The sequence below is a fragment of the Pongo pygmaeus genome, chromosome 14 (genome assembly GCF_028885625.2).
Source record: "Pongo pygmaeus isolate AG05252 chromosome 14, NHGRI_mPonPyg2-v2.0_pri, whole genome shotgun sequence".
Classification (NCBI taxonomy): domain Eukaryota; kingdom Metazoa; phylum Chordata; class Mammalia; order Primates; family Hominidae; genus Pongo; species Pongo pygmaeus.
In genome coordinates this window covers 116,713,977-116,786,065 of record NC_072387.2, presented here as the reverse complement: position 1 = coordinate 116,786,065, position 72,089 = coordinate 116,713,977, and the positions used below count along the sequence as shown (strand labels likewise).

Sequence of the window (72,089 nt, the reverse complement as noted above, 5' to 3'; positions counted from 1 at the left end):
TTCGTCATTACCCAGGATTTCTGTCATTTCAGATGAATTTTCCACCTTGTTGGAAACAACATGCTGTACTTCCCAGATCTTCTTTTTCTGTGCTTCTATCTGAGGAGACTGATTTAAATTATAGTGTTCCAAATAAAGTCTGAATAAGAAACAAACCCAGTATTTTTTATATATGAAAATGCAGGGTGCAAAAAGCTTGTTCTAAGGACACATGGCATTTGTTTACCAGAAGGAACACAAAGGTTTACGTCTCAAGATTGGAACGTAGGCAAAACTGTAAAACCTGACTTATAAAAAAGTAGAAAATAGTAAACAAAAATAGCCAATGAATTGCCAAGATTTATGTCCCAGTACCAGCTGCTGGGATTCCAAACCAGTTCCAGAGATGCTGGGGTTCCTAGGACACTACTTCAATCAGAGAGCTTTATGGAAACAGGATCGAGTGTGCACCCTTCTGGTCCACAACATCTCCTGGTGCTTCATGGATAGAGGAGGCAGGCAGCACTAACATTCTTCACTTCGAATCATTAGGAACAACCAAATATTCCATATGGGTCTGTTTGTATATTAGCTATCTATCATTGCGTAATAAATTACCACAAAACTTAGTGGCATAAATCAATAACAACCATTCATTACCCCACTGTGATATTCAGCTTCCAGGATGGCTTACGGAGATTCCCACTTCCTAGTTTTCACGCCCTTCTGTAGTTCACACCTACACTGACTATGACTGACATGTGCAGCCAGTTAGACCATATGGAAAAGACAACATGTGACTCCCAATGTTAGGTCATAAAAGACGTTATTGCTTCCATATTTCCCCCTCTCTTGGATTCCTTCTCCTGGGAGAAGCCGGCTACCATATTGTGAGAACACTCAAGCAGCCTGAAGAGGGATCCATAGGGAGAAATCAAATTTTCCTGCCAATAGTCAGTGAGGAGCTGAGGTCTCCTTAACATCCACATGAGGGAGCCATCTTGGAAGCAGATCACCCAGCTCTGTCAAGCCTTCAGATGACCACAGCCCCAACCAATATCTTAACTGCAATATCAGACACCTTGAGCCAGTAACACTCAATTAACCCCCTCATAAATTCCTGTTTCGCAGACACTGGGGGGAAAGTGTTTATTTCTTTAAGCCACTACATTTTGGAATAATTGGTTATGCATCAATGAATAACTACTATAGTAACCTGCGTATTTGGGAGTGGCTTATCTGAGTGGTTCTGATCCAGGGTTTTTTTTGCAAGGTTGGCAAAGCTGCAGTTTTTTGAAGGCCTAACCATCTGATGGATCTGTTTTTACTATGTCTCACTCATATGGCTGGCAAGTTGGTGCTGGCTGTAGATGAGAAGCCTCAGTTTCTCTTCCTGTCATCTCTGTGCAGTCAGCTTTGGTGCCTTCACAACATGCAGGCTGGCTTCTCCCAGGGTGACTGAGCTGAGAAACAGATCAAGGAGGAATTAATACAGCCTTTTATGACTGTGATGGTTAATTTTGTGTCAACTTGACTGGGCTAAAGAATGCCCAGATAGCGGGAAAGACATGATTTCTGGGTGGGTGTATGAGGGTGCTTCCAGAAAAGATTAGCATTTAAATTAGTAGACTAAATAAGAAAGACCCATCCTCACCAATGTGATGGGCAGGCATCAGCCAATCCATGTGTGGCCCAAATAGGAAAAACAACGGGAGAAATGGTGAATTTGTTCTATTTGAACTGGGACATGCATGTTCTTCTGCCTTCAAACATCAGCAGTCCTGGTCCTCAGACCTTTGGACCTGGCCTCAATTACCACTGGATTTCCTGATTCTTCAGCCAGAATACTGCAAATCATGAAACTCCTTTGCTTCCATAATTACATGAGCTGGTTTTCATAATGATATTCCTTCTCTCTCCAGATAGATATATAAAGAGATAGAAAGATATAGATAGATATATGTATAGATCTGTCTCTCCAAATATATGTATTTGAGTGCTTATATATACATGTATGTTATATAGACACATATACATAAAAATATATAATATCACATATATAATATATGTAACACATTTATTTGTTCTGTTTCTCTAGAGATCCTTGACTTATACAGATTTTGGTACTGACAGTAGTTCTAGAGATGAGTTTTAAGGATGAGTTTTATGAATTGGTTTTGTGGTCTCTAATTGGCTCTTGTAATCTGACTTGATTTCAAATTGCTAAGGACTCTTTAAAGTAGTAAAGAGAGCATGATAGTTCATGGTGTAAACTTTATAAAAATATCCAAAGTATCTGCATTGGATATCACTAATTGACCACTTAGAAAAAGCAAAGAGTGAAGTGACTCTGTATATAATAATTTTGCACATTTTTTGAAATTGACACAATTCAATGGCATTGTTTGCTTATTCCTAATATCACTGAGCAAATGGCAAAAAAAAAAAAAAGTATGAGCTCAGGAATTCAAATTTCCACCTCAAGCACCACATAAATGACCTAAGAACTTCTAGATGTTCCTTGAAGGAGAGCCTTATCTTCTGTCACTACAGGGTTGAAATTACTGAAAATCAAACTCAGAATCTTATCCTGTGATTGGCTGGATTACAACACAAGTTGAATTCCCAGCCTTAAAGTAGGGTGTCTACTGTTAAAGTGAGAACATTAATTAGGAAAGAATGAAAGAATGAGAGCCCATACGTTGAGTGAAGATGTGTAGGGAGAACACAATTAAGCTGAGAACATTGAGCCCCTAAATTCTTTTTTTTTTTTTTTTTTTTTGGTACAGTCTCACTCTGTCACCCAGGCTGGAGTGAAATGGCACAGTCTCGGCTCACTGCAGCCTCTGCCTCTCGGGTTCAAGTGATTCTCCCACCTCAGCCTCCCAGATAGCTGGAACTACAGGTGTGCACCACCACACCAGGCTAATTTTTGTACTTTCAGTAGAGATGGGATTTTGCCATGTTGGCCAGGCTGGTCTCGAACTCCTGATCTCAAGTGATCTGCCTGACTCAGACTCCCAAAGTGCTGGGATTACAGGCATGAGCTACGGTGCACTGCCTGAGCTCCTAAATTCTGATGAGTCTTCTTTGCCAGTGGAAGAGGTCTCCCTGCTCACGGTGGTAGAGGCTTCTCCATTCACAAGGGATTGGCCTTTCCACCTCCCTTTGAGGATATTGATTTTGTATTGCTTGAGGAAATGGTAATGTCCTCCCCTGAGGCAGTTGCCCTGCAAGACAGTACTCATGCTCTTCATGACCTACCCTCATCACTCCTCTTTGCTTCTAGACATATAACCAGGCTCAAGTCCCAGAAGACCCCTAAAGGTGAGGCAAAAAGTGTGATGCATGGGGAGGTGTACTACACTCCAAAAGAACTTACTTGAATTTTCTAATTTTTATAAGTAGAAATTTATGGGACATGTATGAAAATGGATATTAATAGAGTGGAATAGTATTGGGAGGAACATACATTTGGACCAGGTCAAATTTATTAATATGTATTCAATAAGCAGACATTTTGCATTAAATGTTGCAAATCAAGGAGTTAGAAAGAGCTCTTAGAGTTTGGCTGGTTGGAACATGGAACAAAAGATAACCCACAATGAACACATTGCAAACATGCAACCTCTCTTGGTTTAATATAGAGGAAGGGATTCAAAAATCTAGGGATATTGGAATGTAGAGTGGATTTGTCATTTGAGACTTACCCCCCCAGGGAGGGTCCAGAGAACCATACTTTCACCAATTCTTTGAGAATTAAATTTGTGAGGGGAGCCCCAGCATGTTCTCTATAGGCCAAACCTGACAGTGGGAGCTAAAGCCCTTGATTAGAAAATGTAAATGCAATGGGAGTAATTGGAACCTAGGAGGGCAGAGGCTAAGGGGAAGACTCAATTGCCAGTGCCAAGGTGGGCAGTGGCTACCATAATGGACAGCAAAGTTAAAGCAGCAAACAGAGCAGTCAGACCTGTGCAGATGTGTGGTGTTGGCTAGTTCATCATGGTGATGTTAGAGGTGAAATAGATGGAAACCATACCCAAATTTTAGTTGATCTGCATAAGGAGAAAAATTCTAGATTAACTGAACAAAAGCCTAACTCAAATCACAAAAACAGAGAGTCACAGCCCCTCCATCAATTCTCAGAATTGAGCCAGTTTGCAGACCCAGAACCACTTTAATAAAGCGAAGGCTAGGTCCCTTGAGGAAGAGCCCTAGTGCCGTATCAAATATTTATACTGTAAATCTTTATCCCAGCCTTCCCCACAGAAACCTCCAGCCTTTTAAAAAGGTAACTGTGTGTGGGAAAAAGGAAAAAGTCAGAACTTTGGGGGACTTCTAGACACTGGCTCTGAACAGCTACTGATTTCAGAAGAGCCCAAAACATCAATGTGGCCCTCCAGTCAGAGTAGGGGCTAATGGTGATCAATTACTTTTAGCTCAGGTTCATTTCACGGTGGGTCCAGTGGATCTCTGAGCCCATCGAATCATTATTTCCCCAGTTCCAGAATTGATCATTGGAACAGACATAATCAGAAGCTGGCAGAATCCCCACATTTGTTCTCTGACCTGTTGACTTAGGGATATTATGGTGGGAACGGCCAAGTGAAAGTTATTATGACTGCCTCTACCTAGAAAAAGAGTAAATAAAAAACAGTACCCTGGAGGGATTGCAGAGATTAGTGCCACCATCAAGGACTTAGAAAATGCAAGGGTGGTGATTCCCATCTCGTCTCCGTGGAGCTCTCCTATTTGTCCTATGCAGAAGACAGTGAATTTCTACATGCTTACCCAAGTGGTGACTCCTATAACGGCTGTTGTATCAGATGTGATTTCATTGCATGAGCAAATTAACATATCCTCTGTTACCTGCTATGTAGCTATTGATCTGGCAAATGCCTTTTTTCCCATCTTTGTCCATAAGGTCCATCAGAACAGTTTACTTTCAGTTGGCAAGGCCAGCAATACTCCTTCACGATCCTACCTCAGGAATGCATCACCTTTCCAGTCCTAGGTCATAATTGAATTCAGAGATTTTGACTGCCTATCCCTTCCATAAGCTATCATGCTGGTCTATTACATTGATAACATTATGCCTATTGCACCTTGTGAGTGAGAAGTAGCAACTACTTTAGACTTATAGGTAAGACATTTGAGTATCAGAAAGTGGGGAAAAAGCCAATGATAATTCAGGAATGTTTTACCTCAGTAAAATTTTTAGGCGTCCTGTGGTATGCGGCATGTCAAAATATCCCTTCTAAAGTGAAGGATAAGTTGTTCAATCTGGCCCCTCCTACAATCCAGAAAGAAGCACAATGTCTAAAAGGCTTATTTGGATTTTGGAGGTAATGTATTACTCATTTGGGTGTCTCTCTCATCCATTTACCAAGTGACCCAAAAAGCTGCTAGTTTTGAGCAGAGCCCAGAACAAAAGAAGGCTCTGTGATGAGTCCAGGCTGCTGTGCAAGCTGCTCTGCCATTTGGATCCTATGATCCAGCAGATCCAATGGTGCTTGAAACGTCAGTGGCAGACAGGGATGCCGTTCGGAGCAGTGCAGGACTTTAAGCATTTCGTAGGAAGGCCTTGCCATCATCAGCAGATAACTACTTTCTTTTCCAGAGAGAGCTTTTGGCCTGCTACTTGGCCATAGTAGAATTGGAACACTTGACCACAGTCCATCAAGTTAACCTGTAACATGAGCTGCTTTCCATGAACTGGATGTTATCTGACCCATCAAACCATAAAGTTAGACATGCATAGCAACATTATATCATCAGATGGAAGTGGTATACACATGATCAGGCTCAAGCATAACTTGAAGTGGTTCGATTGCCCATGGTCCCACTCTTGCTACACTGCCCTTTCTCTCCCAGTCTGCATATATGGCCTCATGGGGAGTTCCCTACAATCAGTTGAAAGAGGAAGACAAATTCAGACCTGGTTGACAGACAGTCAATATGCAGGCACCACCCAGAAGTGGATAACTGTAGCACTCAGCCACTCTCCAGGACATCCCTTAAAGACAGCAGTGAGGAAAATCCTCCCAGCGGGCACAACTTTGGCAAGTGTGCTTGGTTGTGAACTTTGCTTGGAAGGAGAAATGGCCAGATGTGAAAAATGACCAGTGGATCCTAGATGCAATGGCTACAGCCTGTGAAGTGGGTATTAATGGGCTGTGGCTGGTGTTTTGACAGAATGGTCAGAGACTTGAAAGAAAGATGATTGGAAAACTGACGTCAAGTAAATATGGAGAAGTATATGGAGAGATCTCTCTTAAAAGGCAAAAAATGTGAAGATATTTGTGTCCCATGTGAATGCTCATCAAATGGTAACCTCACTAGAGAAGAATTTTAATAAAGTGGATAGGATGACCTTTTCTGTGTATATCAGTCCACCCCTTTCCCACCTCTGTTATTGTCTGATAGGTTTACGAGGAAAATGGCCATGGCAGCGGAGATGAGCTATGCCAGGGCTCAGCAATATGTACTTCCACTCGCCAAGGCTGACCCAACTATGGCCACTGCTGGGTAGTCTTTGCTAGCAGAAGAGACCAACCCTGAGCTCCCAAACAGCACCTTTCCTTAGAGTAATCAGCCAGCTACCTGGTGGCAGGCTGATTACATTGGGCCACTTCCATCATGGAAGAAGCAGCATTTTGTCCTTGCAAAATATCTAGATGTTCACTCTAGATATAAATTGCCTTTACTGTATGTGATACTTCTGCTAAAACTACCATCCATGGATTTACAGAATGCCTTATTATTCAGCATTATGATATTACACACAACATGGCTTCTAATCAAGGAACTCACTTCATAGCAAAGAAGTGCAGCAATGGGCCCATGCTCATGGAATTCACTGGTTATAATATGCTCCTCACTATCCTGAAGTTGCTGGCTTGATAGAATGGCAGAAGGGCCTTCCGAAGAATCAGTTACAGTGCCAGCCAGGTGGCAATATCTTTTAGGGCTGGGACAATGTTCTCCAGAGGCTATATATACTCTGAGCCAATGTTTAATATGTGGTGCCATTTCTCCGATAGCTAGGATTCATGGGTCCAGGAATCAAGGGATGGAAGTGGGTGTGGCTCCACTCACTATTCCCCATGAGTGACCCACTAGCCAATTTTTGCCCCAGTTCCTGTGAATTTGTGCCTTGTTGGCCTAGACATGCTTTTTTTTTCTTTCTTTTTTTTTTTTTTTTTTTTTCTGAGATAGAGGAGATAGAGTCGCTCTGTCACCCAGGCTGGGGTGTAGTGGTGCGATCTCTGCTCACCGCAACCTTTGCCTCCCAGGCTCAAGTGATTCTCATGCCTCAGCCTCCCAAGTAGCTGGGATTACAGGCACATATCACCATGTCTGGCTAATTTTTGTATCTTTAGTAGAGATGGGGTTTCACTATGTTGGCAGAATGGTCTCAAACTCCTGACCTCAGGTGATCCACCCACCTCAGCCTCCCAAAGTGCTGGGATTACAGGCATGAGCCACTGGCACCTGGCTAGACATCTAAATTCCAGAAGGAGGAATGTTTCCACCAGGAGACAAACAATGATGCTATTGGATTAGAAGAGCCCAGGCCATGCTGGGCTCCTTATGCTTCTGAGTCAACAGGCCAAGGAGGAAGTTATAATGCTGGTTGGGGTGATTGATCCAGACTGCCAAAGGGAAAGGTGACTGCTGTTCCACAATGGAGGTAAAGAAGAGTGTGTCTGGGATACAGGAGATTCCTTAGGAAATCTCTAAGTACTGCCATGTTTTCTGATTAAGGTTGATGGAAAATTACAATAACCCAATCAGGCATACCAATTAATAGCCCAGATGCCCTGGGAATAACAACTGGAGTCACCCCATCAGGTAAAAACCAGCTGAGGTGCTTGCTGAAAGCAAAGAGAATATAGACTGGGTAGTATTAAATAGAAGAAGGTAGTTATCAACATGAGCTGTGAGCACATGACCAGTTACAGACTTAAGAACTGTAATTTTCATGAGAATTTCTTCCTTTATTGTTATAAATATGCCTATGTATATATATATGCATATATTAAGCAAATATCTTTGTTTTCTTTTATCTCTTATGCCTTTATATAATGTTAGATGTACTGACTTTATAACAATATTTAAGTATTGTTAATTCTACACCATAGTATTTAAGTTACAGAATATCAAGAGAAGAGTACACATCTCTCAAGGACTTTACTTTCTCTTTTAAGGGAGGGATAATTGTGTATTTTCAATCATACACAGGGTAATTGCATCATGTTAGGTAGAATTGTGACATTATTGTCTTTATTTGGAGGTTAAGTGTGGTTTTATTATATGATAAACTAAGGAGATGTGTTTGGGTGCAAAGTTGGCAAGGAGTGGATTTGTGATGGTTAATTTTATGTGTCAACTTGATTGGGTTAAGGGATGCTCAGGTAGCTGGCAAAACATTATTTCTGGGTCTATCTGCAAGAGTGTTTCCAGAAGAAATTATATATATATACACATACACATATACAATATAAATAATATAATTATATATATGACATAATTCTATATATAGGCATCTATATCTATGAACACACACACATATATATCTCCTATTGGTCCTGTTTTTCCAGAGAAGCCTAATACAATAACCTAGTGTCAAAGGATACACATTGTTACTTCTATGACATTCTATTCATTAAGAATAAGTTTCTAAGTCTAAGAAAGATTTTAGGTGAGGGGATTTAGGCTCTACCTTTTGAAAAGAAGAATATCAAAGAATTTTTGGACATACTATAAGACCACCAGAGTTCACCCTCTGGTTACAAATTATTAACTTTCCTCTTGCATGCCAAATATACATATTCCCTTCAAAACTCCCCCCAAATCTTACTTGTTACAGCTCAGACTCAAGTTCAAGGATTTGGGTATCTAAATCAAATCCTGCTTTAAGTGAAAGTCCTTAAATGTGGTTTCTTGAGTACAGCTCCTTCCTAACTGAAAACTTGCCAACTAGAGAGAAATTGTCTGTCTTGTACACCTACATATAATGGTGAGACAAGCTTGAGATAACCCATGTAAATATTTTCAAAAATGGGTAGAGCAGGAGACACTCAGGAATCACTGGTCCATAGCAATTATGAAATCTAGCAAGGCACTTATTGGTATTTCTTTGATCAGGAGTCAAGGCCTGAAAATAATTCTTCGTAACTTTTGGCTCTGTCCTCTGAGTTCTTGGTTTTCCCGAGTCATTTCTTCTTTTCCATGGAATATAGCTTGTGTTTTTAGCAGAATAGTATTCTTAGCCTGCTTCTTACCTTTAGAAATTTTGGATTTCAAAGCCTTCTTTTTAAATTGTACTGTTTCTGTCCCTTGCAGTTCAAGCAAACGATGTTTTAGTTAACAAAATTGTCTTAAAAACTTTGTGAGTCTCCTATGATTCCTGTTGGTATTCACTCCCTTAGAAAAAGCCACACACACAAATGTGGAATTAGCCCTTCTCTATCTTGGGCTTCTACTGCAAGTGGTGAGGGACAGCACTTTTTTCTTTTAATTGTTATTATTTATTCATTTATTTATTTATTTATGTTTTATTATACTTTAAGTTCTAGGGTACATGTGCACAACGTGCAGGTTTGTTACATATGTATACATGTGCCATGTTTGTGTGCTGCACCTGTTAACTTGTCATTTTCATCAGGTATTTCTCCTAATGCTATCCCTCCCCAATCCGCCCACCCCACAACAGGCCCCGGTATATGATGTTCCTAATCCTGTGTCCAAGTGTTCTCATTGTTCAATTCCCACTTATGAGTGAGAACACGCAGTGCTTGGTTTTCTATCCTTGCAATAGGTTGCTCAGAATGACGGTTTCCAGCTTCATCCATGTTCCTACAAAGGACATGAACTCATCCTTTTTTATGGCTGCATAGTATTCTGTGGTGTATATGTGCCACATTTTCTTAATCCAGTCTATCACTGATTGACATTTGGGCTGGTTCCAAGTCTTTGCTATTGTGAATAGTGCCGCAATAAACATACGTGTGCATGTGTCTTTATAGTAGCATGATTTATAATCCTTTGGGTATATAACCTGTAATGGGATCGCTGGGTCAAATGGTATTTCTAGTTCTAGATCCTTGAGGAATCACCACACTGTCTTCCACAATGGTTGAACTAGTTTACACTCCCACCAACAGTGTAAAAGTATTCCTATTTCTCCACATCCTCTCCAGCACCTGTTGTGACCTGACTTTTTAATGGTAGGAGGGACAACACTTTTTAAGCTTCTCAGAAGCGTCACTGTTTGAATGGTTGTCTGAGGTACACAATAGATATTTCCAAGATCTTAACAAAAGGTTTACAGCCACACCCTCAACTGCTTCTTCTTACCATGTTTTGTTGACTTCAGTCTAGATTTGATCTTTGTCCTGGAGCCATTTTTAACTTTAGCATCATTTTACCATCTAGGAGGTCTAGTATTTTTTAAAGTAGCAATTTTCATCTCTCTTATGCTTCATAGACCTTCCTTTAGTTTGTATCTCTTCTTTTCCATCTTACTATAAGCAGCAAGTAAAAGCTATGTGATGTCTTCAGCAGTCTGTCTGGAAATGTTATTAGCTAGATCTGACAGTTCCTTGGGTACATTTTTTACTTCAACACTTTCACCAGCTGACCAAATGGAGCAGGTATCCAGGAAAAGTCAAGTGCTTGTTTACCTGGCCAGTGACCTGGTCTCACAAGCACTAAGAAAGTATGCTTATCCATAAAAGAAGGGAAATGGCCAGTAAAAATGCATGAAATAAAGTGATTTCCATGGCTGGAGAAGTGGGTGAGGTGGGTATGGTTTTTGAGGTCAATACTTAAAATTCTCTGTAATACCAACTAGTTTAAATATTGTGCTTTACAATTTCCAAAGCACTTTCACACACATTTTTATGTGACTGTGCAGTATTTCTTTTGAGACAGTCATTGTGGATTACTGAATAATTGGATATTTTGGTAGGTACTTGTTCACATGAGTCAGAAGCAAAGTTAGAGCTGATTAACATTCTATGAAATATTCTCAATAAACGTGAACATTGGAAAACATAAAAATTGAGCAATATGCATTTACATTTAATAAATGCTACCTATTTCAATTCAATACATTGGTATTAGATTCATTCAGTGTGGTTTTTAAAGCTCTGGCCTCTCATGGAGAAGCCGGCAGTATATGCAGCTCTCTATAACACAAAGCAAAATATCTTCATATACACAACAGAGAAACTAACTAGTTTACTGAAGTTCACTTAAAACATGGAGAAGAGGCCGGGTGCGGTGGCTCATGCCTGTAATCCCAGCATTTTGGGAGGCCGAGGCGGGCGGATCAAGAGGTCAGGAGATCGAGACCACCCTGGCCAACATGGTGAAACCCTGTCTCTGCTAAAAAAAAAAAAAAAAAAATTAGCCAGGCTTGCTGGCAGGCACCTGTAGTCCCAGCTTCTTGGGAGGCTGAGGCAGCAGAATGACGTGAACCCGGGAGGTGGAGGTTGCAGTGAGCAGAGATCGTGCCACTGCACTCCAGTCTGGGCGACAGAGTGAGACTGTCTTAAAGAAAAGAAAAGAAAAGAAAAGAAAAGAAAAGAAAAGAAAAGAAACATGAAGAAGAAAACTCCAGAACTAAACTCATTTCCCCACCATTTTTTCTAGTTTTTCCCCAAGGTATTTGTTTAGTGATTAATGGCGGAGGAGTGGGACATTATACCCCATGTGTGCTGAGGAAAAGAGCAATGTGGCTAAAATAAGCAGATGAATGAAAAGGAAAGAATCAGATCAGCCTGCAAGGCAGGCTACAGTTTCAGGGGGAAAAAAAAATCTAAAAAATGAGGAGAGAAAAAGATGAGTTTAAAGAATGTAACTAAACACAGGATATGATATAGCCTACTGTATAGTGATTACAAATAAGATGTTAAATGGGAGAACTGCCCATTTCTTTTTTCAGTGACTGTTTTAATACACTCTGGTCAAAACGTAGAGTGGTAAATAAAATATAAAATCTAGGAATAAAAAAGGAAGGGACACAAATTATTCTTATTTCTAAACATTGTCATTAGTTTTTTAATTGAAATTAAATTCACGTGGTGTTTAAAATGTCGGGGAAAAAACATTTTCTCTGAATCCACTACATCACGTTCAAATCTACTATGTTGACATCAGAAATAAGACCTTGCAATGGGTGAAATTCAAACTTTTAAATCTCTAGAAAAATTAAAATTTAGATTTTGAAGTTAATTTCTTTCATTTCATAAGATAGAATTTTTGTGTTTTTTTTTCACATAAACATAAGAGTTCTATGGAAAGAAAAATAGTGTACAAGAAACTAGATGGTGTTTACCTTGCTTCTCATGTGACTAGTGCCCTGCGGTAATCTGGGTGAGCTATGTCTGAACAAACACATATTTCTCCCTGAAAACAGGAAGAAAATTAGCAAGAAAATTAAACACATATTATTTTCTGACCTCTGCTCTGTGTTGATTACTGAAAAAAAAGGGACTTTAAAAACACAGGATATGGCCGGGCACGGTGGCTCATGCCTGTAATCCAGCACTTTGGGAGGCTGAGGCAGATGGATCACCTGAGGTCAGGAGTTCGAGATCAGCCTGGCCAACATGGTGAAACCCTGTCTCTACTAAAAATATAAAAATTAGCCAGACGTGGTGGTGGGTGCCTGTAGTCCCAGCTACTCGGGAGGCTGAGGCAGGAGACTCGCTTGAACCCGGGAGGCTGAGCTTGCAGTGAGCCGCGATTGTGCTGCTGTACTGCAGCCTGGGTGACAGAGTGAGACTCCATCTCAAAAAACAAACAAACAAACAAACAAACAAGGTAAAAATAAAAATATAGGATCCTTTTTTCTTCCCTTACAGAACTTCCAAGCGAGGGGAAAAGGAGACAAGGGGCACAGTTGCCCTGGAAGCTGCAGATGGCTTCCTCTTCTCCATCCTGGAGGACTATTTACTTCTCTCTGATAGAGCTGTTTCTTTGTGGATTATGTCAACATTTTATGCTCCATCTCAGTAGTTTCCTTGGGCAGCACAGAGAGATGCTGAGTTATTGCCCTCACTAAATCATGACCCTCATACCCTGGACATTCTGTGTGAAGGCAAAAGGCACCCTGGGAGACAGTGCAGCAGTTAGCTAACTTCTTTGGGGGTAGTCACAGCTTTCCAGAGGAGAATGGAAGAAAAAACATCTGATAGCCACTGATTCGCCTCTTCTCCACCCCTAACCTGCTGCTGGAGTGACACTTTTTGAGGACAACAGTCTGCCACACTCCACGATCCTGAACCTGGGAATGTACCCAGGCTGCAAGAGTGTCTGAGCCTCAGCATCCTTGCCTCATACACCTGAGACGTGCGTTCTTTCACTGACAAAAACAGATGGTGGTGTTTCAAGCCATCGCCTCCAGTGGAAAGGTAGATGTGAACGCAGATGAGAAAAAGAGCTTGGGGAAAACTGCAGGAGTCAGAGGAATCATTTGAGCTCAAAATGAAATATGAGTGAAAACAAGTTTACACTGGAAATGTTCTGTAGATCAGTTAGTATGAAGAAGCAATAATTGTAGAAGATGTATTGCAAATGTTTTCAGTGCAAAAAACAGAGAACAACAATACTGTTTCCTTTCTGAAATGAGTCACACTGAAAGCGACTGCATAGCAGGATCACCTCACTCAACCATAGACTGACAGGATTCAACTATTTAATCTGGACTCTAGTTTTCCCCCCAAAATTCTTTTCACCATCTAGCTGCGCAGTACAGAGCACATGAAAACATTAAACCTACAATTACATTGATAAACTGACCCTCAGGAGGCATCCTCTATACCTTAGCTATGGAGACTAGAGTATTTTTTATTTTGTTATTTAAAATCTAATAACTTAGAGAACAGAAATCACGCTTAAAGTTTACTTCAATAGAAAAAGCAGAACGTGGAATTGCTGGATTAGATGTTAGCACCAGTGTATACATATGTCCAAACTCACCAAATTGTATACATTATGGGCAGTTTTTAATAGCAATTTTACCTCCATAAAATCACAGAAAAAAGAAAAAAGGCAGAATGTGAAGAAAAAGGGGGAAAATGAAATGACTTAAATATATTTCCTGTAAAAATTGCAATATCGTATGATATAACCAAATATTTGCTCTGACTTAGTCTGAGGCTTTGAAATGGATAAAGGCATGGTTAGTGCTATTCTGGTGCTAGGGTATGTTTCCTTTGAAAGGGCCACCTTACTCGGTGTGCTATCTTCCCCTGAAATGTGCTCCTGACATTAGATCACAGGATGAGTTGCAGTATATCAAAGTGAATAGTGTAGTTAATCTCCAAAATAAAAACCCTTGTAAATATCAACCTGATGATTGCCCCCAGAAAGTTCTTTCCGGGATATAGCGGCACAAGACAAACTCGATGCAAATACTGAAGAGAGATTTGATAAGACGATGGCAGAGGACCTGAAAAGACCAGTTCCTGGTGAGGATTTTTTCTCCATTTATTCAAAAAGCACGTGTAGTTATGTTTGTAACCAGAAATGAAGAAGGTGAAGCACCCAACCAACCCATGAGCCAACAAATGTGTGTTTGCAGTTGTAAGTACCGCACTGGAAAAACATGCCAAGATGGGCAGCATGAGGGGGCTTTATTTCAGTAGATTAGTCCTAGAAGTACAGACTGCCCTCAAAAAGAGCAAAGAACTAAGACTATACCTGGAATGTGATACATTGCTAATAAATGATAGGAAATTCATAAATACATAGATACGGCCATGTACTGTGTAAGGATGCTTCAGTCAATGATGAACCTCCTGTAAGACAGCAATGTTTCAACAAGATTACAAAAACGTATCTTTTCTATGTTTAGATGTACAAATACTTACCATTGTGTTACAATTGCCTACAGTATTTCTTTCTTTTTTTGTTATTATTCTACTTTAAGTTCTAGGGTACATGTGCACAAGGTGCAGGTTTGTTACCTATGTATACAAGTGCCACGTTGGTTTGCTGCACCCATTAACTCATCATTTACATTAAGCATATCTCCTAATGCTATCCCTTCCCTTGACAGGTCCCGGTGTGTGATGTTCCCCACCTACAGTATTTCTTACAGTAACATGCTTTACAGGTTTGTAGCCTAGGAGCAATAGGCTATACGATATAGCCTATGTGTGCAGTAGGCTATATCACCAGGTTTGCGTAAGTACTCTATCATGTTCACACAATGACTAAATCACCTAATGATGCATTTCTCAGAATGTATCCCTGTCATTAAGTGATGCATGACTGTATTTTACAAGTCATATGCTCTGTTACTTTCGCCACTCACCGTTTCATCTTAACAACACCAGAGGGAGAGGGGGAAGTCACGTTCACACCAACATAACTATCCAGGCATCTTTTCTTACTTTCCCCACACAGTAGCCCCATGATAGATAAAACTGTTTAAACCGTCCATGGTTGTTTGACAACAACTATTCTACAATGGAACATGTTTTTGTGTTAATGGTCACATTGAGAGTGACTTCATCCCCTCCCCTCCCTTCCTCACTCTGATCCTTGAATGCCAAGCCCATCTCCCCCAGGACCAGTGCACATGCTATTTCCTCTTGCACAGGAGCACTCTCCAGGCATCTGTGTAACTCCCTCCTTCAGTCCCCAGGTGCTGCACAAATCTCTTCTACTGGAGGCTTTCCCCAGTCACTCAATAAAATCATAACCGCTCCTGTCCCTTGCAACACTTCCTCTTTCTCTTTATCTATTTTACTATTCTCCAAATATGTGTTGCCACTTGACAGGCTATATATATTTTGTTTGCTTGTTTACTATTTTTCTTACCCCCTAAAATGCAAGCTGCATGAGGGATGTCTTTTTGTTCAGTGCTGGATTTCCAGTTCCTGGAGCATTTTCTTCCACATAGCGGGTTCTCAGTAATTATGTGCTGAATAATTGAATAAATTATTCAATTATAATGTAATTAAAACTCCACTAAGCTTCATGTTTTCTATCCTTCTCCACAAACTAGGAATGCGGTCATCTTTCTAAAGCATAGATATGATCAGTCTCAATCCCTTGCACTGATAACGTCAAAAGCAAACAGGAACATGAGTAACTTAGGAGGCTCCCCTAGGAAGACAGAGTCTAAATTCCTTAACCTAATTTACAAGATTTTCAATGATCTGCCTTTTGGATGTATCTCCAGATTGATTTCCCACTACTTAGCTATCACGTGTTAAAAGCATGGATTTTGGAACTTAATTTATTGGGTTCAAACTTTGGCCTCATCACTCATTACCTGTCTGTTTATAAAATTTCTACAGTTTTGTTTTCTCAATGGTAAAATGAGGATGATAACAGTATCCATCTTGCAAATTGTGTTTTGGGAAACAAGTATGTTAAAATATGTAAGGTACTTAAGGAAAAAAAAAACTACTAAATACATACCTAGACAGTGATCTAGCAGGTGAATTCCTAGGGATTTACCAAAGAGAAATGAAAATATCAGTTTATGAAGACAGTTGAACAAATTTTCATAGCAGCTTTATTCATGATAGCCCCCAAATTGGAAAGAGCCCACATGTCCATGAATGGGAGAACAGATTTAAAAATCTGTAGTGATGCTGGTGAGACTGTGGAGAAATAGGAACGCTTCTACACTGTTGCTAGGAATGTAAATTAGTTCAACCATTGTGGAAGACAGTGTGGTGATTCCTCAAAGACCTAGAGGCAGAAATACCATTTGACCCAGCAATCCCATTACTGGGTATATACCCAAAGGAATATAAATCATTCTATCATAAAGATACATGCACGCGTATTTTCACTGTGGCACTATTCACAAGAGCAGAGACATGGAATCAACCCAAATGCCCATCAATGATAGAATGGATAAAGAAAATGTGGTACATATACACCACGGAATACTATGCACCCATAGAAAGCAATGAGATCATGTTCCTTGCAGGGACATGGATGGAGCTAGAAGCCATTGTCCTCAGCAAACTAACACAAAAACAGAAAACCAAACAACACATGTTCTCACTTATAAGTGGGAGGTGAACAGTGAGAACACGTGGACGCAGGGAAGGGAACAACACACACTGGGGCCTGTTCAGGGCTGGAGGGAGGGAGAGCATCACGATAAATAGCTAATGCATGCTGGGCTTAATACTTAGGTGTTGGGTTGATATGTGCATCAAACCACCATGGCACATGTTTACCTATGTAACAAACCTGCACGTCCTGTACATGTATCCCAGAACTTAAAATTAAATTAAAATAAATTTTAAAAATAATAATAAAAATAAAAATCTGTAGTATATTCATACAATGGAATACTACAGAGCAATAAAAAGGAATGAACTATTGATACAGGCAATGACAGGGATGAATCTCAAAGACCTCATGCCCAGTGAAAGAAGCACCGCACAAAAGCAAACAGTGTATTGATAGAAGATTCTGGAGGAGAAAAAAATAAACATGGGAGAGGAAGAAAATCAGAGGAGTGCTTGCCCCTTAGAAAGTGGATTGAAGACTCACTGGAAAAGGCTTGAGGAACTTTCTGGGGTGATATTAAGTTTCTGTATCCTGGTAGAGCATTGGGTTAGAAAGGAGAGATTGTGCTGAAATTCCGAGAATGTACACTTTCAATTTGTGCAATTCATTTCACATAAGTTTTACAGGAAAAGAATATAAGTAAATGCTAAATTTTAATTTGTGATAGGCATATTTCAATTTTTAGTAGGAATTTGACCAATGTCTGCAATTTACTTTCAAATGCACTGAAAACAAATAATAATTAATTGCTGGATAGAAGGTTGGAAGAATGGATAGACATGATAAAGAAAGTTTAGTTAAATGTTAATGGTAGCATGGAAGTGGTGAGTATATGGATTCTCACCTAAAAATTCCTTTAACTTTGCTGTATCTGAAAATTTTCATAATAAAAATTGGGAAAAAATACAAAAGAAGTATAGCAAAAATATTAATTTAGGTTATCATCATGTAAAATGATTCCACATTTACAATTGCCCATAAAAGTAAACCCAAGCCTCTTTCTTTTAGATCTTTGGAAATCAGTATTACATATTGCCTGACAATTATTGACATATTCATCCTACACTAGCATTAACCTTATTATTCTTCATTGACTATTTTTATAGAACAAAAGTTAAATGAGCCCAGTCTTTCACAATTAATTTTTATAGCATCATTGATTAGATTTCCCCAAATAATTTATTTCTCACTTCATACCCTAGAAGGTAATTCCATTTAATATTGTGGTGTAACATTTTAAACCAGACTGCCTCGGCGTACCATTGAAAGATTTACATAGGTCTGAAACAAGAGCTATTTCTGCCTAATGATCTGTATGTAAAAGCAACAGAAATATAGAAGGTAGGAATAATCAATCTATAAAATGTTATATATCTCCTAAGAGTTGTCTAAGTAATCAAAGATTTCCTGGTGTGGGTCATTATACATTGCAATGACTCCAGTTAACTAAACACTTAAAATATATGTTTCTCTTGAATTTAACATTACCTCTGCACAGCTGGGATAGTAAACCATTTTGTGTGGCCCATTCAAATATACAACCTAATTATCTAATTCAGTCAGTAAATAAAACAAAGCATTTTTTTATTTTGCAGGCTGCAGGGCACCAGCTAAACTCTCTGGGAAGTTGCAGGAGGCACAGATACAGCCTTAACCTTGAAGAGTCTTCCATCAGAGACATTTCAAGATGCAGTGTGAAAACTAAGAGAAAGGCTCTGCTCTAACGGAACTTTCTGCCCAGCCATAACACAAAGATATCATGAAGAAAATAACAAAAGACTGTCATAAGAGAATGCAACACAAATAAAGGTACAGTACTCCAAAGTACCCAGGATGCCAATTATAACTTACCAATATAACTTCAGGTTGTTAATAAATACTTCATATGCCTATAATTTCAAAGTAATAGTTTAATATTGAATTTAGAGGAAAAAAGAAAATATATATGTTTTAATCCTATACTCAGTAATGGCTAACATTTCTTGATCAATTTTTTTATTTTATAACATTTTATATAACTCATAAAACAATGGTTATATAAAAATTCACACAAAGTGGCTAGAAAGCATACAATTTCCAAAAGTGTCCTGGGTTTTTATTACATTCAGTTTTCCAAAGATGCACTCAAATTAATGGTAAAATGCAGACATTATGTGATATTTCATTCTTTGGTAAAGCTATTCTTATTATTTTGTCTCCTCACAAGGTAAACTCTGACATCTCCTTTGTGCGGGAGCTGCTATTAACATCACCAGGAGAAAATTGTTGAGGCTGGATCTGGGAGAAGCAAGTATTTCACATAGCAGTAATAGCTCCTTAGTCCCCACCCCCACTTCAGTACCTCCACCTGGTCTATCTACACAGCCAGGAGGGGTGAGAGTTCAATGACCTCCAAGCAGGAGGCTGGAGACCCCCTCTCCATTGAGCAAGATGCGAATGTTTAGGGGAAAGTTGAGAAAGGAGGATGTCTCTGCAGGAACCCAAGTCACCATGCTGTGGTGTGGTCAAACCAGTGACTCTCACCATGTAGGCAGCCAATCGTTCACCACTGAGTAGATGCCAGTGGCTGGTGGATGGCTGCTGCTGGTGTGATGCCCCCTCCTCATAAATTTAAACTTAAAAGACCATCTTTGATGGTCACAAGCTGTGTGATCTCTGCTCAGCCACCTTGTTCTGATCATTTCCCAAGTGAGAGCCACGAATAATATTTCAACCCCTATGATCTTTATATCCACCACCAAGGGTCCTCCTACCACCCTCACATTATGAAAACTGGGCTAGAATTCCTCTTGATTCCAACTTATAAGCTTTATATGCTGTCTATGACATATCTCTATGTACTAAATAAGTAAATAGATTTCAAAACAATCTGTGCTATAGCATTGTGTAACCATCTAAGCCATAAAGTTCTATATTCAATAATTTAACAAAAATAGCTCAATTTTATCTTCAAAAATTTTCTGAATAAAGAGACACAAAGCAAATACATTTTTAAAACCTTTGGAAAAGAATCACATAAAAATAATTATAATCTATAATTCAGAGCTTTGTTTTTCACAAAGGTAATAAATTAAACATTCTCCTTTGAGATTTCTTTACTGTGCAAAATGAGACCGATTAGGTCAAACTGTTCTTTTGACCACTTTTTGACATGCTAGTCAGAGATATTAACATTTCCAAAGAGAATTGGAAAATATACCAGGGTTTGAAGAAGAATTTGGGATAATCAACCTAAAAGTAGTTGTTGATTATATTCTTTCCCTTTCCTTGATTATATTGTTTATCCTTCCCTGATTCCTGTGAAATTTTCTCCTGTAAAGCAACGGTGAGTTGAAAGAGAGGACAGCAATATATATTCACAAATATTTTCTTTAAAATCAGTCTAATCATCATAGCAAAGAAAGAAATGGCAGGCTAGCACAAAGCCGACAAGCTCTCAGGAATGGGGTCTCCATGTGTTTCCTCTCCTCTACATCTCAGACTGTCTGCAACATGACTTCAGCCTCTATACTAAGCATAAACCCGTCTGATTTCATCCTAGATCCTTCTGTGGTCGCAGAGGAGTCAGAACTGGGCAGACTCTTCCTTTCATGCCTGAATCCTCCTGGCCCTTCTAAGTGTCTTTCCGCTAGTAGCATGCCCGCCTAATTTCAGTCCTTCAACTTTCTTTTTTTTTTTCTTTCTTTTCTTTCTTTTTTCTTTCTTTCTTTCTTTCTTTCTTTCTTTCTTTCTTTTCTTTCTCTTTCTTTCTTTCTTTCCTTCTTTCTTTCCTTTCTTTCTTCTTTCTTTCCTCTTCTTTCTCTTCTTTCTTTCCTTCCTTCCTCTCTCTCTCTTTCTCTTTCTTTTTCCTTCCTTCCTTCCCTCCTTTCTCTCTCTTTCCCTCCCTCTTTCTTTCTTTCTTTCTACTTCTCCTTCCTTCCTCCCTCCCTCCCTTCCCTTCCCTTCTTCCTTCCTTCCTTTCTTTTTCCCTTTCTCCTTCCCCTTCCCCTTCTCCTTCCTTCCTTCCTTCCTTCCTTCTTTCCTTCCTTCCTTCCTTCCTTTCTTTCTTGACAGAGTCTTGCTTCATCACCCAGGCTGGAGTGCAGTGGCCTGATCTCAGCTCATTGCAACTTCCACCTCCTGGGTTCAAGCAATTCTCATGCCTCAGCCTCCCAAGTAGCTGGAATTACAGGCGCCTACCACCATGCCTGGATAATTTTCGTATTTTTAGTAGAGACAGGGTCTTGCTCTGTTGCCCAGGCTGGAGTGCAGTGGCATGATCATAGCTTACTGTAACCTCAACTTCCCAGGCTCAAGAGATTCTCCCATCTCAGCCTTCCAAGTAGCATGGTGCTTTGCCATGCTTATTAACCCATTACCTAGGTATTAAGTCTTGCATGCATTAGCTATCTTACTCTCCCTCCCCTCACCCCCCAGCAGTCCCTGGTGTGTGATGTTCCCCTCCCTGTGTCCATGTGTTCTCATTGTTCAACTCCCACTTATGAATGAGAACATGTGGTGTTTGGTTTTCTGTTCCTGTTTTAGTTTGTTGAGGATAATGGCGTCCAGCTTCATCTATGTCCCTGCAAAGGACGTGATTTCATTCCTTTTTATGGCTGCATGGTATTCCATGGTGTATATGTACCACATTTTCTTTATCCAGTCTATCATTGATGAGCATTTGTGTTGGTTCCATGTCTTTGCTATTGTGAATAGTGCTGCAATAAACTTACATGTGCATGTAGAAAAGACCATTTTCACCTAACAAACTGGCAAAAATTGAAAAAGAATAACCACAGCCAGTGCCACCCAGAGCAGCACTGTCCAACCCTGCCAGAGCGGCACTAACACTGCCAAGGCAGCACTGTCTAACTCTGCCAAGGCAGCACTGTCTAACCTGCCAGAGCGGCATTGTCTAATCCTGCCAGAGCGGCACTGTCTAACCCTGCCACGACGGCACTGTCTAACCCTGCCACGGCAGTACTGTCAAACCTGCCAGAGCAGCACTGTCTAACCCTGCCAGAGCTGCACTATGTAACCCTGTCAGAGCGGCACTGTCTAACCCTGCCACAGCAGTACTGTCAAACCTGCCAGAGCGGCACTGTCTAACCCTGCCAGAGCAGCACTATGTAACCCTGCCAGAGCAGCACTGTTAACCCTGCCAGAGCGGCACTGTCTAACCCTGCCACAGCAGTACTGTCAGACCTGCCAGAGCGGCACTGTCTAACCCTGCCAGAGCGGTACTATGTAACCCTGCCAGAGCGGCACTGTCTAACCCTGCCAGGGCGGCACTCTCTAACCCTGCCAGGCGGCACTGTCTAACCCTGCCAGGGCGGCACTCTCTAACCCTGCCAGGCGGCACTGTCTAACCCTGCCAGGGCGGCACTCTCTAACCCTGCCAGGGCGGCACTGTCTAACCCTGCCAGGATGGCACTGTCTAACCCTGCCAGAGTGGCACTGTCTAACCATGCCAGTAGAACTTGCAGATTGTGATGCTCCTTCCTAAGGTATGGAAAGTCATTAATATATACATAATCTTTGATGCAAGAATCTCATTTTTAGGAATCTAATTAATAAAAATAACCAGAAATGTTGCAAAATTGTGTAGACAAGATATTTAGCGGAGTCATTTGTAATAACTAAAGTAAACAAACAGCATAAATATTCAGAAAGAAAGATTAAAGAAACGTCTATGAAGAAACACTAGGTAGCCATTTAAAATAAAGATGTAGGCTGGGTGCACTGTGGCTCACCCACCTGTAATCCCAGCACTTTGGGAGGTCGAGGCAGGTGAATCATTTCAGGTCAGCAGTTCAAGACCATACTGGCCAACATGGTGAAACCCCATTTCTACTGAAAATACAAAAAAAAAAAAAATTAGCCAGGCATGGTTGTGCATCCCTGTGTCCCAGCTACTCAGGAGGCTGAGGCAGGTGAATCACTTGAACCCAGGAGGCAGAGGTTGCAGTGAGCAATATCACGCTACTGCACTCCCACCTGGGCGATGGACCCAGACTCCATCTCAAAATAAATAAATAAATAAATAAATAAATAAATACGTTAAAATAAAATAAAGACGTAGATAAATATTAGTTGGCATGGAAAGACATCTATACTGTATTGCTAAGCCAAAGGAACAGGCTACATGCAACATAATCTCAACTTTTGTTATCTGACTCATAAGGCAACAGGAGATATAACTTGATTTTTCTTTTTAAAAAAAATTCTAAAATATTTTCTTCAGAGAACACGAGTTATTTTTTATAGTCAAGGTATCCTTTAATTGGAAAAATGTTTCACAGAAATTATTGACTTTCTGCCCCATTATCTCCCCCAGCCCCACCCCGTACAGAAGGGTTAGCAAGTTCACGTGGTCACTCACATTCTGTGACCTGTCACGTTTCGAGTGAGGCTGCTGTGTGTGCAGACATCATGCTTATAGGTACAGTGTCCTTTTTTCTTCTTCTTGCTTCTGTTCCAGCAGGGACGCTTCCCAAGCCTCAGGTCTGCCCGTGCGCTGCCTATGCTCTTTCTGCTGTCTGGACCCTTTCATCCTCTCCACACTCATGGTAGGTCAGCCTGAAGCAGAGCCAGGAGACCCAAACTGAGTTTGGGCTCAGTGTGGTGAAGAGGATATTTGTGGCTTTAGGTCGGGCACCATTCTCCAGCCATGCTTGCTAAAGTGCTCTGCAGATTTTGCTCACAAGTACAGCTAATAATCAAATGGTATACCCAATTTCTTTCTCTCCCATTGTCTCCTTATGTCTGTAACTCCCTCAGGAGCCCCCTAAGGAGAATTCACAGGGATTTGAGGTAGGATCAGGCATTCATCAACCCCCTAAGCAAATACCACTGAATAACACTAGGATTTTGCCCCTGCCGGGGCTGGCTTCATGAACCCTTGATCTGGTTTGTCACAAAGAGTTCCACCTTTAGAAGGGCCCTATGCTTGGTTCTGCTGTTGCTATCTTGAAATCCGTAAATTTTTTTGAGCAAATGGCACTGGGCCCCACAAATTATGTAGCTGGTTCTAACCCTGGCCCCAAACACTGATTTTCTTTAAAATAAAAGTGACAAAGTCAAAATTTACATATTGGGGAAAAGAACATAGGAACATTCCTTTCCTTGTGGATGACCAATTAGTACAAATACTAGTGAGAAGAACAACTCTCTTTCCTTCCCAGAAAACCACCTGAGTCCCTACCTTTTGAACCTGACTATAGATTTGCATTTGAGAATCATTTTCAGAGAGGTGAAGTAAAAGCTCTAAGTGATCTGCACTGTTATCGAAGGAATGGAATAGAAGAAGTTCCTAAAAAATGAAAAATTGTTGATAACCCATGATCTCAAGATTCCAGTTTTGTAAATATTTTTACTTAGTCAGACAGAATGACTAATCTTTGGGGATTCTAAATTCATGCCAGGATGAAATTCACATTGTAAATAGAAGAGCAAAGCTTGTGTGATGAAGCCAATGAAGTGTTCTTGGATTTTAAACAGCCATTGATTGGCCGACAGGTCAGCTAGTAAATCAAATTATGACACTGTCGAATGCTACCACCATCAATTTTTTTCATGCCATTTAAGAGAAAAATAATCCTTCCCCAGAATTTAGTTCAGAGGTCTATGGTCACGGCCTTTCTAATCAATGTCAAATTTCCATCAGGACAAGGTCAGAAAGAGCTGTCTTAATTGAAACAATAACTGGAGATCAGAATAACATTTTTTTCTATCCACAGTCAGCATACAGTTCTGTTTGTCTCTTTTAGTCCATTTCCCTGCCAACAAATTTATGTTAAATGCATGTAATATTCCAATCTGTTAAAAAGATTTGGTATAAAGTGAAAGAACAGTGTGTTACGCATAACTCTGTTGTTGACAAGCTCTAGGAACACACTGTTCTTGTTTCAATTATATTAAAATGGATATGGTTCTCCGATGCTAATACTCTTTCTTATTTGTTTACAGCAAAGTGGGTCAAAGGACCATTAATTCAGATCCAGAACTGTCATCTCTGTTCCTAGGTTCCGTACAACTAATGAGACTTCACTGGTATTTGCTCACACGGCCTGCTCAGCCCTTAGCATTCACAATTTCCATTGACAAGGTTATTGGATTCAAAATGAATGTTTACACTGAAAGGGGAAGCAAGTGTCAAATATGAAGCTCAAATAGATACTCCAAGCTGGAGAAGCTTATCACGGCTTAAACCGTCTACTGTTTATTTCCCCTAATGAAAAGCAAAGACAATAGGGGACATGGGGATAAGTGTAATGAAGAGAAACAATACCAGGATTCTTAGGGGTTAATCCAGGCACAACAGAGTTAATCTGGAAGAGGGTAGGGGAGGTTTTAGGCTAAAGACACAGACAAAAACTTGTTACTTTTGATCCAGTTGTACCCAACGAATGGCTCTATTTGCAAAGAAGATTTTGGATTTTCAAACCAGTGGGACAAAAGTTACATCCTTGATTTTTCTTGTTAAACACACTTGTGCTTGTTTCCAAAATAAATGATGTCACAGATCTTCATTTTCCTCTCAAACAACAAAACAAAAGGAGCATAACAATACAGATACTTAAGAAAGCACAGAATTTCTCCTAAGACTGAAAAGTCCCTGAGAGCCAAAATGTATTTCAACAGATGCTACAATAATTACTTTGTGAAGCAGAGAAAAAATGCTATTTTATTTTAATATCCCAAAAGTTAAAAGACAAAAGCAACACAGTGGATTTGTCATCACATGTAAATATAGTGCTTTGAAATAATAATTTGTTTTAAAGTTGCATATTCTGCATTATTATAACTGAAACATAAAGTCAGATCAATGAGGTTATAGGAAAATGATTAAATTTAAGTGTACAGCTCTGCTTCACATGTTTGCAAAATCTCTGCCTTGCAAACCTAAATGTACAAACTTTCAAAATATGAGTTAATTAAATTCACTTAGGATTTTCCTAAGGTAAGAAACTAACCATAACCTGGTGTGGGGAGGAAGGATATTAAAATCAAATTAATATTTCTGAGAACTAACTGTGTTATTTGAATTCAATAGCATAACTTCAAACATATCACTGAGCACACCCTTATATGAAAATCCCCATGGATTAAATCTGAGCCTCTATCACATAAATCATAAATTATGCCATGCATTACATCTGAATGAATGGAAAAATCCCCAAACAAAGGAACTAACACCAAATAAAAGTAATATCACAGCCTTTTGGTGAATAGGTAGGTATGAAAGGGGAGAGAATGTTACTGCCAAAACGTTAAACCAGAATTGTCCTAAACACAACTAAGTGTTTTTATGTGATTTTCATATTTCTAAAATAAAGATTTTATTTCTAATGGCAGTTTTTTTATTTTCCTTTTCTAATTTGAAATGTTAATATGAAAATGTATTATATGGAATATGAAAACAATCTTCTTACAAAAGATTATTAAATGTATCTGTCAGTTAAAAAAGTATATCTTAATCTAAAGAGCTAATCTAAAAATTATAATAAACCTTAAGTGTTATTATCTATCATTGTTATTCCTATTGTTTGAAAAACTAGTTTGAAAGGAAACAAGTGCATTCGGAAAGGAAATATGTTTGTAAGAGAGTCCTCTTGAATCCTATTAGTGAAGTCATATTTGATCTTATTATTTAAACTATTGTCATGTTCTAGGGTATCATCTTTATACCAAGTAAGTTGAAATAAACACAATTTATAAAGCAATAGTTAAAAATACATTTCTCATGCATATGTTTTGTTTTATTCTCAGCTGTTATTGGGTAGTTCTATGTTTAAAAGTAATTTGTAGTATCATAATGCTCAATTTTCTCAGATTATTCAAAAGTTTCTTGGCAACAACATTCTTAAAATAAACAAATAGATTAATACATAAACATAAATGTTTAGGTAACGTACATAGAAGAGCTTGCCCACTGGAATATAAATAAGACCCTCAACAACTGACATTATTTCATCCAAAGAACAAAGAGAAACCATGAAGTTGTCTGAGTTTACAAGAAAAACATGTTTGCTTGTTTTTGTGTCTCTCTCCCTGCAGAGGACAGAACAAAGGTCAACAGACTTAGGTCAATGTAAGTCAAGACTTTTAGAATTATAGCTATACAACAATGAAAAGGGCTGTATTGAGGCATGGTGAGCTTCACATCACTGCAATTATTTAAGAGAAAATGGATAAACTAGATAAATTGCCTTTCTGCTAAAAGGAAAGTCTTTATGAGTTTGAAGTTGAACTGAATGACCCCAAAGGTCTCTCAGTATATTACATTCAACAAACATTATGAGTAAGCCAAAGGGGTATCATTTCAGATGCGTATACATATATTTACTCAGAATTCATATAACTTTAGGAACCATGCTCAGATTCAGCTGTGGAAAAAAATCATGGAACCATGCTCAGATTCAGCTGCTTTTGGAAAAAAATCGTGGAACCATGCTCAGATTCAGCTGCTTTTGGAAAAAAATCGTGAGACCCATCCAGGCTACTACTAGAGATAGCTAATTAAACATTATCTTGTAAAATGTGAAATTCTGAATGTTCCTGAGAACATTTAATCCTTTTCCCCTTCAATCATCTGTTCCTCAGCTTATAGCATGTGGGTGTAACTCAACTAACCTCTCTTGTGGTGCTTCCCCACTCACCAGCGTTTGTGGGATGCATAGACATGATTGGATTGCTGGGGAACATCCTGTTTCCCCAAGAATTCTGAAAAAGGTGAAGGGCAGAGAGTAGGTGAAGGGAATGGAGGAAGGGGAAGCAAAACAAACAGGTCCTGTGGAGGGAAATAAACCCCTGAGATTTTCGCAGGAAAAGGAACAGACTTTAATTTGGCTTTAATACAAATAATATTCCCTCTGAGAAGCCTTTCCTCTCCCCTAGTTCTGACTGGGGACCCTGTCATGTGGTCTCTAGCCTCCAGGACTTCTTCCTCTCCTATCACCTTTGTCTCTGTGCTGAAAGTGACTGTCTGAGCATCTGTATTCCCTATGGAAGGTAAGATCGTGAGCCGGGGGGCTATGTTTCCTGTTACAGAGCTAACACGCATCAAAGGCTCACAGGAATCTTGCATACGGTGTCTCACTTGATCTTACATCAACTCTCTAAGGTGGCTGCTATTTATCCTGCCTGGGAGGCACCTTAATACTGTGGTTAGGAGCATGGACTTCAGAGCCAGAGGGCCTGGATTCTAATCCTTAGGCAAGGCAATTATTTCTTCATGCCTCCATTTCATTGTCTGTAAATGGGTCTAAAAATGGTGCTTACTTCAAAGAGTTAATGAGTACTAAATAATTTAATATGTATATGGCACTTTGAGCAGTGCCAGGCACAGAATAGATGGTACAGAAATGTTAGCTGGTATTACCTCCCATTTAGCTGATGAGTAAACTGTGGCTTAGGGAAATTAAGTCACAGGTGGTGAATGGGGAAGTGATCTTACCTTATCTATCTCTACAATACTGCCTTAAAATATAAAGTATAAAAGTGTTTATTCCAAGAATAGAGAACAACCATAGGTAATCAGTAAGTGTTATTAGAGGGAATGAATAGCAGAAATACATCTCCCTCAGTACAGCTGCCAAGGCAAGCTGGCCAGGGAGGGACACATGGAAGCCATGCTAGAGGGCGGCAATGTGGCAGGACAGGGATCCACAGATCCCAGGTGTCATTACTTTGAGAAGCTTGTCTCACTTGGAAGCAGCCTGTGAGACTTTGATGGTAGGCATTAATTCCTAGCAACTGACCACTATTTAGAATGTTAGTTTTTTCTTTTCTAACTAAGCATAATCATTATGCTCCTTTGATTTATAGCTCCATCTCCAAAAGAAATCATTGCACATACTTATCAATTAGTTAGCTGTGACACAGGAATCCTCAGAGATTCATCATTACCCAAGATTTCTGTCATTTCAGATGAATTTTCCATCATGTTGGATGCCAGGGACAGGCAGCAGGTTCAATAAGTATTCATTTACTCAACAAATGTTTAATTGAGCAACTACTATAGATCAGTTAGGTGTACTATAGATCTAACTACAATGTTAGGTGTAGGCATTTATGATGCAAAGGTAGGCAAGACAAGTTACTTTTTCTCTTTGAAACTAAAATCTTTCTTCAACGGTCTGTGCAGGGGGTGATTAATTACCTAAGGATAAAGAATGTATCTAGATTCTTACCTTGTACCATACATTAAAATTAAACTTCAGATGACTAAAATAATTAAGTGTAGAAAAAAACTAATGTAAACTATAAATGAATGATTTGACTTATTGGTAGAGTAGATCTTTCCAAACCAATAAGCTCAGAAAAAAAAGTGAATATTGTACAATAAAATTAATTCAAAATTGATATGTTTGTGAATCAAAATGTCAAGATAATAACAAACCAGGAAAATATTTACAATAAATATGAAAAAGTCAGCAATTTGGAATCTGTCTTGTTGCTCTATACTGCACAGAGGCATCTGGGAAGCCCAGCCTGTGGTCAGTTTATAACCAATCCCACCATTGACTGCTTTCCTCCAGGGTCTGGATTAATGCTGAAGTGTTCTGCTGTGTGCTGAAGTTCTAATACTGATTTTAGAATTTTTCCCCAAATCCCTACTGCTCGGTATTGGTTTTTATACCCAGTGGAATTCTTACAATGCTCCTTCCCCAGCCTGGACCCTGTCACATGCCTGCAGAGAACAGCACAAATTGGTCAGTCCAACACAAATATCTGGTGGGTCACCTAGAACTGTGTCTGAATTAGGGCTGACCTGGTCCCATTTTCTTGGTGACAACAGAAGTTATGTGATTGACACGCTCCTTTGGGAATGAGCTCTACTAGTTTTCTATCCATCCCCAGATTCCTCTCCACGGGCATCCTGCTAAGATGCAATCAACCTAGCCTATCTGGGTAATGATAAGAGAAAGAAATCACCTATGTTTATTTTATGTTAAACAACAAAAAAAATCATTTTTTCTCTCTCAACTCAAAGGGTTGTCCTAGATTTCAGTTATAAAATGTGGAATATTCAAAGGATGTGAGAAACCCGTGGAGCAGAAACCGGAGTTTAATCTCTCCTGGTAAAGGGTAGGCATGTGAACACCTGAACTCAGCATTTATAAAGTGCTTTCAAAAACTAGGCAGTGAGCATCATGTGACTTGGGCCTCTTAGTACATTTCAAGTTTTATAAAAAGTTTCCTTCCACATTATAATATTATCACAAATATTATAATGTGATAATATTTGCTATTTTTAAAGTTGCACCGTCTTTTAAAAGTTGCCATATTAAAGAAGAAAAAAATTAGGTATTTGTTCCCGGTTGTGTAACTTGCGTTCACTCCTGAAATTCATGTCAAATTAGAAAGTTGGGAGGCTAACTGAAGTGGAAACAGGAAATAACACCAATACACTTCTAACCCACAGGTTTCCCAGCCCCATTAAAATTCAAAATGTGGAGGAGGTGCTGGAGGGAACTAACAAGAGCATCCTGTAACCCAGGAGGCCAAAGATCAGGCTCCTGCATGGATGGAACTTCGATTAAATGATGTTTATTTGTACCTAGGGGTGAGGTTACTAATGGAAAGGCCTGCAGCCTGCAGTATTTAGTGTCATTTTGCATATTTGTCAATGAATTACAAGATACATAACATCACCCTGAGTTGAGAATGGGGGATTTTGTTACGTTTGAGGGTATGATTTTTTTTTTCTTTTTTTTGAAGGGCAGGATGTGAGAAGGATTGTTTTGAATATATTGTTGAAGCCCCAGTCCAATCATGAGAAAAACATCAGACAATTTTTAACACGGGGACATCCTACAAAATACTTGACCAGTCCTCCTCAAACTGTCAAGGGGATCAAAACAAGGAAAGTCTGAGAAACTGTCACAGCCAAGAAGAGTCCACGGAGACGTGATGGCCATATGTAATGTAGGATCCTGGATGAGATTCCAAAACAGAGAAAGGACATTAGGTGACAGCTAAGGAAATCTAAAGAGACTATGGAATTTTGATTAAAACAATATATCAATATTGGTTCATTAATTGTAACAAATGTACCATGTTAATGTACATGGTTAGTAATAAGGAAAAATGGGAGAGGCTGCATGAGAACTCTCTATACTATCTTCTCAATTTTTCTGTATATCTACAGGTGCTCTAAAAAATACTCCTTACAAATTTAAAAAAGTATTATTGAGATTAAAGTCTGTTACTAAATCTTAAGCAAAATAAAGATAACTTCTACTGATACATGATAATCACTATCCTTTTTAATTTTTTTCTCTTTATTGAACAAAAAGAAATGTGACAACCTATATTAATGTTTTTCTTTTTTAAATTTATAGTCTTACACATTTTACTAATGATTTTTTTCTTATTTTAGGAGTAATGATTTGCCATTGAGGAAAATTAAGAATATACAGGTAAAAAAGGAGAAAATTAAAATCCCATAAACACACACAAGTCAGATAGATTGGATAAAGAAAGGATATCTCATCTGTTTGAATACCTGAGTTTATCTTAAGAACATACAACAAACACATAATTTATACAAACGTAATATATAATGGCTGCATGCATTTCATTATATAATGGGCCATTCTTATTTGGCCAGGGTCTTATTTTGAGATATTAGAGTTCTTTATAATTTTTAAATTTTTTTCTAAACCCCACTCAGCTGAGCATTCTGTTCATTCTCGCATGTATCTGTAATTATTTCCTTAGCATAAATAGCTAGAAATGGGACTTCAGGATCAAAAGCTATGAATAATTTTAAGCTGCTTGTTAATGTTGCGAAATCACCTTCCCAAATTTGTGCCACTGTATACTCCAATAAACTGCAAGTTCCCTTCATTAATCAAATCAGCTATCCAACAAAAATACTTGAAGAGGCATTTCTGCATATCATGTTCTTGTCATAAGAAGCTCAAAATATAAAATAGACTACAAAATAACTTTCAAAAGAAACTCTTACATCTTAAAATTATAATATTCTGCACTAAAAAAAGTTGGTTTCTTTCCCTTGTTGTTCTGTTATGAAATATTAACATTATTAAATATGAAATATATTAAATAATGGAACAGACATTTGTTGAAAGCTATAGGTATTTTTTCCACTTCCCCCAATAACTAGGCTTTAATTAAAATCCATTTATAAGCAAGTTTATTTTGATAAATTGGTAAATTGAAAATTGATCAGTTGAACTCATTGTGTTTTATGCAAAACAGTAAATATAACATAATTATTGTAGAAGGAATTACTTTCAGCCCAAAGAAGGAAGTGGGGAAGAAATGTTACTTTATTCTCTGTAAACTGGCTTCCCTGGCTTTGACCCCCACCCCAGGGCACCAGCATTTTGGGGAATGCAATCTTAGATATTACTGTGCCATCCTCTGTCCCCAGGGCTTGTGGAGATCCTTCCAGGTCTCATGTGGTCCTTGCAGGTCTGGAGGCTCAGCCCCCTCCGCGTAACCAGGGCGCAGGTTCCTGCAAGTCGAGGACCAAAGACCTCTGACCTCCCCTGACTCTGGGAACAGCTCTTTCCTTCAGCTGGGCTCTCTGCCTGCTCTCCAAAGCCTACCAGGTGCGATCGGGGCAGTCTCGCTCTGCGCATACTTACACTTCTGCAAATGAAAATCAGAGCTTTGAGGAGAAGCAGCTTCTAATTTCTAGCCTTGCACAACTTCCTCAGGCAAAAGCTCCCAAAGCAATAGCTGCCTGCTGGAATCCTGGGTAGGGAAAAATACAGAGGAAAAAGAAGACACAAAATAGTGTTCCAGCCTGCCTCCCCCCACCCCGCCTCCACCCCCCAACACACAAAAGTGCTTGCTGGTTCTTAGTGTAGATAGTGTTATCAGCTCTCCTGAGAGGACTTTTCTGGGAATCTCAACACCAGAGGAATTGAGGAATTAGCAGATTAGGGGGAAAAGAAGTCTTTGAACAATTTAAATACAAGGCAGCTGTGTAGACAGCATACTGGACTTGCAGGATCTTCACATTCCGATATGGTTGTGCTCAGGCCTTGCTGCAGGCAGTTTTAAGGCAAGGAGGTCTGCTGTGCTTTCACCTTTCTCCAGTGTCACCATGCACCTGACCTACCTCCTGCCCTTAGCTCTGCGAGCTACTCCTATTTGTGCCTTCTGTTAGCTCCGGAAGAGTCTCCTGGACAGACATTATTCCATCATGAATGTGACATTACTTTGTTTACTTGAAAGGGTGGCTATGAACACTTGCAGAGCTGTGCTGAGGGTGGGAAATACAGTTTTGAGGGTTTCTGGAGAAATTAGTTAACTGGGAAAGCATCATTTTCTACATAAAAGAGTCCCCCCGTCCCCCCACTTAAACCGAATCCCTTCCCCACCCACATCCAGCCCACTCCTGGAGCCAGAATTAGCTCACCCATCTCTAGACCGTGTGTGCACATGTTTCTGTGTCTATGAGTGTGCTCAGTTTGGTTCTGTCATAGTTGTGTCCACACTCATCTTCTTTATCGGACTGGACTCTTAGAAAGCCAGGCTTTCCTCTAATATTCACTCTTTCATTCAAACGGTGTCATTTTTCCTATTGTAACGGAGATCCTAGGTAAGAAAGTGATCTAGACGCAGGTGGCAAATATAGGCCATAGCAGGCACATAAATACATGCAAACGATACTGATCCTCAAATCCCAAAACAGCACAGTGCTTGGCACATATTGAATTCTGTTTGCTGAGCTAAGTTAAATAACGGTTGTGTCTAAAATTGAATTTGGATTCTGATTCTTGTCCACATCCTGCTCGTCATATACTAGGCTGCCCTTGCCCTAACATGTCAGCTTATTAATGTTGTAAACAGATGATTCAGTGTAAAAAATGAGCTTTGTCCTAAAAAATGACACTGTACTAAAGGCATGGGACCAAGCTGTGCTTCTTTCTTTCTTTCTTTCTTTCTTTCTTTCTTTCCTTTTTTCTTTTTTTTTTTTCCGAGTCTCACTATGTCACCAGGCTGGAGTGCAGTGGCACAATCTCAGCTCACTGCAACCTCCACCTCCTGGTTTCAGGCCATTCTCCTGCCTCAGCCTCCTGAGTAGCTGGGATTACAGGCACTCGCCATGACGCCCGGCTAATTTTTGTATTTTTAGTAGAGATACGGCTCCACCATGTTGCCCAGGCTAGTCTTGAACTCCTGACCTCAAGTGATCTGCTTGCCTCAGCCTCCCAAAGTGTTGGGATTACAGGCATGAGCCACCACGCCTGGCTTCTTTCTTTATTTTCTATACGAGAAATTGTTCTCATGTTCCAAACAATAATCATGAGATAATAGTAGTAAAAGGAGATGATGACTGTAAAGAGATTATCTAGAAGTTAAATCTTATTTTGTGGGTGGGGACACAGAGCCCGGATAAATGAGAAGGGCCAATGATATATATAAAACATCAGATGTTGTCGCCTCTGTGTAACGATCATGAAGGAAACGCATCTGTCTCAAGTTCTTGGATATTTTATGTATATTTTCATCATCTCAACAATTACTATGTACAGATTACAAGATTTTCACATTCTGTCTTGAAGTGTATTTAGGTTGCTTTAATCTTATATTCATGTCTTTTCCAAGACTGTAGAGATTTTGGTGCAGGGACTTAGTCTTTTACATCTCTTATATTAATAACTTCATTGAATGTTATATGAATTAATGGAGTGAATGAATACCTTTGACCCAGATTGAGTGCTACTTCTATTTGAATTTCTTAGCTACTCAAACCTATCAGCTGGACCCCTTTTACTATCAAGAATTAACTTTTTTTTTGGACCTCAACAGAATTTTGTTAGCAAAGATCTGAGCAAAGACCTATCACATATAAATTTAGCAAATAGATATGGATGCCTATAAACAATTAGCTTGTTTTTATTTTATAAATCAAAGCTCTAAATATTTTATTAAATGCTTTGTCCTTACACCATAAGCAGAATCATTAACTTTACATACTTCAAAGAAAGGCATGTGAGATTGTACAAGTAATCCTTATACAATCGCTGAAAACTGATCATAAACACTCTTCATTTATAAAAATTCACCTGCAATATTTTGGGGAAGTTACCTCTTCATTTTGTTAGAAACAGAAATAATTTCAAATACTTCAAAGAAATCTTAAAGACAAAAGTTTTAAGAAATCACAAATGACCATTCATAAAACAGAGTCATTGTGTCTGGATGAGAAGCCAATCACGTTTGGACAAATTTAGGAGATGACACGCTAGACCTAGCAACACCCAGAAGATCTTTTCACGCATCATTTGAGATTTTTTTTTTCTTTTCTTTTTGATGGATGGATGAGCAAACTTAAGGAGTTAATGGGCAGATAAAAGTTGAAATGGGAAAGGACAGTAACGGTCAGGCCAGTTAAAAGCTCTTTCCGACACCAACTCCCAGCTCTGCCTCCCCAGCCGATCCCCCTGTGAACTTTTTATGTTTCATTCATTTTGCTGGAATTGGAAATGGAGAGGCCAAGAAAAGGCCATATCCTGCTTCATTGACTAAAGCTATCCTGCAAGCGAGTTTAATGGGTTAGAAGTTAATACCAGTGACAGTTGTAAGAAAAGTTTCCAAGTGTTTCCCGGGCCTGGAGAGACTCCCTGCGGCTCAGACTTCTTTGAGCTTCCTTCCACTCTCCTTTTCTCTTATCTGTGGAAGCTTCCATGACAAACAGGGGGCATCTGTTAGGAAACAAACCGGGGGGCTGCTAGAAGTGAGCAAATCCCCCCAATCACAGGGCCTGGCAGAGAACGAGCTCCAATTACAGCCGACTCATCAGTGGTGATCAGGTGAACAGATAAGCACAAGGAAAAAGAAATCAAATTTCCTTCACTTTTACAAACCATTGTTTCCCTTTATTTGTCCTCTAAGAGAGGGCCATCGTTCTCCATGAGATGTGAGCCCTCTCAGTTACACTAACTTTCTCTGCATGGCTTCTATTGTGACCGTTTCTGAACATCGTGTTTTCACGTGGTTCCTCGCAAAGTACCTTCCAAAGCGCAGGAAGGTAGTGACTACAGAAGAGTGGAATTCATTCTGCCAGCTGAGCGCAAGAAAGGGCTTTTTCCAACACTTCCTCCAAGCATCTGCTTTGTGACATATATTTTTTGATCCCTTTGTTCAAGTGTTGTATACAAGAGAAACAGGCACAATTGGTAAGTCCACAGCTCACTGAATTTTCACAAGCTCTCGTGTAACCAGCATTCAGTCCAGGAGACAGAACATGACCTGTGCGTTCAATTCCTAGGGCTGCTGAAACACAGTCTCACCAACTGGGGGGCTGCAAACAGGACTTTATTGTCTCACAGTTCTAAGGCCAGAAGTTTGAAATCAAGGTGTTGGCTGGACTGGTTCCTTCTGGTGGGCATGGGGGAGAATCTGTCCCATGCCTCTCTCCGAGCTCTGGTGATGGCTGGCAGTGCATGCTGTTCCTTGTCTCATTGATGCATATCCCAATCTCGGCCTCCAGCTTCACACGGCCTTTCTGTGTGTGTGCATCTCTGGGTATCCTCTCCACTGGTCATATTGAATTAAACTTGATGACATCTGCCAAGATCCTATGTCCAAATAAGATCACATTTGCAGGTACTGGGGATCAGACTTCAACATATTTTGGCAGGGGAAAGGAGGTGGAAAATAATTCAATTCATAATAATGACTATTCCAGATACTCCCCCATCCTCCCTTCCAGTAAACACCCCCACCCCTAAGGGCAACCACTCTTCTGACTTCTGATAGCATATATTTCTCATGCTTTATTTAAATCATACATATCGAGTCTTTGTGCTGTAATGTGATTTTTAAGGGGGGCTTTCCAAACTTTAGTAGTCACTCAGATGCCCTGAATGGTTCCCACCATTGATATTCCTGAAGAGCAATCTACTACATAAACAGCAGATAGTTTTAAAAGTCAGATAACCTATCATAAAATCAATTATTTCGAAAGAGAAGAAAGCAAAGTTTCTTCACAGCAGTACAGCAATAATTCTATAGAAGTGGTAAGGCTTTAAATGAATGCATCAGATACATTCATGTCAGCCTCCTGACATGCATAGCATCAGGCTGTGGACAAGAAATGCAACTGTCTATATTTCTCAACAATGCATCCACTTTCTTATTTTAAGCCATTACTCCATGAGGACAGGAGAACCTTAATCTCAGTCAATTTTGTGTTTCTTTCAACTTTTCTTAGGGATTGTGTCTTAGCATGGGAAGGGGACCCCAGCGAGGGTTTGTTGCTCTCTCAGGTCACCTGGCTCTGCAGGTATCTGCTGGGATGTCTATGGGCCTCTGTGATTTTAGGCTGGAGATAGAACCTGTGCGCCATGAAATGATGCTGGTTTCTGTCCGTCGGCCTCTCAGGTCTCGTAGCTCTACTTCTGAAGACACTGAGAATCTTCCTGTGACTTCTATACCATTAAGAGTCCTGGAATCACTGAGGCCATTTCTTTTTTGACATCTTCCTTGGGTTTTTACCAAAAGAGCCTTTCTTGGGCTTTGCCACCTGCCCAGAACTCGCTGGGGGGCACCTTGTGGAGTTCCCTGCCTGGGCCTCTTTGACATGTCTCCTCTTATTCCAGCGCCTTGCTCTCAGGCAGTCCACCCAGCCAGGGAAATCTTTTGCTATCAGAGAGGGAGGACAGCTCTATCTTACTCTATCTCAATCATTCTCCCAATCATTTTGTCTAAGCCTCAGATCTTCTAAGTTCCTTTGAAGATTCTTTTAACACATGGCCCTATTTTAAGCGAATAAACACACCTGGTTGAGTAACTTCGGACAAGTTAATTATTCTAATTTAAGACTATCCTCTTCAGTAAGGAAGAATTAAAAACAGTATCCACCTCACAGGATTTTTTTTTTTTTTTTTAACTGTAGAGGGGTGTATAAACTAACTGGGTTTATCTGTATTAACACATAGAACTGTACCTGGCACATACAGAGACTCTATAGTGAAAGTTATTATTATTATTGTTATTTTGAGATGGAGTCTTGCTCTGTTGCCCAGGCTGGAGTGTGATGGCGCAAGCTCGGCTCACTGCAACCTGTGCCTCCCGGTTTCAAGCAGATTCTCCTGCCTCTGCCTCCCGAGTAGCTGGGATTATAGGCACCCACCACCATGCCTGGAATTTTTTTTTTTTTTTTTTTTTGTGTGTGTATTTTTCTATAGATGTGGTTTCACCATTTTGGCCAGCCTGGTCTCGAACTCCTAACCTTAGGTGATCTGCCTGCCTCGGCCTCTGAAAGTGCTGGGGTTACAGGTGTGAGCCATCACGCCCAGCCAGTGAAAGTTATTATTAATTTTTTTATTAACTGCTTAAATGGACAGGGAGAGAGAAAACAACAGGAGGGGAAAAAAATCACTGCATTTTCAAATTAACATAACAAATCATTATTTTGTAAATTTACAAACTCATTGTAAATCTAAAAACAGAATGATAGGAATGAAGAACTGCAGGGAGACATCGAGTGGAAATGTTAATTAGGCAGCATCTGCTCCATTAAGGTAGCTAATGGTATTGTGAGAGATGGGGGGAAACCCACACAGGTGTCCCAGACAGAAGATTTCCTGCTAAGAGGTAAAAGATCAATTCATTTCAGTCAGGTTAGGTCATTAAAAAAAGATAAAGTTAAGGTACTCCGTCTCATCTAAAACTGTGGAAGGAGAAACAATGACATCACAGAAACTGCGATTAACATTTCAAAAGATCACAGAATTAAGCCAAGTAGAAGCCCTGGGTTGTCAACACAACAATTAGCCCTCACTGGCTGAGTAAACACAGAGGGGAAGTAGCTACTTCTAAATGTTTTTTCATTTTATCACTTTCAACGGTGTCAAATATTCTACAATGGAGACTTAAGTAGCACGTTCAGTGACACTGGTTTCACTGAATCTCAAGATTGCTTTCACGGTAAACACTTTGTTTAGAGTGCCATACACCCAGTGGGTGAATATAAATATGAAATGGAAACGACACCACTCCGTAAGGTATCATGTGTCTGACCTGTTGACGGTCATCTCAGCTGGAATGCCTGGCAGCCCACCTGCAGGTCTGTTCTACTCTGCAAGTTACTCATCAACACATTGGAAAGCATCTTTGCAAGAAAGAATTAGCAACCAGATGTTCTTCCTCTACAGTAAAATGAACAGAGGAGGCAGCATCAGGGAGGTAGCCAAAACGCAGTGGGAGAGATTTAAGTTATATGGGAGATACAATGAATTCATGTGTTAACAGAAAGGGGTCCTGATTCAGACACCAAGAGAGGGTTCTTGAATCTCATGCCAGAAAGATTTCGGGGTGAGTCCATAGAGTAAAGTGAAAGCAAGTTTATTAGGAAAGTAAAGGAATAAAGAATGGCTACTCTATTGGCAGAGCAGCAGCTTCATCTACGCAACCAATGATACTTATTGTTACTTCTTGATTATTTGCTAAACAAGGGGTGGATTATTCACGAGTTTTCTGGGAAAGGGGTGGGCAGTTCTAGGAACTGAGGGTTCCTCCCCTTTTAAGACCATATAGGATAACTTCCTGATGTTGCTATGGCATTTGTAAACTATCACGGCGCTGGTGGGAGTATCTTTCAGCATGCTAATGCTTTATAACTAGCATATAATCAGCTGTGAGGACGACTGTAGGTCACTCTCTTCACCATCTAGGTTGTGGTGGGTTTTGGCTGGCTTCCTGACTGCAACCTGTCTTAATAGCAAGGTCTTTATGACCAGTATCTGGTAGCTACCTCCTATCTCATTCTATCACTTAGAATGCCTAACCTCCTGGGAATGCAATCCAGTAGGTCTCAGCCTTCTTTTACCCAGCCCCTATGCAAGATGGAGTTGCTCTGAGTCAAACGCTTCTGAGGCATGGACAGTAGACATTATTAAACACAGGCAGGTGCTAGTAAAGGCAGTTGTAGAATTTTATTCATAGATGTTAAAAAAAATCAGAGACAAAATCTGTGAAGATTTCTGTATACTGATGTTTCAAATTAAGATATGCAAATTAAACTAAACAGATTATAGTGAAATGGGTGAACTAGGTCCTCTGTTGAGATCTCTTTCATCTCTCAGTACTACATTGATTCTACAGATGCAAATATTAAGAAAGTTATAAGGTACATGGACTTATTTTAAACTTTCTGCAAATCTTAGGAACTGGATTTCAAGTTCAATTATTGAAGATTATTGAAGCTCCTTTCTCTGTAGGAAGTCACGATCATAAAATAATTTGGTGAATCATTATGACCGCTAAATTTATTGCATGCCTTGTGCTATAAATCATGAATTACCTAGAAAGTGCTTTCCCAATCAATAATTTAAACAAGAAAGTGCTAGTGCACTTTGTTTTCCTTTGTTAATGTAAAATGTTTATTAAAATATAATTTAATGCAGCCATTAATATTATGTAGAATAATATTTAGTGGATTGGAGGAAAGTTTTTGATATACTGGTTTTTAAAAAGCAGGTTACCCAGTGGTAAGTACATTATCTTTCTCTCTTTTTTTTTTTGAGACAGAATCTCACCCTGTCACCTAGGCTGGAGTGCAGTGATGAGATTTTGGCCCACTGCAGCCTCTGCCTCCCAGGTTCAAGCGATTCTCCCGCCTCAGCCTCCCGAGTAGCTGGGATTACAAGTATGTGTCACTATGCCCATCTAATTTTTGTATTTTTTGTACAGACAGGGTTTCACCACGTTGGCCAGGCTGATCTCGACTCCTGACCTCAGGTGATCCACCTGCCTTGGCCTCCCAAAGTGCTGGGGTTACCGGCGTGAGCCACCACACCCGGCCCTACATTATCATTTTTAAAAGATATTTTTATAAGCACAAGAAAAATAAAGGACTAGAAGAATATAAACTAATACATTCGCAATATCTCTGAACCATGGAATCTGAGGTGACTTTTCTTTCACTTTGTGTTTTCTAAACTTACTATGATGAATATGTACTATTTTTATAATGAGAAGCAAAACCTATTATGAAAGTAAAGAACGTTGTGTCTTAATGGTGAAGACTACATTAATATTTTGAAAAAGAAATGCTATCGTAGAGTAGAATATTTCATTTGGTAAAATCTATGAGTCTAATGTGCACACATATCCCCTAAACTTCTAGCCTAGGTGGAGACAGATATGTTTGTTTAGACTTAGAGGAAAGGTGATAACATCTGCTTAAAAATATCAGCTGGCTTAACCAAATGTTTCAGAAATAGCCTGGTATTTCAGGGTATGATGAATCAGCTGGGTGGGAACTTACTCTGACGAAATAGCTCTATTTTCAGGAAAATTGTCCCTATACATCCAAACTCAAATGTATCCAGTGCGATTTGTAAATAGAGCTGAACTTTACTAATGTGACTCCAATAATACGGGATTTCTTAAAGTTTGAACCAGGAATGAGCCAAATTTCTACTTTAGCAAAATTTTTCCCTATATTAAAAATGAATGCCAGGGCTAATGTTTAAAATTCATGAAAATCTCTTTAAACAGCATCATTTTTATATTTATTAAAGCAAAAGAATACTTTACTGACTAAACTTAATTATATGTTCTTAGCAGTAATCGATCGTGTTTTTCCTTTCAAATACAGTAGTTTTTAAAATATTCATTTACATAGAACCTTCACATTAGACTTATAGGATGAGCATACAAAGACTTGAATGTTGTTAGTTGCTAGCTAGTTAAACCTCTTCAAAGATTCCCAGCAAAGAGGCTGGAGCCACTGCATGTGTACTTTGCATGATAGAAACTGTTAACATTTATTTATTAAATAAAAACTTATTGAAAAAGAAGACTGGACATGGGTAAGGTCTATTGCCTGAACTTCAAAAGTTACCAGCACTTTACCCACAAGCATGAGCTTGTGGTAGAAGAGCAGTAAAATAACATAAGCTCTAAGAGAAATGCCAGATTTCTTTAAGGGAATGCAGCAATACATGCTTTAATTCCCAAAGTGAGTCTCCAGAGGCAGCAAGCTTCTTAGAGAAGCCTCACAAACCAACAGCTTCTGAGCTGTAGAGTAGCAGCTCTCTCCACCAACAGCATCACCTTCACCTGTGAGATGCAGATTCCTGGACCCACCTCACACCTATTCTGAATGAGGCTCAGCAATTTGTGTTTTAACAAGCCCTCCTGGTGATTCTGACACACACACACACACACACACACACTCAAGTTTAAGACCAAAAATGGTGTCAATCAGGATGACTGCAAGAATCATGAGTAATTAGCACTCTTTACCAAATAGTTCCTGAGCCTGCAGTGGAAGTATACTGCCTTAACCTAAAAGTTAGGCATGCTGTGTGATTTGCTTTGCCCAATAAAATGTGAGTGAAAATGACATGTTTCATGTTCAGGATGACAACTGCCACATCCGATGGTCCTTGGAGTGATGCAGAGCAAAGCCCCAGATGAAGTTGAAGGACATGTAACATAAGCATGAAATAAACTATTGGTTTTTGAGCCACTGATTTTTGGGAGGTGCTTGTTACCACGATGTAACCTAGTCCATCCTGACTGATACAATAGGGAGGAGGAGTGTGCACTGCCCCTCAGACCATAACCACCAATGTAGTTGATGATGCTACATACATCCTAGGCACAATTTTCATCATCAGTGTAGCATTAGAGCATTCCTGGGTGCTATGGTTTGGATATGGTTGATCTCCACCAGAACTTATGTTAAAATTTATTCATCTATGTGGTGGTGAGAGGTGGGACCTAGTGAGAAATGTTTGGGGAATGGGCGTGGATCCCTCATGAATAGATTAATACCGTCCTGAGGGTAAGTTTTTTCTCTCTTGGAATGGATTAGTTCCCTCAGGAGTGGGTTGTTAAAAAGAGCCTGCTTTCCTCGATTTCTCTCTTGCTTCCTCTGTCACCATGCAATCTCTTTGCACACACCCACTCTCCTTCCACTTTCTGCTGTGAATTGAGGCAATCTGAGGGCCTCACTACATGCGGCTACCCAGCCTTGGGCTCTTCAGCCACCAATATTGTATGCCAACTAAACCTCTTTTCTTTATAAATTACCAAATCTCAGGTATTCTGTTACAGCAACACAAAACGGACTAAGACACTGGGCTTCCCAAGAAAGGAGGGGCAGCAACAGAACAGGGAAGATAAGTAAACTGAGAGGCAAACTATTTTCAAACATTTTTTAAAATGTGGGTGTCATGACCATAGGTTACAGCAGGCACAACAGGTAACTGCAGCCAGTCTGTACATGTGAAGCTCAATAACCAAGCAGCACAGAACCGCTTAGCAAAAGATCAATGAGAGGCCTTTCCACTGATGCTGATGCCATAAAGGGGTGAGCCCCAGTTGCCATCTCAGGACAGAGAATGCAGATGGCAGGAAAGACTGAGCATTCATGTCAAACACAGACTGGATGGAATGAAATTATGATTGACTATATTACCTCCAATCAGACTTTTTTTGCTGTTGTCTACTATAGAAGCCAAATGAATGGTCAGGAGAATGTTAATGATAAATGTAGAAAGCTGCCTATGTATACATCCAATTTGTGCCTATAATTTTAAAAATCTAGATAAGGGCCTCAAAGATAGATAGAGATATATACATGAATATATAAATATATATGTATATAATAAGAGATGATAAGGAGAAAGTAACAGGGTTATAAGATAGTGGCAGCTTGGGAGGTGAAGCTACCTCAGAAATGGGGGTTTTGGCCGGGTGCGGTGGCTCACGCCTGTAATCCCAGCACTTTGGGAGGCCAAGGCCGGTGGATCACGAGGTCAGGAGATCGAGACCATCCTGGCTAACACGGTGAAACCCCATCTCTACTAAAAATACAAAAAATTAGCCGGGCGTGGTGGCGGGCGCCTGTAGTCCCAGCTACTCGGGAGGCTGAGGCAGGAGAATGGCGTGAACCTTGGAGGCGGAGCTTGCAGTGAGCCGAGATTGCGCCACTGCCCTCCAGCCTGGGCAACAGAGCGAGACTCCGTCTCAAAAAAAAAAAAAAAAAAGAAAGAAAGAAAAAGAAATTAGGAGTTTTGAAAAGTCTCTATGGGAACAGACACTTTCATTAAACTTTTTTTTTTTTTTTTTGAGACGGAGTCTCGCTCTGTCGCCCAGGCTGGAGTGCAGTGGCGCAATCTCTGCTCACTGCAAGCTCCGCCTCCAAGGTTCACGCCCTTCTCCTGCCTCAGCCTCCCGAGTAGCTGGGACTACAGGCGCCCGCCACCTCACCTGGCTAATTTTTTGTATTTTTAGTAGAGATGGGGTTTCACCGTGTTAGCCAGGATGGTCTCGATCTCCTGACCTCGTGATCCACCCGCCTCGACCTCCCAAAGTGCTGGGATTACAAGCGTGAGCCACCATGTCCGGCCTTTCATTAAACTTTCGTGCTAAGTCCTGAGTGATGGAAAGAGCCAGCTCCGTGAGGTTCTGGGGAAATTGCAATCCTTATGAAGAAAAGCACAAGTGCAAAGTTCTAGGGGCTGGGATTCATGTTCAAGTGACAAAAAAGAATATCTATGTCCAGGTGTGCAGCAGTCTTTCTCCACCAGGGTCCCTAAGAGAATGAAATCCTGTAGGAAATGACCTGCAAGACTATTTCCCAAATTCTCTCAAGTTTGGGCCATTCTAGAGAAACAAGAGAGAAGCCACTATATGTAACACATGCTTTACGGCACTGTGGTTTCATTCTCTAAAAGAACCCCAGCTGAGAAGGGCTGACTGCAGGGTGGCAGGTTGGAAAGGGATTCCAATGAAGTCAGAGAGGCAGGCAGGGGCCAATAAAGATTTGGGGTTTGATTCTATGTGCAGTGGCAGGCACCGGAAGGTTTCAAACAGTGGAATGGCACATTCTGACAGGTTTGTGAAGGATCACTGGCTGCTGTTTGGAGAATGGACTGCAGAAAGACAAAGGAAAGGCAGCCAGTCAGGAGGCGTTTGTATTACTGCAGAGAAAAGAAGATAAGGCTAGCATGGCTGGGGTGGAAGAAGAGACAAATTTAGAATATGGTTTGAATGTGGAGTTGGGCTTGATTATTGGCTCAGTATGAAGCCAGGTGAGAGAAGATGACAGAAAAGTATGAATCTAACAGGATTCCTGAGCAATTCCTGATTGGTCATGCCATTGAAGAATGTGAGAAAGACTAGGGAAAGAGTGGAATTGAGGATGGGACAATCATGAGATGCTGAGTCAACAGTGGAATATATGAGTCTAGATCTCAAAGGAGAGGCAAGGATTAGATACATAAACAAGGGAATCATCAGTGTATAAAAGTGTTTAAATCATACAATAGGATGAGATCACTAAACTCTGTCAATTTATCTTCCAATGCCCCTCAAATTTATTTCTTCCTCTTATTCCTGCTGCCATTAATCTTTGTTTCCCCAAAGATCTACTGCAGTACTTCTGTACCAGGTCTGTGGTCTCTCTCCTCAGCAATCCCTCCTGTGCATAACCATATCTACCATTCATCTTCCTGTTTCACAAATTAGACCCTTTTTTTAATTCAATAAAAAACTGAGTACTCATATACAAATCTCTCTGTTCAGTTCTTTGGGTGATTCAAAGATGAACAAAAAATAGATTCTGACATTGAAAGCTTTTAGTCTATAGAAAGGATGTGTTTGTAAAAAAAACTATATTTCTGGTCGGGTGCGGTGGCTCATTCCTGTAATCCCAGCACTTTGGGAGGCCGAGGCGGGTGGATCATCTGAGGTCAGAAATTCGAGACCAGCCTAGCCAACATGGCAAAACCCTGTCTCTACTAAAAATGCAAAAATTAGCCGGGCGTGGTGGTGCGCGCTTGTAATCCAAGCTACTCAGAAGGTTAATGCAGGAGAATTGCTTGATTTGGGAAGTGGAGGTTGCGGTGAGCTGAGATTGCACCACTGCACTCCAGCCCGGGCAACAGAGTGAGATTCTGTCTCAAAAATAAATAAATAGATAAATAAATATGTTTCAGGGTAGAAAATGACAGGAAAGAAAAGAAAAATAAATATTGTGGCCATTTTTGGGGATGAAGAAGTGACTCTTTGCTCCATGGATTTGGAAAATTTTTGTTAGGATGGTTGCCTTTCAGTTGGACCAAGAGGTCAAAATTACTTCTTGACTTGTCGATTAAAGTGTGCGGTCCTTACGATCCCTAGTCTCTCAGAATCTTCTTAATTAGCTTCTCTCCCACTCTCTGATGTTCTAATGCTGGTGTTTTTACTGGTTCAGTGTTAGGTGATCTTTCCTCGGTGCCACACTCATTCTCTAGGCAAGCTCATCTACTTGGATGGCAAATCCATCATGTCCCTTCAATTCATTGCCTTTCATTTAAAAATGCAAATCTGCCCCTGTCAGTGTGTGCTCAAAGCCTGGCAATTCTATTACTGTCAGGATTAACCTGAAACATCAGACCACCCTCCCCCATCTCTTGCTTTTCTCCTCCTCACTCTCTGAATTCTAACCACTCCAAGTTCCTCCAATAAAATACACACCATCCTGCCTCAGGGGCTTTATCCATGCGATTCCTCGTGTTTGTAAAGTTTCTTAATTTCCAGCTTTCCATCTTACCCAGGGAACTTCTACTCCTACTACTTCCCAGCTTAAATGTCAACCCCAGAAAGCCATCTCTGAACTCACAGGGACTTATATATTCTCACCACATTTTGTATCTTTCCTTTACTGAAATATCAGAATTATAATTGTTTCATTTATTTGTGGTATTTGCTTTCTATTTCTCTGTCCCAACAATCTATGAACACCACCAGGTCTGAAATGACTTGTCCATGTTCAACACTGCAAGACCTGGATTGCACAGGTGCACTTTAATTTTTATTGCGGAATGGAAGCCTGCTGTTCCACTGCTTCCTGATTTCACTTTGTGCTCCCTCACTTCTTGTACATACCTCCCCCAGCACTTCAGTGCAATTTCTCCTGTAATGTTATACTTGACATTTCCACCTCTTAAAACTCTAGCCATTCTGAAGGGCCGTTCTGTCTTCCCGCTTGACCATGAAGTCCTCCCCACTAACTCCTGACCACACCTGATCCTCACTCTTAGCCACACCTGATCCTCACTCCTGACCACACCTGATCCTCACTCCTGACCACACCTGATGGAGGTGATCTCTCCCACCTCTAAACTTGTGGTGCATTCTCAGAGTTATTCTAATTGACATGGATCACTACTGTCAAGCTCTACAATGATTTGTAGGCATGCGTTACCTCTGACTTTCAGATTTTTAAACTGTCAAGTTTGGTATTCACTGTATGTTCTATAACTTTGTATGCACTGACAGAATCTACCATAAGATTTTAGAATTGGGGAAGTATCACACTTGCTACCCAAAAATACATTTGGTGCTTAAAGGGTTAATATTATTTAGCAAACTCTCAACTGCAGAGCACCTGATTTCTATATGACATTAGATAAAAGGAGAATTACCATTCTTGCATGTGGACTATAATTTCCAAAGAGCTAAAGGATGTTTCTAGTCTGATTTTAAGAAACATAGTTGTTCCTAATCCATTTGTTGTCAGGATAACAGGATCTTGCTGGAGTCATGATAGCTTATGTGACTTCCCATGCCCAGATGGTAAAGGGACTTAAACCATATTGTAAGAGGACCAATTAGAGATACCTGACTGTCTAGCCCATGAGGAAATGCAATATGAAAAGAAACAGGCATACTGACTATGCTCGAATATTAAAAGGGCTCTCAAACAAAAGTAAAATTAGATTTATTTTAAATGGCCCCAAGAAACCTTTCTAGGAATAATAAATAGATATTTCAGGGAGATAGCTATTTACTTGAGGTAAAGGAGAACATTATAATAGCCAGACTTCTCCAATGATAAAATGAATTACCTTAGAAGGTATCGAGTCTCCTTTTACTTGAGGCATTCAAGGAGAAGTTGTATAAATATTTAACAGGAATGTTAAAGGCAGTTTCAAACACTGCAAGTTTGTACCTACCATCTTTCCACACCTGAGGTGCTTTGATTCTATCGTAATAACAGCTAAAATGCACAGGGCACGAATCCCATGCCAGGTCCTGTGCTTTTTCTAAGCATTTTCTATGCATCACCTCATTTAATTGTCACAACAACTGTTATTACGCTCATGACTAAAGATAAGAAAACTGAAGCACGGAGACATTAAATGATTTGTCTTACTTCCCATAATTAGGTAAGAATTTGACACCAGGAAATCTTTTTCCAGCGCCCAGCCTGTTATTTCGCCTTTCATATTCATATGGCAGATTAAGTCCAAAACAGAAAGGCCTTGCCTAGGAAAGTGAATGATAAGGTAAGAGCAGTGGGATGATCTTAGGAAGAGTGTGTTAAGAAAATGTCATCTTATAAACTGAATGGTAGAGGCATTACGGAATGAAGAGATTAGAGAATGGCTCAAGACACTTGCTCACACTTCCATGTGATGAGCACAAGGCAGAAGCCACTAAACACAGTACTTTATAGTGCAACCCAGAGTATATTTTGAAAATACAAAAACAATTTATTTTTATTTATTTTTATTTATTTATTTTTTTTTTTGAGACCAAGTCTCACTTTGTCGCCCAGGCTGGAGTGCAGTGGCACGATCTCTGCTTACCACAACCTCCACCTCCTGGGTTCAAGCGATTCTTGTGCCTCAGCCTCCCAAGTACCTGGGATTACAGGCACCCGCCACCATGCTCAGCTAATTTTTGTATTTTTAGTAGAGACAAGGTTTCACCATGTTGGCCAGGCTGGTTTCAAATACCTGACCTCAGGTGATCCACCCATCTCAGCCTCCCAAAGTGCTGGGATTACAGGCATGAGCCACTGTGCCCGGCCGTACACATTTAATTCATAATCTTATGAATTAAATTGCCTGCACCTCGTTCACCCTTAAGACTAAGCTTGAAGTTTAGTGCTCCTGCAAAGAAAAAAAGGAGCTACTATCTAAAACCCAGAAAGTATACAGGGTAAGGAGAAGGGGGACATGATATAGGAGTGTTTCTACTAGACAGGAAAGGGAAAGAGGATCTTATGAAACAGTGAGGGAAATCAAAGAAGAAAGCAAGACACCCAATAGTAGGGGCCTCAAACAGAGCTAAAACATGAAGAAGTAAGGTAGAGACATCCCAGCTATGTTGAGACTGATGCTGAACACAGAGGTCTCCTGTCCCGCTTCCTGTTTTGGTCTCTGAAAGGAAGTGTCTTGCACAATGTCCCTTCCCTGCACCAGCACAAGGGACATGAGAGAACCTACTGGGATCTAGAAGTTACTGAGCATTCTTAATGGGGGATGCGAAAAGTAACAAGTGACCCAGAAGGGCTGTAAGAAGATTCCTTTATGAGGGGTGACATTGCCCCCTAGAAGCCAAAGGGTAGAATACTCAAGCCAGGGGCCAGGTACAGGGGTCCACGGAGCCCCATAGATGTTGTTGTTGTTGTTTTGTTTTTTTGTTTCTGAAACATAGTTTTGCTCTTGTTGCACTGCAACCTCTGCCTCCCTGGTTCAAATGATTCTCCTGCCTCAGTCTCCCAAGTAGTTGGGATTACAGGCATGCGCCACCACTCCCGGCTAATTTTGTATCTTTAGTAGAGACCGGGTTTCACCGTGTTAATCAGGCTGGTCTCAAACTCCTGACCTCAGGTGATGCACTCGCCTTGGCCTCCCAAACTGCTGGGATTACAGGCGTGAGCCACCGCACTCGGCCCCATAGATGTTATACTCCAGCAAGAGCAAAGTGACACTCATTGGCTGGGGAGATTGAAAACATTGCTCATGGCCAATGTTGAGAGAAACAAGTTTACCAGAAGTGGCTCCATCAGCTGATGCCAGAAGGTTTATGAGAGATCAAGCATGGTAAGGGATAGTCCAGGCATGGCGTGGATGATTCAAGGGTGCAGGGAACAGCAAAAAACTCAAGCCTGGACTTGAGACTCAGTCATTAACACAGGACAAATTGTTTTTCTTTGTACTCAAATGCTATCTTGAGAAGAATGATTGTGTAGATACACTAAAATAATATTTTTTCAATTAAAAAGACAAACCTGAGCATTTAGACAAAAGAGACTGAAATGACCAAGAAGAAGCTAATTTAAAACAAAGACACTGCTTAATTTAATTTAGGGTTTAAAATACTTCTTGACCATCCAAAAGGGATCCACAAAGAAGTTTGAACCAGAAACATATATAGCAGACTACTATATGTGAAATTATGTGTGTATGTGTGTACATACACATTTGGCACATCTTAATTTGCTGAGAGTTAAGTTGCTCCTTCTAAACATTCAATTAAATAAATGAAGTTGAGACCAGTTTAGAGACTCACATCTATAATCACCTTGGAAGGCTGAGGCAGGTGAATCACGTGAAGTCAGGAGTTCAAGATCAGCCTGAGCAACATGGTGAAACCCCATCTCTACAAAAAATACAAAACATTAGCCAGGTGTACTGCACCTACCTATAGTCCTAACTACTCAGGAGGCTGTGGTGGGAGGATCACCTGAGCCCAAGAGGGCAAGGCTGAAGTGAGCTGTGATCACACTGCTGTACTCCAGCCTGGGCAACAGAGCAAGACCTTGTCTCAAAAATAAAAAATAAAAAACAAAAGAAATACAGTTGGGTTTCTTGAACTACTTATACATGAGGTTTTAATTTATAAAAGCATTCAGTTTATTCGAGAAACATTTCTTGTTCTTCTATTGAAGCAAACCTAATTGAGAAAAAAAAAAGCACCAACCAGAGTCAGTGTCCAGTAATGGCTCTGTGATGCGCAGCCTCCGAATGTGACGACCACAGGCTCTACCTTGCCTTTTACCTGACTGCCAGCACCCTGCAGAGCAGCATCAAGGGTAAATTTCAATTTTTGATGGTTTTCTAACTTTTAACATTTACTAAATGCATTTTCCACCAGAACCTTCAGAGTTGCCCAGCAATTTCATGTGGGATTTATCACTAAATGTCTTTGAGCTCACACATGGTGTTAAAAGTGTGCAACTGCAGTAAGAATTACATTATTTTAATCCTGTAACTAGTGCTTACAGTTTGCTGCTTCATTTCAAATTATTGTACTTGCTGGAAAATTATACATATAACAATATAAAAAAATTTAAAATATGAACGGGTTATACATGTGTTTTAAGCATGTAAAAAGGTGTTTTTTAATGTCATAGTGAGAGATATTGTAATTTATATAGTTTAGAAAATGTGGAGATAACTAATACAACGTAAAGTGATAAGTGAAACATAGATTAAGTTCACACAGTGCTAGGTTTTTGAAAACATTTTATTTTAACTCAACTTGAGTCTAAAGTATAATATGGTTGCATGAAAAAAGAAATCTAATGCAGGAAGCATCTTGTCCCCTGATACTTTAGTAGTCACTTGCTGAATTACAATCTTGTACTTTGGGAAACACTAATATATAAAATTAAGTTATTAACCAACTAAAATATGAATAAATGAAGGAAAATTGTAGAAAGCCAACTAGAGATTACCTATATGATAAAACTTTATTTATTATGTTTGAAAAAAGTAGAAATAAGAAATGCATAGATTTTAGACTTGGTGTATATATCAGCATGAACTGTGAAGGATGAGGGTCTCAAATTCTGTTTTGACTCTCTTGGTGAGACTAGATTCACAATGTAAAAGGTAGAACAAATGTTAGTGAGAGGAAACCTCAAGTAGATGAAGGCATTGTAATGTGGTATCCAGATACTCCAAATGAATATATATATTTATGATCAATTAGTTAAAAATTAAAGCTCTGAATTATTTTTGTAATCTTTGAGAAACTATGGCTACTGGAGGAAGAAGAGGGAGAAAGTGAACTCCATAAACTATAAATAGGTAAGCTATATATCAAATCTCAAAATAGATTATTAAAATAATTGTAAATGAGTATTTAGAAAAAAATACGGATTTGTTAGATAATTTTCTTTATGTTCCTTAGAGAAAAGTCCATCAACAGAATGTGATAAACATGACATAAGTACTTTGTTAGCAAAAATTCCATAAAGATCTACTATGGTATCATTATAAACAAAAAAGAGGGGTAAGTTCTCAGCTAATGAAATGACAATTCTTAAACTATGTGGAATAATTGATTGCTCTCAATCTAAAGTGATATTTGCACTGAAAAGCTGAAGCCATTTTTTTTCACTGTCTGATGGGCACATTTGTGTGTTGCTAATTTTTATTTTTCTAATGAAAAGTAGTTAAGATCTTTTGACAAATATATTGAATGAAATAATTTTTTTTGAGGCAGCGTGTTGCTCCAAACATCACAATTTAGCCTAGCCTACCTTACGTGTGTTCAGAATACTTACATTAGCCTACAGTTCAGCAAAATTATCTAACACAAAGCCTATGTTATAATAGTGTTGAATATCTCGTGTAATTTATTAAATACTGTGCTGAAAGTGAAAGACGAAATGGTCATATGGGAACTCAAAGCACGGTTTCTACTGAATGTGTATTGTTTTCCCACTATTATAAGTCAAACCACTGTTAAGTTGGGGAACATCTGTAATTAGTTTTTAATTGATCAGTAACTATGTGCTAAACACTATTCTAACTCATATATATATGTATTATTATTATTTTTTGAGACGGAGTCTCGTTCTCTCTCTCAGGCTGGAGTGTAATGGCGCAATCTCCACTCACTGCAACCTCTGCTTCCCTGGTTCAAGCGATTCTCCTGTCTCAGCCTTCACTCACTGCAACCTCCACCTCCCAGGTTCAAGTGATTCTCCTGCCTCAGCTTCCTGAGTAGCTGGGATTACAGGCATACAACACCATGCCCAGCTAATTTTTGTACTTTTACCAGAGACGGGGTTTCACCATGTTGGCCAGGCTGGTCTTGAACTCCTGACCTCAAGTGATCCGCCCTCCTCGTCCTCCCAAAGTGCTGGGATTACAGGAGTGAGCCACCACGCTGGGTGGATGATAGAATTTTAAAGAAGCAATTTAGAAGGTGTTTAGTCAAATTTCTTTCAATTGTACATTTTAGAAACTCAGTCTAAAAGAACTTAAATAAGAAATGAAATTTATTGGCTTATGTAAATTGGAAGATACAGGGGTGGAAGACTGGCTCATGGGGTTTGAATTATATTATTGGGGTTCTATGTTTCTCTCCATCTTTCAGCTTTGCTTTTTCTCTTACAGGCTTAGCGTGAAAGACTGACACTGGCTATCTTAGTCTTGTATTTCCTTTACCATCCATGGTACCAGAGAAGGAAGAGTGTTTCTCTTTATGATCTCAGCAAAAATTCTGTGGAAGGTGTTGATTGACCTGATTTGGGCCATGTCCTACAATCATGGAGGCCAGAGCCATTGGATATTTCAATTGGCTGGGCTGAGAGCTAGAGAACATCCCTGTAGTGAACAATGAAGAGAGTAAGAAAGAAATCAGATCCCAATTGAACCACATGGCATGTTTACAAATAAGAAAGGCAGGCTTGGTTGAAGGGTGCATGGAGGAGCACAAGTGAAAAGGCAGATTGAAAACCATAGACGCCTCACTGTGCTTCACCATCTACACTGTTAGTAAGGTTCAATGTGAAGCCCTATGCTACGATCCAAAATTAAAGTTGAAAACAAGAAAATGAAAGAAATATGGCTTTACAGTGAAACACATACAAAAGAAGAAGAAAAGTTTAGCTACTGTAAACTGGATGCATGAAGGCTGCAGTATGTCACAGCTAGGAAAAAACAAACAAGCAAACAGGAACAACAGCAGGCAATGCCTACATTAAAGAGGAAAATATTTAGATGCAGGACACCATGGGGGAAGCACGAAACTCTTATTTTTTCAGCTCACCACAAACAGTAGATGTGGTGGCAGGATCTCTAGGAAAGAGCTAAAATTCAGACAGAACTTACTATTCAGAGAAGAATAGCCAAGACGGCAAAAAGACTGGACACGAGGTCCTAAGAGTGAACAATGGGTGGGTGGCTGAGTAGTCGAACTGGACATGAGGTCCTAAGAGTGAACAATGGGTGGGTGGCTGAGTAGTCCACTGAGGCTGGAGACCATGACTTTTGGGTGCTATGAAGGAAGAATCTGATCCAAGGTTCGGAATTTTCACTCCAAGTGCTGTGGGAGGACAAGGGGGCAAGAGAATTGAGGGACTCAGAGAAGAATGGCAAGAGTGCTTCTCCCTGGGGTTCATCTGTGGAGGAACTGAAGCTAGGAGGGGAGGACAGGGAAGAAATGAGGCAAGGGATTGCTGAATGAAGTCCACAGTTGTGGAGTCCTGGGAGGAAGAGGGTGGGAGGTAGAGGAACAGACAGGGCAAGCCAGAGATTTTTGGGTTTCAGCTGAATATTCCAAATATATAATAACTTTAAGAGTGGTACCAAGGCCAAGAATGCAGTCACGGAAGTGGATTTCTGAAACACAGTAAAGCGAAGACCAGGTTTGTTGGAATCTGGTTAGTCAAGGAACTTGGGTAGAAGGTCTTAACTGGGTGGACTTCCTCTTTGGTGTTAAAGTCACAAGACAATGACTGGATTTAGAGTGGAAAAACATGACTCAGAAGCTGAAGTCTACAGTGACTTGAGGGCATGTCCAAGAGTTTGGTCACTGACAATGCAAAGAAAAAGTACATGAGGGTGTAACCTGTGAGCAGCACCTCAAGGGAGAAAGATCAATATGAAGTTCTAACTAGTACTTGAGCAACTGAATTTCTTTCGTATACACTGATAGACTTTTAAAACTTTATTTTCATTTAATATGAACATCATGTAGGGTATATAAAAATTAAAACTAAGAAACACATTGGCTTTGTAAATCTATGTTTTTACATAATGGTTTTGTTAGATTTATTCTTCCATCAGTGAAAACATTTCTTAAACACGAATTCCATTTCCATTTAAACAATTTGTAAGCAAAGTCAAGGTCCGATTAGTTTTTGGATATATTTAATATTTGTCTCCTGAAGTTTGTCTTCATGTACTTTAAGATATTGGTTTGTCTTTCCATATTTTAAATGCATGATTTTATATCACATATTTTGTTCATTGTTTAATAAGAGATAATGTCCATCTAGGAAATAAATAGATTTTATAAAATTGTTTTAAAAAGTGAGACAATAGTCATGAGTAGCAAGGGGGTAAGTTTCCTAGAGCCACAAATTTCATGGCTTAAAACAATGTCAATTTATTCTCTTACAGTTCTGGAAGCCAGAAATTTGAAATGAGTCTTATGGAGCTGAAATCAAGCACACACCAGAGCTGGGCTTCATCTGGATGCTCTATGAAAGATTCCTTTGTTTGCCTCTTCCAATTCCTGGTGGTTGCTGGCGTTCCTTGCATTGTAGACTCGTCATCCCAATGTCTTCCTCCTTGGCCCCTTTGCCTTCTCCTCTCCTGTGTGGGCATCATCAACTCTCCCTTTCCCTCCCTCTTAAAAGGATATGAATGTGACTGCTTTAGGACCTACCTGGATAATTCAGAATAATCTCCCCATCTCAAGACCCTTAACATAATCACATATGCAAAGAACTTCTCTTTTCTTTAATCATATGACTTAACATGTACAAATTTCAGAGATGAGAACATGGATATCTTTAGGGCGCCATTTTTTCAGTCCATTGGAAATGGTAGATGTGGAAGAAGAGGAGCTAAAATTCAATCAGACCGGGGGTCTGCAATCTGTAGCCTGCAAGTCAGTGCCTGTTTTTGTAAATAAAGTTTTATTGGAGCACAGCCATGCCAGTCTTTTTGCATATTGTTTATGGCTGCTTTCCTGCTACCTGGAAGAGTTGAGTGGTTGTAACAGTAACCATATGGTCCTCAAAGCTGAAAATGTTTACTATCTGGCCCTTTACAGGAAAAGCTTGCCAATCCCTGGGTTAGATCAAGAATGTGGCAAATCATACTGGGGAGATTATAAGGTTTTAATTTAAAGTTGAGCAGCAGACAAGTGAGGGTAAGAACTTCAGTGGATGAAAAACCTACAAAATACCATTAGATTTTACAGTTAGACTTTGGTAGTTTTGGGTAGACATATTTCATTGAAATGGTGAAAGTGGAAAATAGATATTAAGAAAATCCTAAGGAAATGGATATTAGTAAAATACTTTGCAATTTACTTAAGATTTTTAGTTTTATTATATCTTTATATACATACAAATATGTATTTACCAACTACATATGAGTTGACAAAATGCATATGCTTGGAAATATTTTTCAATAAGTTTGTGTATGGAGTTGAAGGAAAAGCTACAATGGAAGCATAATAGCATCACAGGGTAAAAATAAAACTAAAGGCGAGAGAAAATAATACTATTAGTGCTTTATGATTTCTATTGAGAAAATCAATGTTCTATGAATGCATAGCTCATTCCAGAATAATCAATACAAACCATGTCTAACATATGTGCACTTTTGGTTTCTGGGCCAGTAAAGAGATGCAATTGCTTTTTGTGTGTGTGTGTGTGTGTGTGTGTGTGTGTGTGTGTGTGGAGGGAGAGGGGCTGAAGGAAAAAGGCATGGAGGAGAGGCCGTGAGTGAGGTGCCATCTCAACGAAAATGAAGAGGGTGGGAGTGGAGGGCTCCTGGAACACCAGGTAGGATGATTTACCCGATGGGAAAGAGGGAGCCTCTTTCTCTCCAGGGTCCAGGGAGGAGGAAATGCATGGAGACACCAACAGACACTGATGTGCAGGGGAGAACAGAAAGGGGTTCTGAAGCTATAACAAATGGAATGTGTCTAATCACAGATGTTAGAAACATGGGGTCTATAAATGGTCCTGAGAAAACTGAGACCCTAGAGGATTTAGTGAGAAATTTTATCAGAAACCCGAAGAGTAGGGTCATCTGCCAGTGGGAGAAAGTCAGGGTGAGGCTGGGGAACTGGCTGTGGAAAATATGTGTAACAGCTGTGGGGGATGCACGCAGGAATTTAACTGGGGGCGACCAAGGCTGTGAGCAGATTGGGAGAAGTGGCGTGAGCACGTGTATGTGTATTACAGAGAGAGAGAAAGACAGACAGAGCTTCTCTGATGGTGCTCTGCAATATTCGAGTAGGAGCTGTTGGAGTATGTCGAAGAGGTCATCCTTCAGCATAGGCTTACTACAACAGGTTCGGCCGCAGTTGAAGGACAACAGGGATTTTCACAGATAGGCAATGACTGCTTCCATGTGAGCCAAGTACAAAGGGCAGGTGCCTGAGAAAACAGGAAGCTGTCTGGAAAGGAATCATATCACTCCTTATATCCTCAGTGACTGGAATATTTGCTGGCTGAATAATGAAAAATGACATTTTTTTGAGAGCTGACAACACTCATCATCACATACTCCCCAAGTGGTGTGACTATTGGCACCTACACCCCTCCCTTACCATGAACCCGTCAGAAAGCTGGGCACAGGGATGGTGAAGGATTTGCCAGAAGAGACAGCTAGTAAGGAGGAGAAGTGGGATTCAGTCCTGGGTCCATCTGACCCTTAATTTATTACCTGCTGTGAAGCTTCCTCTGATAAACGAGCAGAGGCCACAAGCAACAGTGGCGGGGGGAGGTGAATGAAATCAGCCTTGGTTCCATTTGATTCCTCGAAGCCCGGTGTTCACAACGTTTGTGCAAAGCAGTGCCATTAATATAAGTCCTTCTACATTTTACTGCCTGTTGTAGAGTCTGCTTGTCTTTCTGACAAAGGCAAAACTTTCTAGCAAGCAGAAGCTCCGAAGAGCTACACCAGGGCTGTCCTGTGGGGATGGGGCTTAGAACAAAGGCAGGACTGGAGAACACAGGCAGAGGGAGGAATTAGGAAACCCCCAACAGTTCAGACAAAGACTCATTGCACGGTGGGCTAGGCAGAAATGCGAGACGCTCACAGATGCTGAGGAAGGGGGTCTGGGGGCCAGAGAAACCGGCCAATATTGGGGTGTGGTATGAACAAGAGGCATATCAAGAATACCAAAGGCCCTGATCCCCAGAACTAGGCCTTTTTTATGGGGCTTTGTTTTACCATGGGAGTGGAAGACGGACCATGAAGTTGACAAAACCAATTTGGACAATACTAAAAGTAATTTATCTTATGTGAGGTGTCCCCAGTTATCTGCCTGTGCTATAATCCACTTTTCCTCTGGGTCATTTATAACTCATGACTATTTCTCCTACTGTAACCCACACCCGTGTCTGAATGGTGGTCTCATGCCACCCATCTCTTCTCCCTGCTGTGCGTTTGCTCTCATAGCTTGTTATCTATTGTTTTGACAAAAATGATTCATGGTTGCATGGTAATTTCCCTTTGTGATGAAGTGCAATAGATTTGGTGACAGTGATTGTTCATGCTCCTCAGGGCTCAATTAGGGAAGGCCCATAGCTTTTGCAGAAAGTTGAGTTTTCCAGATGTGTAATTTCCTCCCAAATAGGACCTTTCCCAGTTGGTCCAAAACATTGATATCACACAGCTCAGGCTGAGTAACTCAGCCTTCCCCAGCCTCTCGCCTTCAGTTCTAACAACAAATATGTGGCATAGTAGCCCTAGGGTCTTGTGCCTCTGTCCACTGCACCTCTCACCCCAACTTTGACTCGTCCCCGCTTTTAGAATTAGTCCACTTTTGATCCAGGAGAATTTGGAGGCAATTCAGTAAAGCAGTTTTATTTTTTGTGGATTCCACTTATGCATGCTGTTCCTGTTCCCTATGGCCATTGAAAATTGCAAGCCTGCTACACTTCGAAGGAAAAGGTGGTGGAACAAACCAATTAGCATCCCCGTCATAATCACTCACCTGTGTGTGACAAGCACAGACTTCAGAGTCCCGAGCTGGAGAAGTGGTATCCAAATCACAAATCAATCCACCGGGAGGCTTTTTAAGCGAATAAAAAAGGCAATCAGCACCCGGACTCCAGGGTTGTTTTCTTCTTCATGTCTCCCTGTTCCCCCTTTCATGTGTACCCCAGTGTTTCTACAAACAAAAGTAATAAGGACACTCAGGGCCTTCAAACAAAGCAAAATGCAATCCCTTTGTGGCTGACGCATTACTAAATGAATGGTGCTCCCTAGACTGTGGAAGAGAGATATCAGATGTGCTTGAGGATCTTAATAATACTGTTATTAGGGAATAGACCAGTTGAGAAATGTGCTTTTTCTGTAACACCTGGAGCAACAAAAGCCCAGGAGTAGAAGAAAAAAAAAATGTTCTTTTAGGTCTGCTTTGAAATTCATTTTTCCTCCTTAGTAGCGACCTGCCAATCAAACTCCTGAAGTAAGAAAAAGGTCATTCTTACAGAAAACAACCAAGGGAAGACTTTCCCTTACCTTTGGCATGTGCAAACACTGGAAGGGAAAAAAATACTATTGGTGCTTTATGATTTCTATTGAGAAAATCAATGTTCTATGAATGCATAGCTCATTCCAGAATAATCAGTACAAACCATGTCTAACATATGTGCACTTTTGGTTTCTGGGCCCGTAAAGAGATGCAATTTTGGTTTTAACTGAAATTTACTGAAACTCTACCCCTAAAAGTTCTTTTTTCAGACGTATCAGGAGAAAGGGCTTCATTCCATTCCTTTTGTCTATAAGCAAAAACTCTATTTCCTTTCCTTGGTCCCTTGTCCCTAATCCTTCTGCTCTCCCTTTTCTTTTTATAAGGGAGTATAGAATTTTATAAAAATGCTGTATGTTTTAGAGAATCATGAGATATTAAAGTTGGAAGTGATTTTTAGACACCATCAAGCCAAGCTCCCTCCTTTTATAGACAAGAAAATTGAGGCTCAGATACGTTGAAACTTACCCAAATTCTACACCTACTTAGCAGCAAAGCCAGAAACAAAATACAGGTCTCTTCCCTTCCAGCGTAGTGCTCTATCTCCTAGGCTAGGGATTTCCAAAATTGCCTGATTACCCAAGTTAATCTGGGCCCTTGTGAAAGATACAAATCCCAGGTCTTCTCTGTAGATCCTGCGTCCATCATGGTCATCTTTCCAGGTGATTCTTAGGGCCAAGCATTGATTGGGAAACTTCATGAAAACATGTTGCTCTACCCTTTTCTCTCAAAGGGGGATTCTCTTTCACCATCTGCAGTAGCTGCTGCCTTGGACAGAAAGGCAGTGAGTGGAAGTGGAAAGAGCCAGGCTTGTTCTGACTTCTGGCAGCCTCCTCCAGGGCAGTGAAGCAGGAAATGGAGAGTAACTTTCATGCGTGACTACGGCAGACCTCAGCCACTTTTCCCTGGTCCAAATTCCCAAACTCTTATTGTCCCTTTAGGTAGCACTCATATGTTGCCTATTACTGGGTTAGTTTTCCATTCATATTTGCATTTCTTGGCCACTTTAATAAATTGTAAGATTACTAAGACGAGAAAGAATGTCTAGCTCATCCTTACTTACCTCTGAGTATGTAACATTACACCTTGTTAATTAATTGATTTAAGCTCCATTTTTACTTCCAATTTATAAGACAGAAGACAGGACAGTATACGCCTCTTCTCCTGGCATGATCACCCAAAAGCAATTAGGAGGATTTTTTTTAAAAAATGCACATTCCATTCCTATAGAAAATAGTAAAACCTGGAAAATCAATAATACCTGAGAAAAGACTGCCAAATACAGTGAAGGTCAAATAAATTGGGGTGTTGGAAGATATATAGAGGGAATGCCTGTAGCTGCAAATTTCAGACTCAGACAGGAGAACACTATTCTTTCAAAGTAACCCTCACGTCACACACTCTTATTTATAGCCACAGGAAGGGGCTGATGGCAGGAGTTGCTTCAGTTCTGGTTGGCTATAAAGAGGAGCAAGGCAGGGCCATGTATGGTGGCTCATGCCTGTAATACCAGCACTTTGGGAGGCTGAGGCAGATGGATCATTTGAGTTCCGGAGTTCAAGACCAGCTTGGCAAACATGGTGAAACCCTGTCTCTACTAAAAATACAAAAATTAGCCGAGCATGGTGGTACATTCCTGTAGTCCCAGCTACTCGGGAGGCTGAGGCAGGAGAATCATTCAAACCCAGGAGGTGGAGGTTGCAGTGAGCTGAGATCTTGCCAGTGCTCTCCAGCCTGGGCAACAGAGCAAGACTCCATCTCAGAAAAGAAAAAAAAGAAATGAGGAGAGAGGCAGAAGGCTGAATGGGGAGTTGGAGATGTGTGCCAGGGAAGAAGAGACTCTCTGTATTGTGGGCAGCGCTTTAGCTGCTGCCTCTGACAAATGAGAACATGTAGAGGCTAATAACTAAATTACACATATAATTCCAGGAGAATTTCTCCTAGCCTGAACTTACCTGGTTCAAAAACGAAAAATAAGAAGGAGGAGGAGGAGAAGGGGGAGGAGGCGGAAGTACTGCTCTATGCAACTAAAAGAAAAAAGAATGAAGCAAAGAAACACTCATTGGAAAACAATGCAAGAAAATTAAAAGAAAAATAAAAGAATGACTATATATAGCCACACACACATTAAGAAATCTTACCATGACCCTGCTTCTATTTAAAAAAAGTTCCACATAATCAACAAAAAAGTACAGGGAAATGTGACAGGGAAATGTGTCAGGAAAACAGGGAAAGCTGCAACCTAAGCTAGCAGAGATCAGGAAATAAGTGAAAAATGTTAAAACACTGTCTCAGAAATGAAGTCCACATTAGAGGTAGCAAAATAGAAAATAGACATTTACACATACCTAATAAAGGCCATGGAAAATACCATTTAAAAAGTAATAAAAATGAACAAAGAACTGAAAGGGATAACAGAGAAAATAATCAGTAATGATAGATAATAAAAGACTGACAAAGAAAATCCAACACATAAATAATTGGTACCCCTGTCCCAAAAGAAGAGGCTTCATAAACTTCCTATAATTCATCTAAGAAGTGGTGTACTGTGTCTTAGAAGCAAAAAGATGAAGAACTGTCACAAATAGGACATACCCTGATAACAATACTGGATTTCAAAGATCAACAAAGGAAGGAGATTGAATGCCAAAATAAAAATTTTAAATTTCAAAATGTGAGAATCACATTATTATTGTAAGATCAATGAAAAACTATATTTGTGTCTGCATTGTCACAAAGAGAGTAAACTTATAATGTTACAGAATTTGCCATATCCTGAACCAAGAAAATCTTAAAGGATCATAAGGTGGTTACTTCCTAGCCCTTTGCTCTATAGACAATAAAAACATAAGGCAACAGAAATTAAGAGATGCAACCACCAATGCTGCAGCCAGACTGAGTGGTGAATGATTTTTCAGCCTGGAAGAAAGCTGGAACCTCACCCAGCAGGGACAAACCAGCACTCACTTTTCACCATAGTTCCTTTTGTACTATTTAGGTATTGCTCTATATGCATGTATTATTAAAAAAAAAAAGATAAAAAAAGTGCTTCCCCCCACCTACATATAATATTATAGGTTATGATTCTATGTCTTGAAAATTAAACCCCACAATAGGAAGAAAGGAATGCTAGAGGAATGAGATTGTAGCTTTTAGTTCATTTCGGTCTCCCTGTGTTCCTAAATGTCTCAATCCTTTCACAGGAGACAAAACAGTCCCCCTGGAGGGTCTAATAGTTCTGAGGTCCCCAGGTCCCCTTCTATGCCATAAAATATGGCATAGAAATCACAGTCTGAGTTTTGTCTCCAAATCCTATCTTAGCTATGTTAAATCTCACAGCCTTTCACTGACCCAGTGAGAAGGTTATGAGAAATTAGCTTGGCTTAATTAAGACTCATTGGGTAAAGGTTCAAGGAAAGGCAGGAAAAAAAACCCCAAACTATCCCTGAAAGAGCAAGAGGCAATTCTGGAGTGAAACTCAGCTACAATCCTTACAAACTATGTGATCCCAAGCAACACACTTAGTCTTGATTTTTTTCATCTATAAAACTGGGGAAAATATCCACTTTACATGTAGTTATAGGAGCTAAGTGAGTCAATGAACATAAAGAATCTGGCACAATATGAGCACTTAACTAACAGCTGCTTCTTTTTCACTCCCTAAACTCCTCTCCTTCATTCTAAGCAAACCTCCCCACCTATTGACACCGTCAGATCACCAGAAGTGGTGAGGCCAGCTTTCATAAAATTTGTGAGGCTGGTCCATACCCAAAGAGAATAAAATTTAAAAAGCTGAGATCAGCAATATGAAAATAAATTCTTCCATATCCTGGTTCCACTTATTGAATTAGAAACTAAAAAGTGAAGGAAAAATAAAATATAAATTTTAAATAGATTTGTTACCTGAGGTCAGCCTGAGCTAGGGAATATAACTCAGGAATATGGGTTAAAACAACATCATCTGTAGGGCCAGCACCAAGACTGCTGGACTCCCAGCTCCTGGAATGTTGGTGTCCCCCGGACTCTGCACACAGCCCTCTTATCTTCTTAAGCTACATATGAATGCACACTGGTCCTGTTTCAATCACCTATGTGCTGATGACTTTTAAACCTTCATCTCCACTAAGATGTCTCTTCTAAGTTCCAGACCAATACATAATGTTGCCTTCTAGACATCGCCAGCTTGACCCATCAAACTTGACATGACGCACACTGAACTCATGACTGCCCCATGTTGGCCCTAGGCAGGTAAGCCTGCTCCTTCTCTGTCTCTTGTCTCACCACACACAACAGCCAATAACCAAAGGGCTGAGTCACCCTAGATTCTGCCTTTTCCTATAACCATCACAACAGGAAGACACCTGTCTATTCTACTTCACAAATACACTGGAAGTCTGACTCCTCCTGTCCTTCCTGATAGCCACTTTTCCAGTTCCAATCATCTCACTTCCTTCCAGGAGTTATATAACATTAGTTTCCTAACAGTATCATCGTGGCGCCCCATCCAAGTCACCATTCATACCAACACCACATCGATCATTTTGGAACTCAGAAAAAGTCAACTCACTCTTGGACTAAACTATTTTCCATGCCTCCTTATCACTTATAAACTAAAATCTAAAATTCTTTGTACAGCACACAAACTCCTGCTCATTTTTAGCCTCGCATCCTATGACCTAGCCACTATATTTGTGAATTAGTTTGTCAAATGCTATGAGCAATTGATAATTATAAAATCAACAAGTTGTTTCTTTGCTTTAGTCTTTACATCTGCCATTCGTTCCTTTTAAAAAGTGCTTTTTTCTCTTACCTTTCCAGAGAAATACTAAAATCCAGTTTCTGGATGCCTCCAAGGTGAGACCTTCCCTCAAATGTCCTACTTAAAAAACACTCACACAGGCACTTCTTCTCTCTACAGAACTTTCTATAAAAGGGCTTGCCACATGATTACAACTGGTACAACTCATGCCATTTTCTCTCATGATGATCCATTTAAGAGAAGGAATTTGTATTCGCCAATACCCAGTACTATGATTAGCACGTTGTTGGAACTTAATGAAAGTTTGCAGAATGAGGAAAGATTCTTCTTTGCTTTCTCAAAAGCTCTCAGAGCCTTTCCATATGCCCCCAGCTAACTGGTACTGTCCTTTCCTTCAAAATGCCATGACAACTCTAACTTTGCTACCAATATTTGCTGCTCTTAAGGGAAGGAATACAGGACATCAAAACCGGTATATCAAGATTAATTCGGACACAGCTGAATTTGCCACCTTTCAACCAATGAAGCTTCCAGCTCTGCTGTTTTTATGTTTGTTTGTCAGTAGCATTCACAAACAATGGAGAGGTTTAACATCTTGGGAGTTATCTGATTTATCCCTCCTGTTTGATACCTTCCCCAACGTTTATTATTGGACAATATTTATTACATTCTCTGTTTTTTTCTATTTCCAGTGCCTCTCCTATTTGCTCCGTTATTTCAAAAGCTTTCAAAGTGATCTCTTTGCCTAATGTCTATTATGTGACTGATCCAGGAAAAATATACTGAAAGTTTGCTTTCATCCAGTCATTCCTTAATTCTCAACTTAAACATTTCTGTGTTCCTGAAATTAGGTTTACATTCCTCATCTGACATTAAAAATCCTGGGAACTTTATAGCTTGGCTTCAAACTTATAAACCCAACATTGTCCAACATAAACCCTCTATGAAACCTTTCTATTTTTGAATTGGTCTTATGCTTTCCAACAAGAACCATATTCCTCTCTGTGCTCATGCTGCTTCTCACCAAAATACCTCACAGCTGCTTTTTTTTTTTTTCACACAAATCCCACTTATTCTTCAAGAACAAACACAAATTCTATATTCCCCATGAGGTGTCCCTGAATATTCCAGATCACATTGAGCCTGCCCTTCTCTGAATTTCTTTATCACACTTTAGCACATACACTGTATTTCATCACTTCCTATATATGGTTCTTGTATTAGTTCGTTTTCATGCTGCCGATAAAGATATACCCAAGACTGGACACTTTACGAAAGAAAGAGGTTTAATGGACTTACAGTTCCATGTGGCTGGGGAGGCTTCACAATCATGGTGGAAGGTGAAAGGCATGTCTCACGAGAAGCTCTCAAGAGAAGAGGGCTTGTGCAGGGAAACTTCCCTTTTTAAAACCATCAGATCTCATGAGACTTATTTGCTATCACAAGAACAGCATGGAAAAGATCTGTCTCCAGGATTCAGTTACCACCTATTGGATCCCTTCCACATGTGGAAATTCAAGATGAGATTTGGGTGGGGACACAGCCAAACCATATCATTTCTGGTATGCATCTTAGGGTTCACTGAGAGAGAGAGAGAGAGTGTGTGTGTGTGCGCACACACGTGTGTATAGTAATAAATGCTCCATTGATCAGGAAAAAAAATCAACTGGAGCTCTGTTTATTTCTCTGACTCTAGCATGCTCCCTTTAAATCTGAAAATCTGAATCTTTACCACATGAGTCAGCCACAGGAGTAATTAACTCTCAGCTTGTTGGGTATTGATCCTCAATAAGTGGCTTAGTTAATGTACGTTTCACAAATTTAGTTGAAATGGACATTGTGCATACATAGAAAGTTTTGTGCAGACTTAGCCTCCTATTATTTGTCATTTTCTTTGACATCTTTGGGAAATGATTGGGGCCTCCACCCTCACCTTCAACACACATAAATTATTTTGTGTGTTGCTTCTCCCAGTAATTCAGATATTAAACAAGAAAGATAATAGAAGGCAAAAACTAGTCAGTGAGTTATTCAAGGTGGTTAAAAGAATTATTTCCTAAATATAATATTCCTTGTACTTATGAGACCTTGAACTCCAAGGTGAATTGGAAGGTGTTTAGCAGATCTATAATAAGAATATGATAATGATACTTAACCAGTGCTGTTCTAGGTACCATCTCACATGTGTTATCTTCCTTAATCATCATGACACAGCCTTCATAGGAAGAAAATTGTTTCATTGGAAGAAAATTGTTTGAGGAGCAAGGCATGCACTTGAAATTTTTATGTCTGATCATGAAAATGGAGACAGATCCCTTAATGGTTATCCAGTAGCCATAGTGTTTCAGTTTAGATGGGAAAGATTTCCACGTCCAGGAAGAGGTTCAGTTCAGAGGGGTGGGGGAGAGGTGAGGATATGTAAGTCTGACTTTCACGAGAAATGAAGATAAGCTCACAAGTGAAATGGACGTGGGTGATAACAGTTGGATTATACATCAGAAAGAGACAGCCTTAGCACCAAGTCTTGGGACTACCCAGCACACCCGCCAGAAACCCTGCCTCGCATAAGCCTCTACACATAAGCTCTGTCAGCTCGCCAGGTACATCCACTCATCCCCAGACTTCTGGGATGCTTTCTTGGGGTAATTTCTGACCACAATTGCCTAACTTCCAAGGGTATTCCTGATGCTAAATACAGCCTGGATCCTTAGTTATTAACTCAGTTCTTCTAGTTCTAGAACTCTTATCTACTGGACATTATCAGGAATATTAATGGGTACACATACGATTCAGCAAATAACTAGTTTCTGCATGTCTAGATATTAATGCTAGGATAAAAAGCTAAATAATTTGTATTTCAACTTTCGTTGAATATTCTGTAAGTTTCACTCTTTAGTCATATGGTTTTTATCTATTTTTAAGTGACATGGAAAAGAAAAAATATATATATCACAGTGCTCAGGAGTACAAGCTGCAGGTTAAAATCTGGGATGCTCCAGTTACCTAGCTCCGCGACCTTGGGTGAATTATTTGATGACTCTGCTTTTGTTACTTCCCCTGTGAAATAGGGCGGATATTAGTGCTTGCCTATGAAGGCTGTGTCATGATGATTAAGGAAGATAACATGTGTGAGATGGTACCTAGAACAGCACTGGTTAAGTATCATTATCATATTCTTATTATAGATCTGCTAAACACCTTCCAATTCACCTTGGAGCTTAAGGTCTCATAAGTACAAGGAATATTATATTTAGGAAATAATTCTTTTAACCACCTTGAATAACTCACTGACTAGTTTTTACTTTCTATTATCTTTCTTGTTTAATATCTGAATTACTGGGAGAAGCAGGGTAGATCAACTGGCCTCTGGAATCAGCTGACTAATTCAATTTCAGGCCTGCCACTCACCAGCTCCATGAACTTCAGCAAGAAACTAACTTTTCCTGAGCCTTCTTTTCTCTTTGGATTAAAAAAATATGTAATTAATTGTCACAGATAATGTACATTAAAGAGTTCAATAATAACATGTAACGAGCTCTCAGGGCTCAAAACAAATGATGGGAAAAATAATAGAAGTCAGGATTGTGGGTGTGTCGATGGGCAGATATTGGCAGGGAGGAGACAGGTGGAGGCTTGTTAGACTCCAGGTTTATCTCCATCTGTGGTTTGGTCACATAAGTATGTATATTTATAAAAATCCATCAAGGTGTACACTTAAAACTTGCATTATTTACCATATCAGTGTTATCCTTCAATAAAAGAGCTCACAGAGGTAAACAAAATATCTGAGAAGATCACACAGACCTTATACTATTTTTGAATAAATAAATATTTTCAGTTTTCTTACTACTAAATACAGACTAGCCGACCATTGGGAACTTAGACTATACCAAACTTACATATAGTAAAGAGGAGATTTAGCCATCATTCATTTAAATTAATTAATCTAGGAGCCAGGGAGGGGCTAGAATTTGAAAGACTGGCCCCGTGTAGATTAAACATAGTCACCTGAGTCCCAGTGTTGGAGACACACCCCTGCCCAGGTGGGCGGAGTAACTGGCAGACTTTCTGCTTCCTGACACTTCCCCCAGGGGCATCGTTACTTCAGGACTATAGAATTTGGCCCCCAGCTTTCCCGGCAGCCGCCTAGCTGCAAGGAGACCCTGGTGCCAGAGGCTATCACACTTCCAAAAAGACAAACCTCTTGGTCTCAAAACAGGTCCCGAGGGATATGAGCATCCTGCACGGAGGTTCATATACCCTGTGTGTCCAGGACTGCACACTGATAAAACTCTCCTGCAGGCAGAGACCAGAGAGAATCCTTCTTGAGATCAAAAGAGAAAAAAGTGAGTTCATTGCCTCCCACTCCTCATCCTGCAGGAGAACTTAACTAGGATTTGGAGACTACTGCATGAACTGGCCCTGCATCTCAGCTCAGCTTTCCCCAACAGTCTATCATCACAGATGCTCAGGAGCCACTGGAGGCAGGGGTGCAAAGGAACAACAATAATCACTCTTTTCTGAGTACTGCCTACATGCCAGGCTCTGAGCTGAGGATTTACCTGTGTGGTCCTTTGAATTCTCAACCCAACATCACGTGTCAGGTTGCGTTATCTTTATTTCACAGAGAAGGGTTAGAAGCCTAGAAAGGCTACAAAAGACCAAGCCATGAGTGAACCCAAGTCAGATGGACCCCAAGATCTGGATTTTTCATCCTTAGAAAAAAATTTACTTTGGGGAGCTTCCTAAATGTACAGATAAAAGGATGATAAATAGAGGGTCTTTGAAACTCTCATGTGTAAATGAGTACGTATGGTTTTCTGAAGAAGTAGAAACGATTGCAATATTAACTTTTAACGATATAACTGTCGTCAATTTGCACAGGGCGTATATCTTCTTGGCTGAATTCAACAAGATGATATAGAAGAATACACGATATTTCCAACAAATTTCTGGACTTAATAAATTGCTACATGCCTTAGGTCAAGTTCAGCAGCAAACAGCCTGTGAAATGGATGGAAAGGGTCTCCTACGGAGTGCCCCCCAAGAGTCAGCAAAGAGGGCAGCTGAGTGATGGAGTCCCAGAGGACCCTCATCCTGTCCCATGGGGCCTCTGAGCTGAGTGATGGAGCACAGTGGACCCTCAGCCTATCCCACGGGGTCTCTCAGCTGAGTGATGGAGCAGAGTGGACCCTCAGTCTGTCCAGAGGGCTCTCAGCTGAGTGATGGAGCAGTGGACCCTCAGCCTATCCCACAGGGCCTCTGAGCTGAGTGATGGAGCAGAGTGGACCCTCAGCCTGTCCCAGAGGGCTCTGAGCTGAGTGATGGAGCACAGTGGACCCTCAGCCTGTCCCAGAGGGCTCTGAGCTGAGTGATGGAGCACAGTGGACCCTCAGCCTGTCCCATAAGAGCTCTGAGCTGAGCGGTAAAGCACAGTGGACCCTCAGCCTATGCCACGGGGGCTCTGAGCTGAGTAATAGAGTGCAGTGGATTCCCAGCTTATCCCACGGGGACTCTGGGGTGAGATGACCCTTCAGAGTTGTCACCAATTGAGGCAAAAGGGCTGGACTTTATACGCCCCAGCCATTGGCTAGTGGCTGGCTAGGGTCTGCACACAGGAATGGGGCATAGGCTTGGGCTAGGCAGCTCCCTTTCTCAGGGAAATACCCAGGCATAATTTTCTAGAACTACCATAGGAAACTGCCACAAACTTCATGACACCCTGGTCCAAAAGATATGTCCACATCCTCAACCCCGGAAACTCTAACCTGATTTGAAAAAGAGTCCTGTTGATGTAATTAGGAATCTTGAGATGAGATTATCCTATATTATCTGGGTGGGTCCTAAATCCAATAACAAGTGTCCTTATAAGAGACACATGGAGGAGAAATGTGGAGTAAAGAGGCTGTGAAGGCAGAAGCAGAGAGTAGAGTGACAGCCACAAATCAAGATACACTTGGAGCCACCAGAAGCTGGAAGAGGGAAGGCAGGACCCTCTCCTGAAGCCTGCAGAGGGAGCACTGCCCTGCCACACCTTGATCGTGGACCCCTGCCATCCAGAATGATGAAAGAGTACATTTCTGTGGTTTATTTTTCTGATGTAAATGTTATAACTTCCCTAGGAAACTAAGGCGTGTGAAGCACTGAGCACTGAGCCCTGCAGGCTGCTCGCCAGAGGCTGGAGCAGGCACTGTGGTTCTGAAAGGAGAGACCTGAGGGGTGACTGTCAGTGTCCTCCAGCCCACAGTTGCAAGCCTTCTTCAACAGGGCTCCTTTATGAAGTAGGCTCTGTCCTTTGATGAATCCCCATTCATTCGTACCTTTCATTCAACACACGTTTATGCAGCACCTGCTATTGCCAGGGACCAGGGAAGGCTTCAGGCATGCCACAGAGGACAGAAACAGTCACTGCCCTCAAGTCGCTCACAGAATGACACACAAAAAAGAAACTTTCAAAAGGCCCGAAGTGTTTGGTGCAGACAAATCCTAAGGAGCATCATCTAACAGAAGGAAGGGATGAAGACTGAAGGTCAGGGAGAGGAGAGTGGCTCTCTACTGCATCCCAGGTGAGAAGAGCCGGCTGCGGAAGGGTGAGGAGTTTGGAAGACAGTTGGTCTGGGCAGCAGGAAGGACGTGTACATTAAAGACTCAGTGAGGAAGGAATTGGCTGAGAACTCCCTTCCCCACCCACCCTCACCCCCTCCCCACTTTTACCCCCCACCCTTACCCCACCCCCCACCCCCTCCTGGAGCTGAGCCTAGAAACCCCCCTGCAGGGCTTCTCTCTCCAAGTGTGGTCCTCAGCCCTGCATCACAGTCACAGGCACCTGACCAAATGTGGAGCTCCTGGCCTGACACAAGGTCCTTGGGTCTGAGAGAATTCACATCTTTCACAAACCTGTCCTGTGAGTCTCCTATGTACAAAGTTCCAAAACCACTGCTCCCAAGACCCTGTTAAGATAATACAACCATGTACATTTTTTCTTTCTTTCTCTTTCTTTCTCTTTTCTTTCTTTCTTCTTTCTCTCTCTCTTCTTCCTTCCTTCCTTTCTCTCTCTCTCTTTCTTTTTCTTTCTTTCTCTTTCTTCTTTCTCTGTCTTCTTTCTTTCTTTCTTTTTTCTTTCTTTCCTTCTTTTTTCTTCTTTTCCTTTTCCACAGGACAAGTTCCATAATGCACATTTTTTATTTGTAAAAATAAATCATTTCAAACTCTCCCTATTGGTAATGTAAGTACTATATAAAGAGATGAGCAATGGATTTCAAAACAAATCTAATTTTTAAAACTTTTCTTTCACAGATACACTATATACATATATATGGATGTATGGATATATATAATCATTTAACATTAGCCTATCTCTGAGTCTGTATAGGGGTCCTAATTAGTTTTCACAATGAACAGATAACACTTGATGGAAATATTCTTTCTTTTTTTTTTTTGCTAGCATTCATAGTTCAATCGCTTAGCACAAAAGTTAAAACTGGATAAACACGGGCAGGATTTGTCTGCCTCTGGCATTCCAAACCCAGCGCCATCTGTGTTGACAATAGCTTGAAGTAAAGACCATCAATTGGTGCTGAAGATCTAAAAGGATTACTAGCAATAAAAGTCTCCCTGGACGGACCACCATCCTAAAAGCCGGCCACCACTCAAAGTTCATCTCATGCTTGCCTCTGAAGGTAATTGCCACATCTGCTTCTGGAAGTAGCTGAAACCAACACACGCCTGGCTTCTATTTTGTGAATAGCAAGCCGCTTAGAGCGGGGAGAGGGAAAGAGCTTTGAGCACAGCCAGCCCAGAGTGTGGCCACGGGTCAGAAGTGAAGACACAAACAGCTGCTTCTTCAATAGAACCATCAGCGCTTCTCCAAGCTCCTTGCACTTGTCCACAAGCTGCCAAGCAGGGGCTATTGTGTTATTTTTATGCTGTGGGAACTTTGGCCTTAAAAACAAGTGGACTAGCTTAACTATGAAGTGTCAATCAAAGTTGCTAGGGTTAAGGGTGGGGGTGGGGAGAGTGTTAAAATTTTAATTAGTTTGGGTAGCTTTTTGTTTGTTGTTTT

General features: G+C 40.3%; 1 long non-coding RNA gene across 1 annotated transcript; it reads left to right on the top strand.

Moving 5' to 3' along the window:
- Positions 1-39,169: 39,169 nt before the first annotated feature.
- On the top strand, positions 39,170-55,700 carry LOC134738040 (uncharacterized). The gene is made up of 7 exons (XR_010123511.1): positions 39,170-39,327; positions 40,543-40,660; positions 48,183-48,302; positions 50,696-50,839; positions 51,782-51,839; positions 53,157-53,387; positions 55,167-55,700. It is a non-coding gene; the product is annotated as an uncharacterized LOC134738040 (long non-coding RNA).
- Positions 55,701-72,089: the final 16,389 nt, after the last annotated feature.